Source organism: Rattus rattus, chromosome 13 (genome assembly GCF_011064425.1).
Source record: "Rattus rattus isolate New Zealand chromosome 13, Rrattus_CSIRO_v1, whole genome shotgun sequence".
NCBI classification, from domain to species: domain Eukaryota; kingdom Metazoa; phylum Chordata; class Mammalia; order Rodentia; family Muridae; genus Rattus; species Rattus rattus.
This window is the reverse complement of record NC_046166.1, coordinates 13,836,051-13,907,918: the sequence shown is the minus strand read 5'-3', so window position 1 is coordinate 13,907,918 and position 71,868 is coordinate 13,836,051. Positions and strand designations below refer to the sequence as shown.

Below are 71,868 nucleotides of genomic sequence, written 5' to 3'. Positions count from 1 at the left end.
GTGCCTCAAGATCTGGATCAAAAGCCTGTGTTTTCCTGCCTTAAGATCAGACCACAGGCGTACCCTCCATTTCTAGATTGTTGTTCATTCCAGATATAGTCAAGTTGACAACTGAGAATATTCATCACAACCTTCAACCAAAATTAATCAAAAGAGATGGGAAAGGACACTTCATACTCATCAAAGAAAATACAACGAGATGACCTCTCAATTTTGAACGTCTATGCCCCAAATGCAAGGGGGCTCTCACTTGTAAAAGAAACACTATTAAAGCTTAAATCATCCGTTAATAGTGAGAGACTTCAACACCCCATTCTTACCAATGGGCAGGTTAGCCAGACAGAACTAAACAGATGAAATACTGGAATTAACAGATGTAATGAATCAAATGGACCTAACAGATATCTACAGAACATTCCATCCAAACACAAAAGAATGTTCCTTCTCAGCACCTCGTGGAATCATCTCCAAAATTGTTCACATACTCTGTCACAAAGAAACTTCAACAGATACAAGAAGATTGTATCTTATCAGGCCACCATTAATTAAGGGTGGATTTCAATAACAATGGAAACAACAGAAAGCTTACACACTCATGGAAACTGAACGACTTTCTACTCAATGATCTCTGGGTCAGAGAAGAAATAGAGAAAGATATGAAAGACTTTCTAGAATTCAATGAAAACGAAGACACAGCACACCCCAACTTACTGGACACAATGAAAGCAGTGCTAAGAGGAAACGTCATAGCATTAAGCACCTTCATAAAGAAATTGCTGAGATCACATACTACTGACAGAGCAACACATTTGAAAGCTCTGGAACAAAAAGAAGCAAACGTATCCAAGAGGAGAAGATGGCAGGAAATAAACTCAGGGCTGAAGTCACTGAAGAAATCCAAGAATCATTAAGTCTTACTTCAAAAACTTATACTCCACAAATTTGGAAATTCTTTAAAAAGTATTTTTATTTTTATTTATTTATTTACTTTTTCCGGAGCTGGGGACCGAACCCAGGGCCTTGCACTTGCTAGGCAAGCGCTCTACCACTGAGCTAAATCCCCAACCCCGGTTGGTGACTTTCTTGACAGATCCCACTTACCAAAGTTAAATCAAGATCAGGTAAACAATGTAAAGAGTTCCATAACCAATAAAGAAATAGAAGCAGTCATTGAAGTTCTCCCAACCAAAAAAGCCCAAGACGATGGTTTTAGCTCAGAATTCTACCAGACTTTCAAAGAAGAGCTAATACCAACACTTCTCCAACTATTCCACAAAACAGAAACTGAAGGAACATTGCCAAATTAATTTTATAAGACCATAGTCACCCTGGAAAAATCGACCGTATACTCAGACACAAAATAAACTTCAACAGATACACGAACATTGAATTAATCACATATATCCTATTGGACCACTATGGACTAAGGCTGGTCTTCAATAACAACAAAAGCAACAGAAAGCCCACATGCACATGGAAGTCGAACAATGCTCTACTCAATGATAGCTTGGCCAGAGAAGAAGTAAAGAAATCAAAGAAGTTTTAGAATTTAATGAAAAGGAAGGCACAACATATTCAAACTTTTGGGACACAATGAAAGCAGTGCTAACAGGCCCTGTGTGCCTCCATAAAGAAACTGGAGGGTTGGGGATTTAGCTCAGTGGTAGAGCGCTTGCCTAGCAAGTGCAAGGCCCTGGGTTTGGTCCCCAGCTCTGAAAAAAAAAAGAAAAGAAAAAAAAAAAAAAGAAATTGGAGAGACCATATACTCGAAGCTTAATAGCACATCTGAAAGTTCTAGAACAAAAAGAAGTAAATTCACCCAAGAGGAGTAGATGGCAGGAAATAATCAAACTCAGTGCTGAAATCAGTGAAGTAGGAACAAAGAGATCTACTCAAAGAATCAATAAAACTAGGAGCTGGTTCTTTGAGAAAATCAACAAGATAGATAGACCCTTAGCCAAACTAACTAGAGGGCACAGAGACAGTATCCAAATTAACAAAATCAGAAAAGAAAAGGGAGACATAACAACCAAAACTGAGGAAATTAAAAAAACAATCAGATCATACTACAAAAGTCTATATTCGACAAAACTGGAAAATCTAGATGAAATGGATGACTTTCTAGACAGATACCAGGTACCAAAGTTAAATCAGTATTAGATAAACCATCTAAACAGTCCCATAACCCCTAAAGAAATAGAAGCAGTCATTAGAAGTCTCACAACCAAAAATAGCCCAGGACAAGATGGGTTTAGTGCAGAATTCTATCTGACCTTCAAAGAAGACCTAATATCAATACTTCCCAAACTGTTCCACAAAATAGAAACAGAAAGAACACTACTGAATTCTTTTTACAAAGTCACAGCTACAATGATACCTAAACCACAAAAAGACCCAACAAAGAAACAGAACTTCAGACCAATTTCCCTTATGAATATCAATGCAAAATTACCCAATAAAATTCTTGCAAACTGAATCTAAAGAACTCATCAAAAAAATCATTCTTCATGATCAAGTAGGCTGCATCCCAGGAATTCAGGGATGGTTCAATATATGGAAATCCATCAAAGTAATCCACTGTATAAACACTCAAAGAACAAAAAATACACGATCATCTCATTAGATCTTGAAAAAGCCTTTGAAAAAAATACAACACCCCTTCATGTTAAAAGTACTGGAAAGAATAGGAATTCAAGGTCCAGATCTAAATATAATAAAAGCAATATACAGAAAACCAATAGCCAACATCAAACATCAAAAGAATGTTCAACATCCTTAGGCATCAGGGAAATGCAAATCAAAACAACCCTGAGATTCAACCTTACACCAGTCAGAATGGCTAAGATAAAAAACTCAGCAGATGCTGGCGAGGATGTGGAGGAAGAGGAACACTCCTCCATTGTTGGTAGGATTGCAGACTGGTACAACCATTCTGGAAATCAGTCTTGAGGTTCCTCAGAAAATTGGACATAGTACTACCTGAGGACCCAGCTATACCACTCCTGGGCAGATACCCAAAAAATGCTACAACATTTAACAGGACACATGCTTCACTACATGTAATTAATATAAACTGGTAAAATACGTTTTCAAAAACTAAATCAAGGAGCTGGAGAGATGAATTAGTGGTTAAGAGCACTTGCTAATCTTGCAAAGGATCTGGGTTTTGTTTCTAGCACCCACATGGCAGTTCACAACCATCTGTAACTGCAATTCCAGGGGATCCAGACACACACACACAGACACACATGAAAACTAAAGATTATTTTAAGTATTACTCCTTTCCCCAATAAGTTAATTCAACAATGAGTCCATCTGATCCCAGAATTCCCATTTTTTTTTTTTTTGGTTCTTTTTTTCGGAGCTGGGGACCGAACCCAGGGCCTTGCGCTTCCTAGGTAAGCACTCTACCGCTGAGCTAAATCCCCAGCCCCCAGAATTCCCATTTTATAGGGATGTTTTTAATAGCAGGCTCAATATAGTTCCTAGATCTGTGATCATTCTTCTTTTTCATTAGATATTTTCATTATCTACACTTCAAATACTATCCCTCTTCCCGGTTTCCTACATTAGGGAAATGAACCTTCACAGGACCAAGGTCCTCTCCTCCCACTGATGCCCGACAAGGCCATCCTCTGCTACATATGCAGCTGAAGACATGGATCCCTGTGTACTCTTTGGTTGGTGGTTTAGTCCCTGGGAGCTATGGGGGATCTGGTTGGTTGATATTGTTGTTCTTCCTATGGGGTTGCAAACCCCTTCGGCTCCTTCAGTCCTTCCTCTAACTCCTCCATTGGGGATCCTGTTCTTAGTCCAATGGTTGGGTGTGAGCATCTACCTCTGTCTTTGTCAGGCTCTGGCAGAGCCTCTCAAAAAACAGCTATATCAGGCTCCTATCAGCATGCACTTCTTGGCATCCCCAATAGTGACTGGGTTTGGTGACTGCATGTGGGATGTATTCTCAGGTGTGGCAGTCTCTGGATGGCCTTTCCTTCAGTCTTTGCTCCACACTTTGTCTCCATATTTTCTCCTGTGAGCATTTCCCCTCCCCTCTAAGAAGGACTGAAACATTCACACTTTGGTCTTCTTTCTTCTTGGGCTTCATATGATCTGTGAATTATATTGTGGGTGTTAGGAGCTTTTGGGCTAATATCCACTTATCAGTGAGTGTATACCATGTGTGTTCTTTTGTGATTGGGTTACTTCACTCAGGATGATATTTTCTAGTTCCATCCATTTGCCTAAGAATTTCATGAAGTCATTGTTTTTAATGGCTGAGTAGTAGTCCATTGTGTAAGTGTTCCACACTTTTCTGTATCCATTCCTCAGGCTGCTTCACCATTATCAGCACCATTATCAGCAGAATCATCTCACTGACCCTGTCACTCTCCTTCGGCTCCTCCCACTTCCAATGGTCTCTTTCCTTCCTCTTTCCAGATAGCTCTACTTTCTACTGTCATCTCACTTTTTGACTTTTGTTTTCTTTTTGAGACAGGATTTCTCTGTGCAGCCCTGGCTGTCCTGGAACTCACTCTGTAGAACAGGCTGGCCTTGAATTCAGAGATCTGCCTGCCTCTGCCTCCCATCTGCTGAGATTAAAGGTGTTTGTCACCAGCACTGTCTGGCCCTTTTTGACCTTTGAAAAGCCAGTGAGTTGTATCTGGGTTGGTTTCAGAAGAAGGGGCACGCACAAAGCTACTGAAGAAAATATCCATCCCGTTCCTCCCCCCTGTTAACTGCTGAGAGCTCCTCACGTAAAGAATGAGGGACACATTAAAACTCTTTCAGAGGGGTTGGGGATTTAGCTCAGTGGTAGAGCACTTGCCTAGCAAGCGCAAGGCCCTGGGTTCGGTCCCCAGCTCTGAAAAAAAGAAAAAAAAAGAAAAACTCTTTCAGAATTGAGAAAAAGGTGGAAGGCTTCCTCATTCACTCCAGGGGGTCTGCAACAGCTTTGGCACCAAGATGAATGTCACGATAAATTACAGAATCTTCATTACGGTCAGAACAGAGGCTGCCAGGTATAGCCATGAACTGTCATGCTGGAAGTTGTGAGGCTGAGACTAGAGATTCAGGAGTTCAAGGCTGTGGTGGATGTCACGAGACCCTATATCAAGAACGGTAACCCGAACAGACATTTTTATCAATTGGAAAGCTACCAATCTGGACTGGTGGGATAGCTCAGCAGCGAAAGGTGCTTGCCATTGAGCCCGACAGCCTGAGTTCGATCCCTGGGATTCACAGGGAGGGGAGATTTGTGCTCTCTCACTTATCTTGTGCAAGTCCCACATGATAAGCCATAAGGAAGTACAATAAAAATTAAAAAAAGAAACCCACAAATGTAATTTATAATGTTAACAGAGCAAAGGAGGAAAAAAAATATAACCCATCAGGTAAAAACAAATGAAGGGGACCATAGATTATTTCCACTGCCAGCCTTGGCCAGAGAAGTCACTGTCTTCTGCGGTCAGCACGTAACCCAGAGACTCATCACTGGCAAAGCGCTGCCAGTGACTGACTGCCCAGCTGTAGCCGGGGCATCTACACAACCCTGCCAAGGCCCAGGGAACTCGGGGGCAGGAAGGGTGTAAGATCTTGAGGTTGCCGAGGAGAGCTGTGAAATCCTCTTCTGAACATGGCATGGCATTCTAACTCATGTCCTCACAGCCCACGTGGCCACCTGTGCAGGATCAAGCCAATGAGGCAAGCTGGCAGTCCGGCTGGCCACACCCACTTGTCTACACACAAAATAAATAAATAATGCATTCATTTAAAAAAACTGAAAAAAATATGTGTGCTTAAAGAAGCTTATGGGCTCTAAAAGAAAGCTTTTTAGAGAAATGACTGGAAGCACACGTTAATGGAGGCCGTGCTCATTGCACATGGGCTGTACGCATCACATGTGGAGGTCAGGGGACAACGTGTGGGAGACAGGTCTCTCGACAGGTCTCTCTTCATCGCATGGGTATCAGGGACTGAACACAGGCTGCTAGGTTTGGTGGCAATCGCCCTTATCCACTGAGCTATCTCGTCAGCCCCAAACAATGACTATGCGATTTATGGGGAAAAGGAACAAAGAGACTGATGAGGCCGTTCATATTCCCCTGGCATCCCTGCCATGTGTGCTGTGGGTGCTTCCCGCAGCAGGGCTAGCCCTGACTGGCCTCTGGGCTGGCAGTTCTCAGCCTCACTGCAGGGTTGGAGGGAATGCAGGAGGCACTCTGGCCTTACTTCAGGGTGCTGCAGTGTGGTTTGCTGCTTGGTTGCTTCTCCTTCCCTGACCCCTTCCCCTACCCTGGGAAGGCAAGTGGTTGCACATTACTTATCTCAGCTCTTCAGGGGAAGTGTGCAGAAGGCACATAGATATGATAAACCTGCTTTGCCTGCTTATGCAACACCAAGTCGGCTGCAGCCTTACACAGTGTGTACCTCTGTGTCACTCAGGTTTCCGCTCTGAGGTCACTGCTTGTGCCTCACCCCATCCCTGTGTCCTGCATGGTCCTTCATTCTAGCAGGTCTTTGCTAACTCCTTCCAAAGCCTCCACCATCTGACTGTGCTATTACCAGTTGGCTTCCCCCATCAGACATAAGCAACATGATGACAGGGACCTTGTACGTCAGATTCTGTGTTCTGAGTCCAAAGCTGCAGGCCAGAGACATTGTAGGAGCTCAAGTGGCTCAGTGAAGCAGGTATTACCCCACCTCTCCATTTTAAGGAAGAGTCTCATAGAGAGTAGCTACTTGCTTGCATTTGCATAGCCAGCTTGGTCTCAGTTCCAGTGAATTTGAAAGTCATCTCTTTCTGATCTCAGAGAAGAGAGAGGTGAAATTCTAGAGGCAGATAGCATGAATGCAAGTCTAAAGAGACCCCAGGAGCCAGGCGTGATGGCACACATGACTGAAATCGCAATACTCAGGAGACCAAGGTAGGAGGATTGCCACAGACACCACTGTGATAAGTTTGTGTGCACATGTATGCCGCGCCCAACCTCGACCACAGGAGATCTTCTTCAAGCAGTTTTACTCAGGAACCTTGATACAACCTTCTGACTCTTTCTCTCTCTCTTCTGGCTCTCTCTCTCTTCTGGCTCTCTCTCTTCTGACTCTCTCTCTCCGGGGAACGCCCTGCATCACACTTAAATAGCTAGCACTGGCCAGTCCTAGCAAGCCACGTGGGTCATGTAGATAGGCTGTCACTATGCGGAAGCTAGCAGGCCAATCAGACATAGCCAAATAAGGGCTTGTTTACTGCAAGGAGCGCTCACAGTTGGGAGGGTGGAAGGCGGAAACCAGCGCCATCTTTGAGGCGCGGCACGTCGAAGCTCTCTACACATGTATGTGAATATGTATGTGTGTACAGATGCATGTGCATGCGTGTGCATATGTGTGGATGTCAATCATTAGGAGCTGATTGTCTTGTGCTTTGAATCAGGATCTTTCACTGAGCTGGAGTTCTTCAGATAGTGTAAGCTGGCTGGCCAGAGAGCCTTAAGGATCCGTCTGCCTTTATGTCCCAATGCTGGGTTACGGGCTCAGGCGGCCATGCCAGTTTTTGTTTTTAAATTAAAAATTAGTGTGTGTGTTATGAACATGTGAAGATCATGTTCTCATCCTCTCAGCCTCAGGCTTGAGGGCAAGTGGCTTTACCTATTCAACCATCTCCATGGCTCATGCCCAGGCTTTTCCAGGGGTGCTAGGGGTTCAGGGGTTCAGGTAGAAGGTTCAGGAGTCCCAGGGGTTCACGCTTGCTGAGCAAGCGCTCTCACCACTGAACCGTTTGTTGCTGTTGCTTTAAAAATATTTGATTGTTTTTAACGTGTGTTGTATGAATTGAACTCAGCTCTACCTGCTTGCAAGGCAAACGCTTAACCTACTGAGCTGGGCCCCAATCCTGTGCCTCGATTTGTCTGACAGAATTCTTGAAAAGCCCTGGGGAATCTTTCTGAGACCTGTGTTTCAGCTATGAAGACAGGTTTAGGGCCGATGGGCCAGAGGCTGGTCTCTTGGGACAGACTGCAGCTGTTGACGTCTGTCCGCTGGGTGAGACGAGCGGCGAGAAGCTCCAACGCTCTCTGCTCCACCTCCTGGTTTTCTCTGGGGATGTCCCATAGGCTTGGCTTGTGCCGTTTGCCTGTGGGTGAGGAGCCACATGGCCCTTAAGGCAGAAACTCCCATAAGGACAAGCCCAGCTTCCGACTTCCTTGTTCCCTTCTGCCGCTGGGCCCTGGGATTGGCAGCCACAGTTGATGAATGCTGCCTAATGGGGTCCTCGGTCACAGCCACAGCCTCTCAAGGCTTCAGTGTGGAACCAGGCCTAGCTTTCCATCCCGGTCTTCCTGATCCTGCACATTGGTGAGCTTAGCATGTGCCAGAGACACAGGACGAAGTGGCTTTCGTGCTGCTTGGTGCCACACCATACACCTGGAGTCAGAGACTTCCTTTGTCTCTGTTGAAAAGTCTCTTCCTAGGATGGCCTTGTTGGGCATCGATGGGAAGGGAAGCCCTTGGTTCTGCCAAGGCTCGATGTCCCAGTGTAGGGGAATGTCAGGGTGGGGAGGAAGGAACGGGTGGGTAAGTGGGTGGGGGAACACCCTCATAGAAGTAGGGGGAGGGGGATGTGATAGGGGGTTTATGGACGGGAAACTGAGAAAGGAGATAACATTTGAAATTTAAATAAAAAAAATCCAATTAAAAAAAAGAAAGAAAAAAAAAGAAAGAAAGAAAGAAAAGTCTCTTCCTGGCCTGGAGAGATGGCTCCATGGTTAAGTGCTAACAGCTTTTGCAGAGGACCAGAGTTCAGGTCCCAGCACCTACTCCAGGTGTCTCACAATTGCCTGAAACGGATTTCCTCTAGGAAGTTTGCTCTGACTCCTGGCCTAAGCCAGAACCTCTCCTGCAGACCAGGTCTCCCCCCACAACCCCCCACACCCTCCCGTGTGTGTGTGTGTGTGTGTGTGTGTGTGTGTGTGTGTGTGTGTGTGTGTGTGTGCACGCGTGCGCATTGCCCTCCACCTTTTGTTTCAGACACAGTCTCTGGAATTTCCACATGTAGGTCATATGGAAGCTTCCATCTGTAGTCGCCTGGCCACGGCTGGGATTCCACAGGCCTGCTGCCATGCATGGCTTTTTGTGTTCGTTCTGGGGTTCTAAACTCAACTCTTAGGATTGCCAGACAGCTACTGACTGATCTATCTCCCCAGCCAGACTTATAAATTTATTTTGTTGTTTTTTTTCTTAGTTGTTGTTGCTTTTAAAATATTTATTTACTTATTTATTGTGTTTGAGACAGAGTCTCACTTTATAGCCTTGGCTGACCTGAAACTCACTATGTAGATCAAGCTAGTTTTGAACTCACAAAAATCTGCCTGCCTCTGCCTCCAGAGTGTTGGGATTAAAGTCCTGGGCTGTGGTGGTTTGAATGAGAATGGCCCTCTATTTAGGGACCTCTAGAGTCACAGAACTTATGGAAAGTCTCTCTATATTAAGGGAATTTACTAGAATGACTTACAGTCTGCAGTCCAATTGAAAGACCAAGTCTTTTGGGTTCAGACGCCATCTTAGAGAACCTGACCTAAGGCTGAACTCAAGTTAACTAACACACTAGTACCTGGCACCAATTTCCAGGTTACCCCCCAACAAGACCTGCGTCTAACACCAGTTTCCAGTTAACCCCCCAACAAACCTACACCTCCACTCATAGCCTGCCCTTCGCACTGCATATTCTCACAACCACCAGTCAGGAGGAAAACAAACGTTAAGTTTATGGTTTGGCTCCCAACGCCAGCCAATTGTGTTACAAGTCATAATGGCCCCCAATCAGATGTGTACTGGGTTAGATGCCCCCTTTTTGCCTCTATAAATGCTTGCCTGAAAGGCTCTCCTCTCCTCCTGCATCTGAGACAGTGTTGTGGCCCAAGCTTGAGCTTAAGTAAAGAGACCTTAAAGTTGGAGCTGGAGAGATGGCTCAGTGGCTAAGAGCACTGACTGCTCTTCCAGAGGTCCTGAGTTCAATTCCCAGCAACCACATGGTGGCTCACAACCATCTGTAATGGGATCTGATGCCCTCTCCTGGAGTGTCTGAAGACAGTGACAGTGTACTCACATACATAAAATAAATAAATCTTTAAAAAAAAAAAAAAAAGAGAGACCCTAAAGTGATTGCATTGGTGGTCTTTTTGGGGTTCGTGAACGTTTCTTGGCACGACATTTTGGTGCATTGGCCAGGAACTCCAAGGCCTCCAGGACCTGACCTGGAGGGTCTCAATATCGACCATTTCTGTCTGAGTCTTTGAGTCTGTCCATTTATTTATGTACAGTAATTCTTTTTTGTGTCTTTGTTCGTAAACTCTGAGTGATGCCAGTCTGCAATTCTGTTCTGAATAAAGGTCTTAAATCTGAATCTGTGGCTAAAGGTGGTCAAAGGAAACATCCTGGGGGACATTCTGAGTCCTGGTCTGGGGTGGGTGTGGGCTCAAAGAGCCAAGGGCACCCACATATCTGGTTACTTTTGTTCCTTCCTGACAGAGAGGAAGGGACATGTTTGTTTTTCTTGTACATGAGTGCTACCTTCCAGTTGTTTCTCATTCCTGCCTGATAGAGAGAACAGGACACATTTTTCTTGTGTTTTGTCTTTGTTGTCTATGTTATGGGGTGACTTTCTGACAGATGTTTAACATGGGACAGATGCCTCCAGCTCCACTATGTTAAAGCTAGGGGACAAGATCTTTCTGTCACCATTAGGGAAACTTTTTCTTCCCAGACAATAGGTAGCCCCACCTTATTCAATCCCTCAAGCAGAATGGGAGCTTGGCCACAGGGAGCCCCACCACAGGCAGGGGTCCAGGGAGGGTGACTGGAGACCTGCTGCAGGGAGACAAGCCAGGGGCTGCCTCCTGAGCCTGAGTCTGTTTCCTGCCCTGTGTGCAGCAGGGCTGGTCAATGACCCAGGAAACCAATCCCATCACTACCGGCCCTTTGCCACTAGTGACCAGAGAAGTCAGAATTCCCTCTTTTCAGTAATTACTCTCTTAGCAACCATCTTAACCCAGCAGCACACTTGGGACGACTGTCAGCAGCTTTTACAGGTTCTCTTCATTAGAGAGAGAGAGAGAGAGACCAGACAGAGGCCAGGAACCAGTTTCCTGGCCCCATGGGGGAACCTACCTAGATTGGGACTTCAACATCACTAAAGGATAACCTTTCAAGCCCCAGCTGCCCCAAGCCTGGCTACCCTGCTACCTGACCAAGACCTCGACAGGCCACTGCATGATTTCTCAGACATTTTGGTCCACAGCCAAGGAACCAGACCAGGTCTTCAGGATGGATGCAGAGGTAACATGATTGACCAATGGCAAAAGCTTCATTCAGGATGGACAGACGTTTGCTGGGTCAGTGTGGTCTCACACCAAGATCATATGGGTGGAGACACTCCTGGCAGGAGTGATGGTCTGAGCTGAGCCGGTATCTCTAACCAGGGCATTAGAACTGAGAAAAGATAAAATGCCTTTACTACCACTCACGTTCATGGGCCTATTTATAGGGAGAGAGGCCTTCTGATGGGAGAAGGAAAGACTATCAAAAATAAAGAGAAAATCCTCTCCCTACTAAAGGCTCTAGGGGGCCTAAAAGGCTGGCCATTATTCACTGCTCAGGACATCAGAGTGGGAAGGCCTGGGTTTCAGAGGGCAATAATCTCTTTTGCCCTTGACTTTCCTACATCCGGGAATCCTATGCTCCCCGACCATGCCGAGTATTCAGAAGATGACATAACCCAGACTAGAAATCTTCCCATGTCCCAATATTATGATTGATGGTAGAGGACAGCAATTGCTAACTCACTGTACCAGAAGAAATGGGACTGCACATACTTTCTCCTCCCACATGGGCATCCGGAGAACGCAGGATCTGATATGACGTGCTAATATCAGGATTAGAGATGCCAACTGAAAGACAGCTAAGATTGTCATAAACTATAAAGCCTGCCAGCTAAAAAGAACCCTGTAAATAGGTTCAGAGACACTGCCGAGAGACAGACTTCACAGAGCTAAAGCAGAAAATCCAGATATGAATATTTACTGATGTTTATAGACACCCTTTTAGGTTGGACTTGCGCTCTCCCCACCAAGCATAAAACTACATCCATGGTGACAAAGAAGCTCTTAGAGGACATACTGCCAAGGTGTGGGCTTCCTCAAGTGACAAAGTCAAACAATGGGTCTGCTTTTGTGTCCCAGGTAAATCAGGACTAGCCAATATTCTGGGGATTAATTGGAAACTTTATGGTACCTCAGAGTTCAGGACAGGCAGAGAGAATGACCAGAACCCTGAAAGAGACCTTAGCTAAGTTGACCTAAGAGACTGACAGGGACTGAGTTACTCTCCTTCCTTTTGTTCTCTCCTGGGTATAGAACTCCCCTTCCGAAATGGGCTTCACCCCTTTTAAAATCGTGTTTGGGATACTCTGCTCCTCCCCCATTACTCTTAACACACGGCGGGAGTCATTACTGAGTTTGAGGACCACCAACTGCTAGACGATCCCAAGGATGTCTGATGGGCTCATAGACATGTTTGGCCTAAACTTCGTGTTCTCTATAAAACAGGTCCCCCCACCCTACTCCTTCCCCCATCACCCATAGGTTGTGGGATTGCAGTCTGAAATCACAGACCCATTTGCAGTTGAAGATGACCCTGACTAGCGGGAGGAAAATTCAGCCTCAGGACTTCTCCTGCCTCCCACTGATGGGTCCCCTACCCAAGCCCCAGTGATTCCATGAGAGCTGAGTGGTGACAACTCTGACCCCCTCTATAATATAATAATAACTTCAGGAAGCCCATGATTGGGCCTTCTAGTTCCTAGAGAAAGGAGGTAATGAGAGACCAAATCTTTTGGGTTTAGACTCCATCTTAGAGACCCTGACCTAAGGCTGAACTCAAGTTAACTAACACCAGTTGGCACCAGTTTCCAGGTTACCCCCCAACAAATCTACACTTTCGGATTACAGCTGGAGGCTCGTTTCACTTCCCAACAACCACTAATCAGGAGGAAAACAAAAGTTAAGTTCAAACACCAGCCAATTATGTCAAAGGCTATAATGGTCCCCCAATCCCTCTTGCCCCTATAAATGCTTGCCTGAAGCTGGGCTCGAGACCTCCCTCCCATTCTCCTGCATTAGAGAGGGTGGTGTGGCCCAAGCTGGAGCTTAAATAAAGAGGCCCTAATGCAATTGCATTGGCTCCTTGGTGGCCTTTTTGGGGTTCATGAGCATTTCCTGGCACAACACAACAATCCCACAATGGCGACTGTGAATGGGAGTCCAGGACTCTGGTTGCTCAGACCCACAAGGATAGGTGTTGTAGCTGCTCTTCTGTCTAAGCTGGAATCCTGAATAAGTAGGTCCCAACAGATGTGCTTGCTGGCAAGCAAGTGCAGGCAGGCAAAGAAAAAGGAACTCTGACTTTTTCATTGTCCTCATGTAGCCTCCAGCAGACCAGATTAAAGGTGTGTACCACATGCCTAGACCTAAGCTGTTCTTTCCTTGGAACTTGCTCTGTCCCAGGCTGGCCTTGAACTCAGAGATCTGCTTGTCTCTGTCTCCTGGGTTTAAAGGCATATGCCAGCTTGTTTGGGCTTTTTCATGGCCACTGTGTCTCAAGATTTGGATCCTAGATGTGTCCTCCATTTCTGGATTGTAGTTCATTCCAGATATGGTCAAGTTGACAAATGGGAATTCCATTACAGACCCCCCAGGACCTCATAGATTTGAATGATCAGTCGTCAGGGACTGGAACTGTTTGAAAGTATTGTAATCATTAGGGAGTGTGTCCTTGTTGGAGGAAGTGTGTCACTAAGGCTTTGAGGTTCCCAAAGCCCATGCTAGGTCCAGTCTCTCTCTGCTTGCCTGTCTGTGGGCCAGGATGCAAAGCCCTCAGCTACTGTTCCCTGCCATGGGCATTGCCATGTTCCTCACCATGATGATGATGGTCTAAATCTCTGACATTGTAAGCCAGGCCTAATTAAATGCTTTCGTTTCTAAGAATTGTCTTGGCCATGGTGTCTCTTCACAGCAATGGAACAGTGACTAAGATATAAACCACCATGATTTCATTTTAAATTGTGTATATGTGTGTTTGTGTCTTTGTGTGGCTATGTGCATGTGAGTCCCCAAGGAGGCCACGCAAGAGTTGGAATGATGGTGGAGGCTTTCACAGAGTTGGAATGATGGTGGAGGCTTTCACAGAGTTGGAATGATGGTGGAGGCTTTCACAGAGTTGGAATGATGGTGGAGGCTTTCACAGAGTTGGAATGATGGTGGAGGCTTTCACAGAGTTGGAATGATGGTGGAGGCTTTCACAGAGTTGGAATGATGATGGAGGCTTTCACAGAGTTGGAATGATGGTGGAGGCTTTCACAGAGTTGGAATGATGGTGGAGGCTTTCACTGGAGCCAAAGTGGGTCTTGAACTACATTCCTTTCTCAGCCTCTCAAGTGTTTGGCTGATAGGCACAGGGCACTGTGACTCATTTGAGGGCTCTAGCCACCTGACATCATGGCTGGCTGGGCTGCAGGAGGTACTGAGGATATAGAGGGAGTTATCTCCCACTTACCTTCTTTCTCAGCAGCTGCATTTGGAGCCAACTCTTCAAGCCCTGCAGGGCAATCTTAGGAAGCCAGGAAGGGAACAGGCAGTCTGCTGGGCAGAGCATACTGGGTATGGGAGGAGAAACAGGAGGCCATTAAAAAGGTTTCAGGGTGCTTCTGGTATGGAACCATCTCATGCCTTGAGATCCCAGCACTATCAATGCCCCTGCGTCGACAGGGCACTGTTCTCAGTAAGGTAAGCAACATTGTGGAGAAAAAAGCTCTGGGTTTTAGGCTCTGACAAACCCAAGATTGTTTTGAGCTGTGCAACTTGGGTTAGATGCTTGCCTTCTCTGAGATTCAGTTTGTTCTTCTGCTGACACCCAGGATTCTGGTCCAGACTGCTTACAGTGTGGAGGGAAACACCAGGTTGTGTGTGGATCCTGGGCACCTGAAGAAAGCAGACAGTTTATGTAGACGAACCAGGGCACAAGAGGCATGACTGAGGGAGAGGATACTTTCCTCATACTCTTATCAAGAGCACAGTCTTAGTTCACAAGCCCCACAGTGGTGACTAGCCGGTTTCCTCACACCCTCTTTTGGGGACTTTATCTTCACAGAACCATCCACTGCTTCCTTCAAAGTCCTTACACAAGAGGTGTGAAGTTCTGAGGACCTGGCACTCGTGCTTTGTGACCCTGACGGTGCAGTCTTGAATTGGTTCCCCGTCTGCTTCAGGTTGGCTCCGCCCCCAAATGTTGGCCACTTATGCAGGAAGAGGCAGCCGGGCTTGCAAGGGATTGGCTAGTCCAGCCCAAATTTTTCTAGGTGCTCCTGGTCAGGAGCCAGAGAAGGGGAGAAACAGACCTGAGAAACACAGTGCTCCTGAGAGAAGGTACCAGTGGGGTTGAGAGGTCCTAGGCTGGGGCAGTACAAGAAGTCAGCAGCAGACATTAATTTCTGGCTAATAGTCCATGGCTCAGACTCTAATCAATATCTTTCCTCCTTCTCCTCCTCCTCCATCCTCTCCTCTTTCTTCTCCTACCCCTCCATCTCCTTCTCTTCTTCCTCTTCCTTTTCTCCCCTTTTTGCCTGCCCCCACTTATTGCCCTGGGTCTCCCTACTTCCTCAGGCCTTATCTCCAACTCTTTGGTTCCCTGCTCCTGTGCACTGCCCAGACCCCCCCTGGCCCTCTTCCACGCCCCAGGATCTCATCCTGTGTGCATTTACTCTGCAGGATGCCACTGCTGAGCCTGTCCTGGCTGGGCCTGGGGCACACAGCAGCCTCTCCATGGCTGCTGCTGCTGCTGGTTGGAGCCTCCTGCCTCCTGGCTTACATCCTGCCTCAGGTTTATGCTGTCTTTGAGAACTCTCGTCGCCTCCGCTGTTTTCCGCAGCCCCCCACACGAAACTGGCTCTCTGGACACCTAGGCCTGGTGAGTGTGGCAGTGAGGTGGGCCTGGGGTGTCAGGGTGGAAAGAATTGTGAGGGGCCTGGAACAAGGCCCAGGGAGCTGGACACAGGGCCGTGCTGGGGCCTAGGAGAGCAGAATGCCATCATTCACAGATGCGCTGTCCTGGCCGTGTCTTCTCTGAGTCCTTCTCCAGCCCGTCTTCTCTGCAGATGTGGGCATGTCACCAGTGAGGTTCCACAGAATAAAGACCCTGGTGTCCCCAGGTTCTAGTGTGCTGGATGTGAGGCCTCCTGAGGGAGACCGGGCCAGTCTCCACTACACCATTTTTTTTTTCCAGCTCACCTCTGGCTTCCCACTGGTCACAGAAATGAGTTGCAGTCCCTACCCAGGCACACCCAGGGTTGTAACTGGTCCAGGGGAGCTCTGAGGGCTGATTTCCTAACCCCCCCATTTTTCAGCGTCTTCCTCTTATGGCTGGCTTCTCCACTGAGATGTACCAATGAGCCCTGTTGCTCAATCTTGATATGAGCCAGCCACTTGCTTCCCCTTTTGGAAGCCTTCTCAGAACCCATCCTCCACGGCACAACTTGAGCATAGACTTCTATCTGGTTTTCCCTCTGTGTGATTTGGAGACATTTGCTTTCCTTGTAAGTGGCACAGTGCCAGGTGTACAGAGATTCAGCAGGGCCACACACAGGCTGCCAGAGCCTGGTGTCTACAGAGGACAGGTGAGAGTGGCCACCCTGGTGGAGACTTAGAGGTCACCTCTGCTCCCTTGGGGTCTGCCAAGGCTACAGTTCCCCAAATGCGTCTTGCTAACTTTCTCGGGGAGACGTGAACAAGTCTGTCTGTATTTGTCCCAGGTGGGCACCAACATAACACGTCCATCCGTGTCCAGCTTGGTGAGAACTATGGGCTTCTTAGGAGTTTTTTACAGAGAACAGATGACATTATGGGACCATGGGTGACCCAAAATGGCTGTATCATTTTTTAAGGTCCCACCCATCATGGGTGACAACCTTATGGAAGCTGCACCACAGAGTCCTGATTTAAAATCCCTTTTTCTTATATGCTGTAGTATATCCCAAGATCACCTTCTGCTGGGGGAAGAGAGTCCCACTGACCTTCCCTCAGGAGTTCTGACAGCTCTTTCACCATCCCCTCTGACCTGGCTACCACTCTAGTGTGCTGCTATAGTTGCCATGACTACCAGAAGTTGAAAATGACAGCCCTTTAGGCCTGGAGGGACAAGCGCCATATCAAAATAGGTCATGTAGAGAAATATTAGATATCTTGGGCATCCTGATACAACACTACTACCCACTATCCCCCCAATATTACTTTCCTCTTGTGGTGGCCCCTGATGCTGGGACTGCTCCCCAGGATGAGAAAATCCACGTTCCAAAGCCAAGCTACACATCATGGTATTGAGGGACTTTTCTTGGGGAGACATGAACTCTCTTCTATTCCTCTGGGACAAAGCACCCAGGACAGGGTCAGGAAACAACTTCACTCGATCTTTCTTGATGGGCTATGGAGTTTGTTGGGTTTCCATATAAGAGGTGATTCAGGCAGCTGCACCACTAAGAGTCAATCCCAGCATAGGTGATGACTCATGAAAACTGTATATCCCTATAGCTCCCTGCTCAACATGCAGGCAGCTCCACCAAAGAGTGTTCCCCTCCCCCAACCCTGCAATCGTTTAGTATTATACCCCTTAGGGCGTGTGCTGCTTAGTCTTCTTAATTTAGTAGGCTTCCTGAGTTTTAAGTTTCACCAGCTTACTGATTCTTTGTGACCTTCCCTTCTGCAAGAGGGAGTGTTCCAAGCTGAAGGAAACATGTCCACAGCATATGGCCTGAGTATCATTGTACAAGACTTTAACCAGGGAGACACCACACAGGTCTGCTAAGCCCAGATGAGGAGACTAGGTGAGACCCAAGTGATCATTTTTACTAGTGTTCGCCTTGGGGAATTGGAGACTTTATTGGAGTTACTGAAAGAGAGGTGGATGAGGGTTATGGAAGCGGGGAGGACCCAAAAGCAGGATGGTGACTCAGGAGCTCCACAAATGACTTGTGAGCAGCTCACAGGTTGGAGAACGTCCTCCAGGTCCCGGCTGGCCAGTATCCACCACAGCAGTTGTTTCCTACTTCTGTAGCCTGGAGAGGACTTTAGAAGTCTTGTCCTTCTTCACCTTCTCAGACTCCTCTACCTCAGCTTCCCAGAGGGAATGTTTCAATTTAGAGAAAATTATTGCGCGTCAACTAAACAACAAGTTCATATACCAAACCTGCCTGTGGAGAGTGCTGTGCTGGTTCTTCAGGAGGTGGGGTGTAGTTGGGAGGCATAGGCCATTAGGGACAGATCATTGGGGGTATCTTGTCCTCTGTTCTTTTTTTATCTCTTTTTGCTTCTGTCCATGTGAGGTAAAGAACCCTCTACCATAGGCTCCTGTCACCATGATGTAAAATATCAGGTGGATAGGGATGAGCCTTCATGGACTAAATGCTCTGAATCTGTGAGCAAAGTAAGTCTTTCTTCCTTTCAGTTTCTCTCTCAGGTACTCTGCTCATAAGTTCATAAAAATAACCAACAAAGAACTTAATGGGTAATTATGGAGGAAGTCAAAGGTCAAGAATCTGATGAGATAGTGACTGACTTCACTAGTGAGGTAATGTCTGTGCCCATGAGGTAATTAATGTCTGTGCTCATGAGGTAATGACTATACCATGAGGTAATGACTGTGCTCATGAGGTAATGACTGTGTCCATGAAGTAATGTCTATATTCATGAGGTAATGACTATGCCCATGGGGTACTAACTGTGTCTATGAGTTAATGACTGTGCCTATGAGGTAATGGTTGTGTTCATGACATAATGCCTGTGCTCATGTAGTAATGTCTGTGCCCATGAGGTAATGACTGTGTTTATGACATAATGGCTGTACTCATGTGGCAATGTCTGTGTCTATGAGGTAATCACTGTATCTATGACGCAATGACTTTGCTTATGAGGTAATGATTGTGCTCATGAGGTAATGATTGTGCCCATGGGGTAATGACTATATCCATGAGGTAATGTCTGTGCTCATGAGTCGTAGATGGAAAAAAAAAAACAAACAACACTGTGCTGTTAATTGGAATACAGGACACTTGCTTTGTGGCATTTTCCTCCAAATTGCAACATTCCTTCCAAATTGAAAAATGTTTGCTCCAGAAAGGAAAGGGGGGCTCAAGAGTCTTAGGAGGTAAACAAAAGGTCACACAATCAGAAGGAATAGAAACTTGGAAGATTCTTGAGGGCCTAAACAGAACTGTACAAAAGGGGTAAACATGTGTTGGGTGGAAATTCTGACCAGCCAAACTGTGCAAAGAAAGGTATTTGGAATGTGGACTTGCCTGCAAGCTTCAGAGAGATTCCAGGGTGGTACTTGTTCAGGAACGTCAGAGTGGGGGCATCATCTGTGGTGGGGTGGGCTTTCTGGAGATGCAGCTGCTTTTGAGTCACACCTGTTTCTTGTAAGTAAGCACTATCCCATAGCCCTGTTAGTGACCCCAGGAAAACTCATTGGTTGGCTAAATCGGACATTGGTACAGTGGTTACTCTTGGTCTGTGGTGGGCTCCCTTTCTCTGGTGAGTAGGGGTGTGTGATCCCAGGAAAACTCTCATAGTCACCTCCTGTGTAGCACCCTGCACAGAGCTTATGGACATTTTGTTCCTGATCGAAACTTTGTGGGAGGCTGAGTTTAAAGATTTATTTTATTTGTTATCTGTGCATGTGTGCCTGAGGAGAGGCCAGAAGAGGGTGCTGCATCTTCCGGAGCTGGAATTGCAGGCAGTTGTGATCTGCCTCCTGTGAGTGGGGTGCTGGGATTCAAACTAGGATCTTCTGCAAGAGCAGCAAATGTTCTTAACTACTGAGCAATCTCTCCGGCCTCAAGACTGTGTTTAAAAAATGGCAAACTTGTTTATTTGATAGAAGAAACGTCAAGGTGGTAGGTTTTTCAGGCTGTTGCATGGTACTGATGTCTGCCTTTTGATATGAGAACTAGGAACAAAAAAAGCAGGGCAGAATAATACAGAAAGTGTTGTAGTTTGGCCAAGGCTCCAAAGAAATGGCATGACTTTTCTTGCAGAGGACCTGATTTCTTTCCTAGCATCTACATGGGCGGCTCACAACTGCCTATAACTTCAGCTCCAGGATCCAACACCCTTTGCCTGGCTTTCACACACACACACACACACACACACACACACACACACACACACACACACACACACACACAGAGACAGAGAGAGAGAGAGAGAGAGAGAGAGAGAGAGAGAGAGAGAGAGTCATGAATAATCTTGATTGTCAACTTGACACTCCATGGAAGAAGGAATCTTACTGTCTCTACAGACTGGCCTATGGACATGTCTGGGTCTGTGGGAGCATTCTCTTGATTGTTAATCGATGGAGGAGAGCCAGGGCCACTGAGGACTGTACTGTTTCTAGATAGGTGTGCTTGAGCAGCACGAGAAAGGTAGATAAACACAAGCCAGTGAGCAAGCCAAAGTGACCTAGTGGGCAGTTTTCCACCACAGTTTCTTTCTCTAGGTTTCTGCTCGAGTTCCCGTCCTGACTTTCCTCAGTGATGAACTGTGACCTGGAAGTAGAAGGCACATAAACTCTTCTCCCAAAGTTGCCTTTGGTCAGGGTGGTTGTCTTAGTTATGGTTTTACTGCTGTGAACAGACACCATGACCAAGGCAACTCTTATAAAGACAACACTTAATTGGGGCTGGCTTACAGGTTCAGAGGTTCAGACCATTATCATCAAAGCGGGAACATGGCAGCTCCCAGGCAGGCATGGTGCAGGAGGAGCTGAGAGTTCTACATCTTCATCCTAAGAAGTCAGGAGCAGACTGTTTTCAGGCATCTGGATGAAGGTCCAGAGGGGATGAGCCCGCCCCCACAGTGACATATTTCCTCCAAGGTCACACCTCCTAATTGTGCCACTCCCTGGGCCAAGCATATTCAAATCACCACAGTAGTTTTCTTTTTTAAATCAGAGTAACAGAATAAGACTAGAACAAGGGAGGCAGAAGCAGGTAGATCTCTATGAGTTTGAGGGCAGCCTGGTCTACAACTGCAGTCCAGGACAGCCAGGGCTACCCAGAGAAACCAGCAGAAGAAGAAGAGGAGGAGGAGGAGGAGGAGGAGGAGGAGGAAAAGGAGAAGGATGGGGGAGGAGGAGGAGGAAAGAAACAAAAGAGAAGAAAGAAAGAAAGAAAGAAAGAAAGAAAGAAAGAAAGAAAGAAAGAAAGAAAGGAGGGAAGAAAGAAAGAGTGGAACAAGGGATCAGTGTGGAATGGTGCTGCCCGAAAAGACTGAGTCTTTCTACATCAATTAACAACCAAGACATTTCCCCTCAGGAATGCCCACAATGACGAGTCTTAGAGAGTCAGTTCCACGAGAGAGCTCACTGTCCTCTGGAGGTCCTGTAAGTGACTGTCACAAGGCAAAGTCTGCATTAAGTGTTTATGACTCCGGGGATGCACAGTCCCAGGCTCAGGTCCCAGTCATGCCACTTGCTATGTAGGTACACCATGGGCAACTGTTTCCGTATGGAAAGTGGGATGGAGGAGAACAGGTTAATGTGATATTCAGCAGGCTGAGGGAGTGCTTGCTCCACAAGCCTGATCCCAGTACTGGGGAGGTGCAGACTAGCTGGGTCCTGGGAGCTCACTGACCCACAAGCCTAGTTTACTCACTGACCCCAGCCCAGTGAGAGAGACTCCGCAAGAATCAAGTTGGGGCTGGTGAGACGGCTCATCTCACCAGTAGAGTACGGGTGCTTTCCCCCAAGCCTGGGGCCCACATAGTGGAAGGAGAGAACCAATTCCTTCCTGCAAGTTGTCCTCTCACCTCCACAATGCACACCGTAGATCATGACCTGCCACAAAATAAATAAAATGTAATAAAAATATTTTCACGAAACAAATTGGATGCAATCTGAGGATACCTGAGGTTGAATTCTGGCCTCTGTACACACACACACACACACACACACACACACAGAGAGAGAGAGAGAGAGAGAGAGAGAGAGAGAGAGAGAGAGAGAGAGAGCAAAATAAGATAATTAGATGAAATGAAATAAAATATAGTGTTTAGGAGCCGAAGTGAGGATGTGTCTTCTGTCTTAGCACTGAGATGTGTGTGGGTGGGGGTGAAGGTGGAGGGCTGGGAGGGGGAATATTAGGGGGGAGCAGGCAGGCTCAGTATTTCAGATGAAGTCCTGAATGGAATGCCTGGGACTCCCTGTGGTGGTCTACCCTACTTGTTCTCTCTGGCAGCTCAGAGAGGCAAACACCGGGTCCTCTTCTACAGATCCAGAGCTCAGAGGAAGGGCTCCTGTACATCCAGAGCCTGTCGAGAACCTTCAGGGATGTTTGCTGCTGGTGGGTGGGGCCGTGGCACCCCGTTATCCGCATATTCCACCCTGCCTTCATCAAGCCCGTGATCTTGGCTCCAGGTACATACATACCATGCTGGTTCCAGCTTGCATGCCCTGGACCCTCAAGTGCAGTCTACCACAGGAAATGTGCCTGCTGTGCCTCATCTAGACTCATCTGACTCCTCTGTGGCCATGAGTCTCCTGTCTGGAGCATGCCCTGTGATGACTTTAATATTTCTGTTGTGTGCTGTTATCTGGATGGACCTGGTTCTCACTTGGGCTCTTATAACAATGGTTCTCTGTGGGGCCATAAACAATTGGGATATGTTGGGTTCTGACTGGCTCTAATCTGAGGTGTTAGAAATAGTCTTTTCCTCCTGACTGTGTTTGGAGTGTCTGAGGGTGGGACAAAAACCTTTCTGAGATATGGCTGAGGCTTTACTTGAGAAAAATCTGAGTAGTATTAAAATCTGTTAAAATCATCAGGGAAGTCAATTTTAATATTTTTACTATTTTTACTTTTATTTAGCGTGTGTGTGTGTGTGTGTGTGTGTGTGTGTGTGTGTGTGTGTGTGTGTGTGTGTGTGTGCTGTAGAGCAAGGTAGAGGCCAGAGGACAAAATGCAAGAATCAGTTCTCTTTTCCCACTGTGTAGGGTCCAGGATTCAAGCTCAGGCTATCAGGCTTTGGCAAGCACCTTATACTGAGCCATCTTGCTGCTTCCCACATGAACATTTTTCTCCTCTAAAACTATATTTTCCCAAACACTATGTTTTATCTTCACTGTGTAGTTCTGCCTAGCCTGGAATATTATGCAGACCAGGCTGGCCTAAAGCTCACATTAATCCACCTGCCTCTCTTTTCAGAGTACTGAGATTCAAGGCGTGTTCCACGCCTGGCCCAGAAATCACATCTGAGACCTGTCCATGGGGTGTGTTTAGCCATCCGTGTCAGTTGGGTCAGGTCATGTGTGTTTTGGTCATGTCAGTCTATGTGTGTCGTGTCATATGACTGGGTCAGGAGATGTCTACACATGCTGGGGTAGACAGGAACATTGAGTCTCTGGAAAGGACTGCAGAGTGATACTGCGCTTAGCAGGGTGAACAGGTTAGACCGTGTGGTAGCCACGTGAAGGTGTGCTGCAGTGTGTATGCCATGTCAGGCTGAGCCTTCTCTTTCTAGTGCTGATGCCTGTCTGCCCCTCTTGTCTCCCTCTGTCCCTGCCCCCAAACCTACCATGTGGACTTGGAGGGAGGGGAGTGTGAAGATACTAGGCTGAGGGCCCTTAGCTCTCCCGTGCCCTCCCTGCTGCCATGGCTCCTGATGGTCCTTGTTCACACCAGCTTCAGTTGCCCCCAAGGACAGAGTCTTCTACCGTTTCCTGAGGCCGTGGCTGGGTGAGTACCTACAGGTGAGGGGCTGGGAACACCCTTTGGGTGCGGGGAAGATGCTGTCCTTGCCTACTGCCTTGCTGCTCCATCAGGGGATGGCCTCCTGTTGAGTACTGGTGACAAGTGGAGCCGCCACCGTCGCATGCTGACACCTGCCTTCCATTTCAACATCCTGAAGCCCTATGTGAAGATTTTTAACGACAGCACCAACATCATGCACGTGAGTCCCTGGGACCCAAGTCCCCAGCTGGAGTCTGGGGGTTGAAGGGGCTGTAACAGATCTGGTCTCCAGCTCGCTCAGATGGAGGCTGTGATAAAATACCTTGAGAGAGGCAACTTCAGGGAGGAGGGGTTTAGTTCCTCACACTTTAAGGCCACAATCCATCCATTTGGGGAGTCACAGTGGCTGAAGCAAAGAGGGACGAATGCAGTTGCTCTGCTTACTTTCTCCTTTTCCTTCAACCCAGGAGCTCAGCCCAGGGATGAGGCATCCTTTGCAATTAGTTAACCCAACTAAGTTTAGTCCTGGTTTCGTGTTTGTTGCCGTGAGAAAAGCAGCTTAGGGGAGGATGGGTTTGTTTGGCTCAAGTCTGTCATTTCAAAGTGGGAACTGATTGTGTCAAGAGCAGAGCGAACAAACACATGGATCCATGCCCACTCTGCCTAGGGGATGGTGTCACCCACAGTGGGCTGGGCTTTCTTGCATCAATTAACAGTTAAGACAACTCCCCATCTGCATGCCCACAGGCCAACCTGATCTAGAAAACTCATGGAAAGACTCTCTTTTTTTTTTTTTTTAACATGGATTATTTTTATTATATACTTTATAAAAACATCCAAAGCACAAACACACATGCCCCACCATCAGGGAGTGTTAAGAACCCTAGATTCTCCTTTTCTCTCAAGTATTTATTCCCAGTTACAAAAATGGAGCTGTAAGGATGTATAAAGAACATGAGGAAAGACTCTCTTTCCAGGTGACTCTAACTTGGGGCAAGTTCACAGTCAAAATTAGCCATTACATTTAGATAACCCTTCACAGGCATGACCAGAGGGTAGCCTAATACAGAGTTGCATGGAAATATGTCTCACAATTATGCCGGGAAGCTTGTCTCCTAGGTAATTCCGTGTTCTGTGAGGTTGGTAATCAGCATTAATCATCATGGATCATTTGTGTGGGTCATTGCCAATTCTCTCTGACCCTCAGTTTCCACAACTGCAAAATGGGGTTAAAATCTCTTCATTGTGCCTGTTATAATATCATGGACTTGGGTCCCCATACATGGTGGGCACTCAGAAGGAGTTAGTTTCCCACATGGTCACCCTTAAAGCTGAACAGTCATGGTGAAGACTTCATAGAAGACACAGATGAGGAACAAATCATTCTGAACTCCTTGGTTGGAAGCAACAAGGGCTGAGGATGCTGACAGAGATATAGGCCAGTGGGTTGGTTTTCTTGTTAATCACGGCATGTGGTCATCAGAGGGGCAGGAGGAATGCCCCTTGATTCTGGCTCAGTACTTTCACGTTGAGGACTTGGTCAACTCCAGACTGATTTAGATAGAGCAGCCTCAGGACCCGAGTTGGCTTCTTATCATATTGTGTGACTTACAACCAACCTCCTGTAACCTCAGCTCTAAGAGATCTGATGCCCTCTTCTGGCCCCCATAAGCACTGCATCCATGTGCACATACACAGACACAGATGTTGACACATAAATAAAAAAATTATTTAAAAGTTTTTGGTTCCAGAAGGGACTTTTGTCCCTGTGGCTCTTTCCCTCCAGAAGGTATTTGGGAGTGTTCCCATGACACAAGATTCCACTAGAATGAGAGAAGACAGAAGTCACTAAAGGCTTCTATCTTTCTCTTCTCTTCACATGTATGTGTGGCATATGTGCATGTGTGTATATATGTTCACAAGTATGTGTGGGGAGGCCCAAGTTTGCTGGGAATCTTTCATTTCTCTCTCTCTCTCTCTCTCTCTCTCTCTCTCTCTCTCTCTCTCTCTCTCTCTCCTCTCTCCCTCTCAGCCTTATTCATTGAGGCAGGGTTTCTCAATCAAACCCTGAGCTCACTGATAAAGTTAGTCTCCCTAGCCACCTTGTGTTGGGGGTCCTGTCTCTTCCTCTTGCACACTGGGATTAAAGGCATGAGTGGTCATGCCAGGCTGGGATCTTCTGTGATAGGAAACTCAAGGAAGCCTGGGATTTTTCCAAGGAAGTAACTGTTGTTCTGAGAAATGACCTAAGTAAGGAACTATAGGATAGTAAAGTATCGGTATCCTAGAAAGGCTTCTCATGACCAGAAGCAATCACCTCTCACATACCACAAGTTTTTGTGTGTGTGCGTGTATATGTGTGTGAGTGCATGTGTGTGCATACATGTGGAGATCAGGGGTCAACTTTGGGTGTCCTTCCTCAGTCACCATCCACTGTGCTTTTTTTTTGATACAGGTTCTCTCATTGCCTGAAGCTTACCAATTAAACCAAGCCAGCTAGCTGTTGAGCCCTAGAGACCTTCCTCTTGTCCCACTTCTCTGTGGCTAGGATTACAGATCCTGGTCATCATACTACTTAAAAACAAAACAAACAAACAACAACAAAAACCCCTTTGAGTTCTAGGAATAGAACTCAGATCTTCATGACTGGATGGTCAGTACTTTCCTGACTGAGCTGTCTCACAAGTAACCAGGGATATTTTTGAAATAAATTTATAACAGGGAAGATAACACTGACTGAACAACTTGTGTGTCAAGCATGGTCCCCCAGGCTAATTCTGTAATAGCCACTGTCTGCTTTAACTTTCACAAACTTGTGAAGTAGAGGGTGTTTCTGCCCAGCAAGAGTGAATCTAAAGGTTTGACATATCAGGGAGCTTGTTCCAGTCCACCCAGCTGAAGAAGCAATCTAGGGATGGTGGAGCTCTGGTTCTGTGTTGGTTTGGCACACAGCAAATCAGGTCAAAGCAGAGACAGTTTAAGGGGCTCCTTCCTGGAGACTGGGGTAGGAAAGAAGCTCTGAGCATCGAGACCAAGCTTTGTTCCTGTCTTCTCTGGCCAGGCCAAGTGGCAGCGCCTGGCTTCCAAGGGCAGTGCCCGTTTGGACATGTTTGAGCACATCAGCCTCATGACCCTGGACAGTCTGCAGAAGTGCGTTTTCAGCTTTGACAGCAATTGCCAGGAGTGAGTACCTGTGCTGGCCTGGGAACCTGGCCCATTAGAAACAAGGGAGGGAGGCCTGGACAGACAGAGGAGAAGGGCTGTCCTGGGGGAGGTGGCTCAGAACATTAAAGCATTAAAGGAGCCTGGAGGAGAGAGAGGGAGTGGTCCTTCCAGTAGGTGCAATTGTTGGACAGTATGGAGACGCTGTCTGCACTCAACAGTGAAGTGGTATTTTGCAGATGAGGGAGATGGGAGATGGTGGCTCAATATTAAGTACTCTGGAAAGCTTCATTACGAGATTTCAAGGAAAACACTGAAGGTGTTTGTTTGGGTTTATAATAGATTTCTCTTACTATAGCAACCTGTCTGAGACAGTCAACATCAAGAGAAGAAAGGTTTGTTAGAACCCAGGGTCTCATGGGCTTCAGTCAATCATCTGTCTCCTGTGATGAAGTAGTACCTCAAAGTTGGAGCACGGAGAACGGGGGGCTTGAAAGTAGAGATATGGGGGAGGAGCTCATTAGTCCCCACCTGAGAGCATTTGCTGGTCTTGTGAAGGACCCAGGTTCAGTTCTTGGCACCACCATGGTAGTTCACAACCACCCATAAGGGATTGATGCCTGCCCTCTCCTGACCATTGTGAGCTTCAGGCAGGCACATCATGCACATGCACACATGCAGGGAAAATACTCATATTCATTGTGATGGTTTGTATTCGCTTGGTCCAGGGAGTGGCACTATTAGGAGGTGTGGTCCTGCTGGAGTAGGTGTGTCACTGTAGGTGTGGGCTATAAGACCCTTATCTTAGCTGCCTGGAAGTCAGTCTTCTGCTAGCAGCCTTCAGATGAAGAGGTAGAACTCTCAGCTCCTCCTGCCCCACGCCTGCCTGGATGCTGCCATGCTCCTGCCTTGATGATAATAGACTGAACCTCTGAACCTGTAAGCCAGCCCCAATCAAATATTGTCCTTATGAGAGTGGTCTTGGTCACGATGTCTTTTCACTGTAGTAAAACCTTAAGGAAGACACACATTGAATAAAATAAATAAATCTAAAAAAAAATTAAAAACCCATCAAATCAGTTATAAACCAAGGCACCTTTAGAATCTATTGATGGAGACATCGGGTATGTGGGTTAATGTAAGTGGAGGAGTCTTTATTGTGGTTGTTTTCTGATGACACACTTAGCTGTTTACGGCTGGTGGAAACTATGGTTTTGTTAAGTTCCTACATTCCAAAAGCCACAGGATGTTAGGCTAGACACAGAGATGGGCAAGGAACGATGACTTTTATGGGGGCTAACGACATCCCAAGATAAATTGTAATTAGACTCTGGACCCGACACGTCCCAACTCCACAGTTACTGAAATTCTAGTCCTTGAATCAGTCTTGCAGAAGGGTCACAAGGTCAACTGCCATTCCTCCCAGGAACTTCCTTTGCAGGTTCACTGGACTTACACATAAGCACAGGAGAGCAGTTACAGGAGAAGGATGACAATGTGACGTGACATGCTCCTGCGGGGAACCCCCAAACAGCTACACTATCACCAAGTCCCACCCCATTGTGGATGTTGACATCATGGATGTACTTGGAGTCCCACTTTCTAGACACTCTGGCATCTAACAAGGTCACTTGCAGCAGGTGGTAGGGGACAGAGAAATATCTGGAGTCTCAGGTGGGGACCTCCTGGCCCTCCTTTCCTCCATCTACTAGGAGGTACAGATTGGTTTGTTACTATCACCATAGACCTGAGTACCACTGTATTGCTCTGCTCTGGTTGCCATGGTTAATGGGCAAAGTCCAAGATGGTGTCAAGAGTGAACAAATGCTTTTGGTTTCTCCATTCCCCGTGGGCAGCAGCTTCCGGCTGCTGAGGTGTTTTCTCAGTGTTCACATATGTTAAAGCGTCACTTCTGCTCTGCTCGCACCCTCCAGGAAGCCTAGTGAATATATCACTGCCATCTTAGAACTTAGTGCCTTAGTGGCCAGACGGCACCAGAGTCTGCTTCTGCATGTGGACCTGTTTTATTACCTCACCCGTGATGGGATGCGCTTCCGGAAGGCCTGCCGCCTAGTGCATGACTTCACGGATGCTGTCATCCAGGAGCGGCGCCGTACCCTCCCTGATCAGGGTGGTGATGATGCCCTTAAAGCCAAGGCCAAGACCAAGACTTTGGACTTCATTGACGTGCTACTGCTGAGCAAGGTAGGCTCCTGAAGGGGGCAGACTGGGGGCGGGGGGTACTGAGGCTGGAGTGACACTGTGACGTGACAAAGCCAAGCACACTCTGCCCTTACTATGTCCTAGACCCTATGTAGGCTCCACTCATGGAACCTGGCCCCAAGCCCTTCACCACTTGGCAAGCTAAGGTGTCTGGAACTCTGCATTGGTATCTAGATCCTTTGAGCCAACTCAGACCAGGGAGGGACTCTAAGCCCTGTTTTAACATTTGAACTACAAGTCTAAACCTTTGCACATACCCAGCAAAAAGAGCAGGATGGAGACCCTGAAAACCAACCATGCCAATTCTCCTCATGCCCATTTGTCAGGCCCAGACCCTAGCAATCACCCCAGGTACCTGGACTCACCTAGGCCTGGCTGAGAAGGAAATAAAGTCCAGAGGTCACCTGCCTTTGCTGTTGTTAAGGTTAAAAAGTAGAAAGGTTCATGCATCCGCTGGAGAGACCCAGTCATGGTGGGTGAGTGGCATTTCCCACCACAGTCAGGGACAGAGTCTTGCCCATAAAAGGGGACAATGAGAGCTGATTCTCCACTCCTCTGGGGCTGAGGATAGGACTCAGATGATATAGTGCTCACTTAGCCTGCACAAGGCCCTGGGTTCCATCCCAGCACATTGTAAACAGGGCCTGGTGGCTCCTGCTTGTCATCCCAGCATTCATGGGCTGGTGACAGAGGGTCAGAAGTTCATGGCCATCCTTGGCTACAGAATGAGGTTGATATCAGTATGGGTTACATGAGACTCTTTCTTTTTAAAAAAAAAAAAAAAAAGAGTTGAGGGAAAGAAAAGAGGTGGATCTTGGGCAGTGGGAGCCATGGAAGGTGTTTGAGGATAGGGGTGCAGGGGACAGCATGCATCCCTGGCTTTAGCAATGATAATACAGGAACTTCCATAGTTCATGCTCTGGAGAACCTAGGGTTTTAAGAGTTAGAATCATTGTGCAGTACATACATCTTCCTCTGGCACTGTGGACAGTAGCCTCGGTGCCCAGGGGCAGAATAGCTCTCTCTGCGGTAACAGCAGCCGGGATGACGGCAAAGCTTCGCTTAGTGGGCAGTGCAACTCTTTCATCTGTGTAGGTAGCTGTTTTTAAACGTGTGCATGCATCGCATGTATGTGTAGGAGGGTCTGTGTTCATGTGTGCGTGTTCATACAGAGAACAGAGGTCGGCCCTGGGTGTCTTCCTTCGTTGTTCTCCATCTTGCTTTTTTAGAAAACGGTTTTAGATTTATTCATTCTATGTTATGAGTGTTTTGTCTGCATGTATGTAAGTCAGAAGATGGCTTCAGATCTCTTGTTCCTGGAGTTCGAGCCAGTAACTGGGTGCTGGGAATTGAACCCTGGTCTCCTGCAAGAATAGCACGTGAACCACTGTGTCATCTTTCCGGCCCCTCCACCTTGCCTTTTGATTAAATTATTTGATTGAGTGGTGTAGGGAGCGGCGCAGCAGCTGTATGATAATGAGGTGAATCTGCCGCCCTCCTAACAACAGTACTGAGCATGCGTGGGGTTTTGCACCTGGGGTCAGTCTGGCTGGGGCGTTACTATGTTAATGGAGGTTCATGCAGGTTCATGCCGCGCCAATCTCTGGAGGACAAGTAGCTGGGATGGCAGTGGGGTGACTCGTGCCGACCCATCCCTGAAAGGATATTAGCATGCTGTAGTGTATAAAAGGAGAGCAGCTTTGCCACTTGGCGCGGTAATACTGAGAGCTGTAACACTTGGAGCTGTAACACTTGGAGCTGTAACACTTAGGGCTGGCTGCCGCCGCCTCCCTGTATCAACAAAGAAGGTGTCCTGCAGTAAAGGCTGTTGAGAAGAATCCAACCGTGTTGCGTCTTCCTTGCCGGACGAGGTGGGCGCGACAGAGTGGTGGTTGGTAGAGTGTGCACGTGCACACACATGTGTGCTCACAGGTCAGAGAACACTTGAAGGAGTTGTTTTTCTCCTTTCACTATTTAGTCCCTGGTATCTAACTAATGGCTTGATGGTGACTGACTTTACCCGCTGAGCTATTCCACCAACTTTTCGTTTGTTTGTTTGTTTTGAGGCAGTGCCTGTCACTGAACCAGGAGCTCACAGATCATCTACACCAGCTGGCTAATGAGCTCCAAGAATCCACTTATGTCTGCCTGTTCATTGCCAGGTTCACAGGCAGCGGCTACCATGTCTGGCTTTTATGCGGGTGCAGGGGTCTGAACTCAGGTCCTCTGGCTTGAGTGGCAAGTGCATTTTCCTGGTCCTGGCTAACACCATCTATTTTTAAGCATCAAGGCTCAGATGCTAAGAGGCTGGCAGCCAGGGTGATGTCACTAGTGTGCGGACTCTGGTGATGAACACAGGTGCAGGGGTGTAGTGGGCACGGGTATCCAGAAGAGTCAGGGGTCTTTAGAGACTGTCCTGGGTTAGATTCAGGAGCCCTTACAACTGGCGCCATTTAGTGTCTTGCCTTGTCTTCAGGATGAACATGGCGAGGCTCTGTCTGATGAGGACATCCGAGCAGAGGCTGACACCTTCATGTTTGGAGGTGAGTGAGTGTTTCTGTGAACTGTTACAGAGAGAGCGGACGTCTAGGCATCCTGGCCACAAGGTTGTGGACCCTGAATTTCTTCCCCTTCGGTGTCTTTCCCGGCGGGTTGGGGCTAGCCACCTTAGTGCTGTCCACTTGGAGGTGCTGAAGCAGCCCAGAGACCCCAGGCCGCCTGTCTGCCTTTCAGGCCACGACACCACGGCCAGTGGGCTCTCCTGGATCCTGTACAACCTGGCGAAGCACCCGGAATACCAGGAGCGCTGCCGGCAGGAGGTGCGGGAGCTCCTGAGGGACCGTGAGCCTGAGGAGATTGAATGGTAAGTCAGGTTCCGGAGTACTTCTGAGCCCCCTTCCTGGCTCTTTTCCCAAGAGAAGAGAAAAGATGGCCGAGGAAAGGAGAGAGGAACAGGCCTGCATCTGCACGGGGTACAAAGGCTTTGAGAGATGGAGGGAGGAGAGGAAATGAGGGAGAGGGAGACAGAAAGAAGGTATGTGTGCGCGCATGCGTGTGCGTGAATGTACATGTGTGCATGTGCACGTGCATGTGTGTGTATCACGTGCACTTGAGTTCCTGTGGTGGGGCAGTGAGGAATCAAGATGGCAGCAACTGAGGTCAGTGGCAATAGACTGGGAAAGCGATGTTAGTGACTTTGATTTTAACCCAAGGGTAATCAGGAGCCGGGGGAAAGTGTTTGAGCAAAGGAGAGGCAGGTCAGCTGTGTGTATCATAAAGGTCCTTGTAGGATTCTTCAAAGTTTTCCTTAATCTTTCATTTTCAGATTGACCTAACTGTAAAAGTCTTTAGTCTTCTAGAAAAAAAAATCTTTAACTTAGTTTATTGGAGTTTCTTAGAAACATCAGGTGAACTGTGTGTCTTAGGGAGCACCTTTAGTCCTTTTACTCAAGAAGTTGAGGCAAAAGGATCCCTTGAAGCAGGTAAGTTTGGGTAGCATAGCAAGACCCTGTCCATGGCTACCAGCCTCCTTGGGCACCTACATAAAAATGTGGGTACACATGTACACACTCACACACATAAGCACACGTACACAATTTAAAACTTGTAAAAAACCAAAACAAACAAAGAGGCATCCTTAGTGGGTGTCTTAGTTAGGGTTTTGCTGCTGTGAGCAGACACCATGTCCAAGGAAATTCATAAGGCCAACATTGAATTGGGGCCAGCTTACAGGTTCAGAGGTTCAGTCCATTATCATCAAGGCAGGAACATGGCAGCATCCAGGTAGACATGGTGCAGGAGGAGCTGAGAGCTCTACATCTTCATCTGAAGGCTGCTAGCAGAAGACTGACTTCCATGCAGCTAGGATGAGGGTCTCATAGCCCACACCCATGGTGACACACCTCCAACAGGGCCACACCTTCTAATAGTGCCACTCCTTGGGCCAAGCATAAACAAATCATCACATTCCACTCCCTGGCCCCCATAGGCTTTTTCAAACATATGAGTCTATAGGGGCCATACCTAAACATAGCATAATGCAAAATTTATTTAGTCCAACTTCAAAGGTCCCCATCGTCTATAGCAGTCTCAACACTGTCCAAAGTTCAGTCTTTTCTGAGATTTATCCATTCACTTAACTGTAACCCCCAAAGCAAGACGAGAAACCAGCTGGGCAAACCCCAAACTCTACATCTTCATGTCTGATTTCAAGGCGGTCTTCAGATCTCCAACTCCTTTTTTCATCTTTGTTGACTGTAACAAACTTCTTTCTCCTGGGCTGGTTCCACTCCCTGTTAGCAGCTTTCCTCGGCAGATAGACCATGGCTCTGGCATCTTGAACATCTTGGGGTCTCCCAGGCAACTTCAGTGGTACAGCTGTTTGTTTCAATGTCTGGGATCCACACATGATCTTCTGGGCTCTTCCAAAGGCCTGGCATCAGTTCTCCAATTCTGTCCTCTGTAGCACACTAAGCTCAGGTTGATCCACTTCACTGCCGCTGCTATACTTGGTGGTCATCCCATGGACTGGCATCTCCAATACACTGGGGTCTTTCTGCTGCAACTAGGCTTCACCAATAGCCTCTCACAGGCTCTCTTCATGGTGCCAAGCCTCAAATCCTTTGCATGACTCCTTCAGCCCTGGGCCATCAAGTGCAACTTAGGCTTCAATTTCACCAAATGAATTTGCAAATTGCTCTTTCTAACTCTATTGAGTTGGAATTTTGATAGGGATTGCATTGAATCTATAGTTTGCTTTTGGCAAGTTGGCCATTTTTATTATACTAATCCTGCCAATCCAAAAGCATGGGAGATCTTTGCATTTTCTGAGATTTTCAATTTCTTTCTTCAGAAACTTGAAATTCTTGTCATACAGATCTTTCACTTGCTTTGTTAGAGTCACACTAAGGAACTTTACATTATTTGTGACTATTGTAAAGGGTGTCATTTCTCTAATTTCTTTCTCAGCCTGTTTATGCTTTGAATAGAGGTAGGCTACTGATTTTTTTTTTCAGTTAATTTTATACCCAGACAATTTGCTGAAGTTGTTTATCAGGTTTAGTAGTTCTCTGGTTTAATTTTTTGGGGTCACTTAAGTATACTATCATATCATCTGCAAATAGTGATATTTTGACTTCTTCCTTTCCAATTTGTATCCTTTTGGCCTCTTTTTGTTATCTGATTGCTCTGGATAAGACTTCCAGTAGGGAAAGAGTGGGCAGCCTTGTCTAATCCCTGATTTTAGTGGGATTGCTTTAAGTTTCTCTCCATTTAGTTTGATGTTGGCTACTGTTTTGCTGTATATGGCTTTTACTATTGTTTAGGTATGGGCTTGAATTCCTAACCTTTCCAAGACTTTTCCTATGAAGGGGTGGTGAAGTTTGTCAAATGCTTTGTCAGCATCTAATGAGATGACCATCTATTTTTTTTCCTTTGAGTTTGTTAATATAGTAGATTACATTGATGGATTTCTGTATATTGAACCATCCCTTCATCCCTGGGATGAACCCTACTTGATCATGATGAATAATCATTTTGATATGTTCTTAGATTCAGTTTGCAAGAATTTTATTGAGTATTTTTGAATCAATATTGATAAGGGATATTGGTCTGATGTTCTGTTTCTTTGTAGGGTCTTTGTGTGATTTAGGTATAAGTGTAGTTTTGGATTCAATGAATGGAGTGGGTAGTGTTCCTTCCATTTCTATTTTGTGGAATAGTTTGAAGAGTATTAGGTCTTCTTTGAAAGTCTGATAGAATTCTTCACTAAATCCATCTGGTCCTGGGCATTTTTTGGTTGGGAGGCTTTTAATGACTGCTTCTATTTCTTTAGGGATATGGGACTATTTAGATGGTTTATCTGATCCTGATTTAACTTTGGTAGCTGGATCAGTCTAGAAAATTGTCCATTCCATCCAGATTTTCCAGTTTTGTTGAGTATAGGCTTTTGTAGTAGGATATGATAATTTTTTAATTTCCTCAGTTTCTATTGTTATGGCTCCCTTTTCACTTTTGATCTTATTAATTTGTGTACTGTCTCTGTGCCCTCTGGTTAGTCTGGCTAAGTGTTTATCTATCTATTGTTGATTTTCTCAAAGAACCAACTCCTGGTTTTGTTGATCCTCTGTATAGTTCTTTTTGTTTCTACTTGGTTGATTTCAGCTCTGAGTTTGATTATTTCCTGCTGTCTACTCCTCCTGCATGAATTTACTTCTTTTGTTCTAGAGCTCTCAGGTGTGCTGTCAAGCTGCTAGTGTATTCTCTCTCCAGTTTCTTTCTGCAGGCACTCAGAGCAATGAGTTTCCCTCTTAGTACTTCTTTCATTGTGTCCCATAAGTTTGGGTATGTTGTGCCTTCATTTTCATTACATTCTAGAAACTCTTTAATTTCTTTCTTTATTTCTTCCTTGACTAAGTTGTCATTGAATAGAGCATTGTTCAGCTTACATGTGTATGTGGGCTTTCTGTTGTTTTTGTTGTTATTGAAAACCAGTCTTAGTCAATGGTGATTTGATAGGACTTGTTGGATTATTTCAATCTTCTTGTATCTGTTGAGACCTGTCTTTTGACCGATTATATGTTCAGTTTTTGAGAAGGTACCATGAGTTGCTGAGAAGAAGGTATATCCTTTTGTTTTAGGATGAAATGCTCTATAGATATGTTAAATCCATTTGGTCCATAACTTCTGTTAATTTCCCTGCATCTCTATTTAGATTCTCTTTTTATGATCTGTCCATTGATGAAAATGGGGTATTGAAGTCTCCCACTCTTTTTTTTTTTTTTTTTTTTCTTTTTTTCGGTGCTGGGGACTGAACCCAGGGCCTTATGCTTGCTAGGCAAGCGCTCTACCACTGAGCTAAATCCCCAACCCCGAAGTCTCCCACTCTTATTGTGTGTGGTGCTTTGAGCTTTAGTAAGGTTTCTTTCATGAAAGTAGGTGCCCTTGTATTTGGAGCATAGATATTCAGAATTGAGAGTTCATCTTGGTAGATTTTTTTCCTTTAATGAGTATGAAGTGTCCTTCCTTATCTTTTTTGATAACTTTTGGTTGAAAGTCGATTTTATTTGATATTAGAATGGCCACTCCATCTTGTTTTTGGGAACATTGGCTTGGAAAAATTTTTTCAGCCTTTTACTCTGAGATACTGTGTGTCTTTGTCAATGAGGTGTGTTTCCCATATTGAGAAAAATGCTGGATCCTATTTAAGTGTCCAGTCTGTTAGTCTATGTTTTTTTATGGGGGAAATTGAGTCCATTGAAGTTAAGAGATGTTAAGGAATAATGATTATTGTTTCCTGTTATTTTTGTTGTTAGCAGTGGAATTATGTTTGTGTGGCTCTCTTCTTTTTGGTTCGTTGAAAGCAGATTAAGTTCTTGCTTTTTCTCGGGTGTAGTTACCCTCCTTGTGTTGGAGTTTCCCATCTATTATCCTTTGTAGGGCTGGATTTATAGAAAGATACTGTGTAAATTTGGTTTTGTCATGGAATATCTTGTTTTCTCCATCTATGTAAGTTGATAGTTTTGCTGGATATAGTAACCTGGGCTGGCATTTGTGTTCTCTAAGGGTCTGTATGACATCTACCTAGGATCTTCTATCTTTCATAGTCTCTGTTGAGAAGTCTGATGTAATTCTGATAGGTTTGTCTTTATATTTTACTTTACCTTTTCCTCCTTACTCCTTTTAATATTCTTAATTTGCTTTGTGCATTTGTTTTGACTATTATGTGATGGGAGGAATTTCTTTTCTGGTTCAATCTATTTGGAGTTCTGTAGGCTTCTTTTATGTTCATGGACATCTCTTTCTTTAGGTTAGGAAAGTTTTCTTCTATAATTTTGTTGAAGATATTTACTGACCCTTTAAGTTGGGAATCTTTGCTCTCTTCTATACCTATTATCTTCTCATTGTGACCTGGATTTCCTGGATGTTTGAGGTTAAGAGCTTTTTGCATTTTGTATTTTCTTAGAGTATTGTGTCAATGTTTTCTATGGTATCTTCTGCCCCTGAGATTCTCTCTTCTATCTCTTGTATTCTGCTGGTGACGCTTGCATCTATGACTCTGATCTCTTTCCTAGGTTTTCTATTTTGAGGGTTGTCTCCATTTTTGATTTCTTTATTGTTTCTATTTACATTTTAAGATCCTGGATGGTTTTGTTCAATTCCTTCACCTGATTGGTTGTGTTTTCCTGTAACTTTTTTTTTTCTTTTCTTTTTTTCGGAGCTGGGGACCGAACCCAGGGTCTTGCACTTGCTAGGCAAGCGCTCTACCACTGAGCTAAATCCCCAACCCTGTTTCCTGTAACTTTTAAAGGGATTTTTGTGTTTTCTCTTTTAGGGCTTCTACTTGTTCACCTGTATTTCTTTTTTTTTTTTTTTTTTTTCTATTCTTTTTTTCGGAGCTGGGGATCGAACCCAGGGCCTTGTGCTTGCTAGGCAAGTGCTCTACCACTGAGCCAAATCCCCAACCCCTCTCCTGTATTTCTTTAAGAGAGTTATTTACGTCCTTCTTAACGTCCTCTATCATTATCATGAGATGTGATTTTAAATACAAATCTTGCTTTCCTGGTGTGTTGTGGTATCCAGAACTTGGGAGACTGGGTTCTGACGATGCCAAGTAATCCTGGTTTCTGTTACTCAGGTTCTTGTGCTTGCCTCTAGTCATCTGGCTCTCTCTGATGTTAGTTGGTCTTGCTGTCTCTGACTGAATCTTGGCCCTCCTGTGGGCCTGTGAGCCTGTGATCTTAGGAGTGAGAGCACTCCTGGGAGATCAGCTCTCTCTGAGCAGGCTTTGGGTCTGGAGGGCTGTGAAACAGCCTTAGCTCTGTGCACAGATAACACAGATGGAGACTATAGCAGTGAAAGTGAAATCTTCTTAATCACCACTAATTTCTTAGCTCTAGCTAACCAGCATCATCAATTGTCCCAGTAGTCCCTTCTATTCTGGACTCTAAAGCCACAGTCATGCTGAAGCTGCCAAGTTCTGCTGTTTGCAAGAGCTGGAATTCCCCCCCCCACTCCCTTCTTCTATTACATTTTCACTAGCTTTCTGTTTTCCAACTCCTTATTGCCTAAGCTTGGCTGTCCTGGATCTTGCTCTGTAGATTGACCTTGAACTCAGAGATCTGCATGCCTAGCACTTGTAATAAAAGGTGTGTACCACCAGACCTAGATTTAAGTTTTTCTTCACCTAGACCTTGCTTTGTCCAAGGCTGACCTTGAACTCAGAGATCTGTTTGGCTTTATCTCCTGGGATTACAGGTGTGTACCACCAGGCCTGGTGGTCCCACTCCTTTTATCTACTATCTCCTAGAATATAGGATTCAGCTCCATCTTACTTCCTGGTTTCCTTTTAATACTTTAATTTTTAATATAAAAAATATAACCATATATGGTTTTCTTTCTCAGCTTGCTATGCTTCTTTAAAATACTCTTCTTAAGACTTAAGCAGAGAACAAAGTCTATGATGGGTGTTTCTGAGACTTCCTTTGTTAATGTAATTAATCTGAGTCTCTTTACCTTAGCCTCAGGCAGATTCTTCAGACAAGGGCAAAAAGTAGCTACATTCTTCATCAAAATACCACAAAACAGTCTCTAGGTCACATACTGAAATTCTCCACTGAAACCTCTTGGGCCAGGTCTGCATAGTTCATATTACTCAAGTCTCGGGAAATCGAGGACCCCAGACACAGAGAGACCATTTTGGATGTAATAAACAAAGGCGAGGTTTATTACAGAGACCTATTATAGAGATCTCCGGGCTGACAGGAGACAGAGGTGTCGGCCCCTAGAGGCTGGAAGAAAGAGTATTTAAAGGCAGAGGCTGTGAGCCCCAGGGGATGGGGGATGTCAAAGGGGAATGCACCACAAGTTACAGGATTGTTTTATGGCTCCAGGAGATAAGGGGACGCCAAAAGGTTTTATGGCCCCCTCGGTCCTGGAACAGAGCTACAAAATCAGGAGAAGGGTCGGGTCTTCAGGTCCTCATTATTTTTAAAACTTTGTCAGAATTGATGAAGCATCTGCATTTGAAACACCTCTGCTTAGGCTTGGGTTTCCTGGAGTGCTCTCTGCAGAATGCAATGGCTGGAAGGCACAAGTACGGGCTTAAATAAACATCACCCGGGCAGAACAAAGAACAGTTACTCACACCAGGTGATAAGCAAAGTAGTTCTCTTGCATTTTTAACAATCTGTCTTCCTGAGTCAGGTCCTGTTGCTGAGTTTTGGGCTAATTTAAAACTCTATCTCTCAAGACCATGACCAAGGCAACTCCTATAAAAAACATTTAATTGGGGCCGGCTTACAGGTTCAGAGGTTTAGTCCGTTATCATCAAGGTGGGGACATGGTAACGTCCAGGCAGGCACGGTGCAGGGGGAGTTGAGAGTTCTACAGCAGCTAGGATGATTGTCTAAAGGCCCGCACCCACAATGACACACTTACTCCAACAGGGCCACACCCTCTAATAGTGTCATTCCCTGGGTCGAGCATATACAAACTATCACAGAGGGATACATAAATGAAGAAACAAAACAAAACAAAACAAAACAAAACAAAACAAAACAAAAAACTAGCAACCAGGTGGCCTTTAGGAAGAAGATGTGGTGATGTGCCACAGGGGTCAGTGGTGCGCTCTGTAGTTCAGATTTTCAGCTGCAGGTCCTGAAATTTTAAATAATCACAACATACCAAAAGAAGACAGAGTAAAGATTTCAGCTACACCATTGGCTCTTGATTAGTTGTTAATGTTTTTCCGTGGATTCTGCCTGGGGCTGTGGATGTGGCTTGGTGTTAGACCACTTACCTAGAATGTGCATAGCTATTCTAGGTGGCTAATCAAACTGGTAGTTTGAATATGCTTGCCCCTGGCAGTGGCACTCTTAGGAGGTGTGGCCTTGTTGGAGGGAGTGTGTCACTGCGACCCTGGTCCCAGCTTCCTGGAAGCCGATCTCCTATTAGCTGCCTTCAGAACAAGATGTAGAACTCTCAGCTCCTCCAGGGCCATAGTGCCTGGATGCTGCCATGCTTCCTGCCATAATGATAACAGACTGAACCACTGAAGCTGTGAGCCAGCCCCAGTGAAATGGTGTCCTTCTAGGAGATGCCTTGGTCATGGTACCTGCTCACAGCAGTAAAACCCTAAGTCAGGCAAAACAACCACCCACAATGCCTCTCTCTGCTGAAGGGGCACATTCACCCTTGTACCACCAGCCGCATCTCTTCCTTCCTTATCCCCCACCTTGGCTAATTGCATTCCTAGTGCAACGATGACAAAAGCAAAGCTTTAGATCTAGTTATCTTCTTTCTACTGTTTTGCATTTAGGTTTCTCTCTTTTTTCCAGAAGGAATAATTTGTATGCAACTTGTTAAATTAAACATTATTTTTATTTTAAAATTATATATGTGTGTGTGTTGGGGGGGTGGTCTTTGCGTGCAAGTGCAGTGTCTGCAGAGGCTGGAAAAGTGTGTCAGAACTTCTAGAGTTGGGGTGTACGGGGCAGTCCTGAGCTGCCTGCAGTGCTGAGAACTGAACTGTGGTTCTCTCGAACAGTAAGCCAGCCCTGAGTCGTTACACTTTCGTTCTCTCAGAAAAAGATTTTAAAGCCACCTGCCTAAGATTTCTCTGGTACTCTTATTAAGTATCTGATTTAAAAAGCTTTCGAATAATTAATAAGTTGATCAGTAAGAATGACACAATTAAGCTAATTAGTCGTAAGCTAATCAACAGTTAATTAATAATGAATGTTTTTTGAGACACAGTGTCATTGTGTGCCCAAGGCTGGACTGGAACTCATAATCCTCCTGTCTCAGTCTTTCCATTGTTGGGACTCTGTTTTTGCTTTTTTTTAAATTGCATATATTAACGCATTAATTAGTTAATGTCTCTCTTGGAGTTCAAACGTGTCTCCAGACGTCCTGGCAGCTGCTCTTCCTCTCCGAGCCATCTAGTCAGCCTGTGTTTTTCCAATTCTCAAGTACTTCTTTCATCAAGCACTGTATCCATCTTGGCATTTACTACAGGGAGGAAGGTTTCCCTGGGTCACGGAGGTGTTGAAGTTCTCTCAGTTTTGGTCCGATTAACTATTTCTTTTTTTTTCCTCAGGGACGACCTGGCCCAACTGCCATTCCTCACCATGTGCATTAAAGAGAGCCTGCGGCTGCATCCTCCGGCCACGGCAATCTCCCGCTGCTGCACTCAAGACATTATGCTCCCAGATGGCCGGGTCATCCCTAAAGGTGCGCGCAGCGTCAGGGAGGAGGGTTCTGGGCAGACCGTGAATCCAGCAGTTTGTCTTCATTGCTTCGTTTTCCCCCACAGGCGTCATCTGCCGAATAAGTATTTTCGGGACCCATCACAATCCAGCTGTGTGGCCAGACCCGGAGGTGCTGCCCCTCTTAAGGCTTCTATGTTGTGGGCTGGGGTTCTCAAGGGGACCGTCTTTTTGGTTGTTTGTTGGATAAAGGTTTCGTGTAGCGCAGGCTGACTTCAACTTAACCTGTAGCCAAGGATAACCATGAACTTCGGAGCCTCCTGCTTCTACGTCCTCCATGTTGGGATGACAGGGGTCCAGAAGCACGCCTGGTTTTTATATGGTGCTGAGGATGGGGTTCAGGGCCTACTAGGTCATTGCTCTTTCAACTCAGCTACCTCCCCAGCCCCAGGTTTTATGAAGCAGGATGTCAGGTATCCCAGGCTAACCTGGAAGTCCTTATACAGGATTTGACCCTGAGTCCTTGATCCTGTTGGGATGACAGGTTTGTAGCCATCAGTTTTATGCTGGTGCTGGGATGGAATCCAGGGTTTCTAACTACTCCTGCTGCATCCCAGGAGGTAGATAAATCAACTCTGACCTTCCGTTGCACAGCGAGGGCTCTGCTGCTGGCTACGCTGGCAATTGGGCCTCACCAGTCAATGACTCCATGTCTTCTGCAGGTGTATAACCCCTTCCGCTTTGATGCAGACAACGTCAAGGGCAGGTCACCCCTGGCTTTTATTCCTTTCTCGGCTGGGCCCAGGTAAGGCCAGGACTGAGGGGGAGGGGTCTAGGGTTGACATGAGGACAGGGGGAGTTGGGGTATTTGGAGGTTAGCGGCTCCTCCCTGCCTCCCTGCACAGAATTGTGCAAAGGTTTGGGGAATTGGGAAGGTGAAAAATCCTTCTCTGTGTTCAGAATCCAGTCCTGGCCTGTTCGGTTTTTGAACTGGGGTATTATCTGAGGATATCGATGCCCGTTCGTGGTCCCAGATACCTCAGCCTCGGGCCAGATTCTAGTGCTGTGTTGGTCCTGAGTAGGATGCAGGGCACAGTCAGAGTCTCCACCCCGCCCTCCTGCAGGAACTGCATAGGACAGACTTTCGCCATGAGTGAGATGAAAGTGGCTTTGGCGCTGACTCTGCTACGCTTCCGTGTCCTGCCCGATGACAAGGAACCACGCAGGAAGCCAGAGCTGATCCTGCGTGCAGAGGGTGGGCTGTGGCTGCGGGTGGAGCCTCTCAGCGCAGGAGCGCATTGACCCCACAGCTGGCCTGGAAACTGCCCCATTCACCCACCCGGCCTGCGTTTTTCCAGGAATAAAAATATCTTGTGTGAGCTTCACCAAGCATCCAGGTTACACACCTCATGTGAGCCACAGGGAGCCGTGGAAGGTGTTTGAGCGGTAGAAGGATTTAAGGGACATGAAGATTAATATTGTCACCCGGGAGGCAAGGCACACCCGTGAGGGATTATCTGGATAAATCAACTGAAGTGGAATGATCCGTCCTAATCCTAACTGTAGGTGGCATTCTGGGTTGAATTTCAAAAAAGTGTGGCCTAGATTAGAGATGGCTCTTCTCAGCTCAGATGATCTAATCAAGAAAATTTTCTTAGCGGTATGTCAAACAGCTTGGGTTTTAGTTAATTACAGATGTAGTCGAATTGAAAACCAAGAATGGCCACCACAGCCAGACTACCTAACCCTTCCCAAACGTTTCCAACACATGAGCCTATGTGGTCATCCTCACCCAAATCACCACAGGCTTACTTTTGAGGATGTGCCATTCCAGCAACTGGGCATGCGTGTTAGTCAGGGCTCTCTAGACTCACAGAACTTATGGAATGTCTCTATATATTAAGGAGATTTATTGGAATGACTTCTGTAGTCTGTAGTCCTAAGGCCAATTCTTTTAAGTTCAGACTCCATTTTAGAGAACCTGACCTAAGTCTGAACTCAGGTAAACTAACAGGCTGGTACCCAGCATTAGTTTCCAAGTTGCCCCCCTCCCCACAACAAAAACAAAGACTAGCTCCAGCCTCTAGGCTAATCCCCAATAAGACCAGCATTTTCAGGTTACACCCTCAACAAGACCAGCGTCTCTAAGTTCTTCCCCCAACAAACTTACACCCCCAGGTTGCAAGCCCACCCCCCCCCCCCCACCCCACCCCCGCTGAATGACCACCAATGCAGAAGGCAGCAGAAATTAGGTTTTTGGTGCGATTCCCAACACCAGACAATTATGTCAAAGGCGAGGTAGCTTTCCAATTAGATGTTTGCACACTCACCACCCCCCTTGCTTACTACAAAGTTACTACAAAGCCGTGCCCCATAGATATTCAGCCCCTCCGTCCCCATCGAAACCGTCCTGTGTGACAGTGGTGCATTGGAGGGGCCCAAGCTAGCTCCAATGAAATAAAGACCCTGCTGTGAGTTGCATCAGATCGGCTCCTGTCTGTGTTTGGGGGTTCAACCCTTCCCTGGCACTACATCCCAACCAACCCAACAATGGGGAGCTGTGAATTGGAGTTATGAGTCCCACGAGGGTAGTTGTTTCGGCTGGTCTTCTGTAGAAGCTGGAATGTGAAGAAGTACACTCCAACAGATGTACTGGCGAGTAAGTGCAGGCGGGCAGACTCCAGGCACAAACCAGCAGCTACAGTCCAGTCCTTTCAGCAGGCAGACACCAGACAGCTCTAGTTCAAGCCTGAAGGAACTGCCAGGCTTGACAACTGGCCTGAGGTGAGGCCACAGAAGAAGCAAGCTGCCACAGAGTAGTTTGCTTCCCTAGTGAGAAGCCCTTGGAGAAAATTGTTTCCATTTGCAAATGACTATCAATTGGAGAACAGCTTCTGGGTTAGGGACCGGGGCATGTGTCCACTTCTCCTCTCAGCTCTAGGACCCCATCTAGTGCAGAGCCTTGCAAGCGTTGCATGCTGCCCCAGTCTCTGTGAGTCCATATGTCTGTCAGTCCTGCTGTGCTTAGAGGGCCTGATTTCCTTGCTGCCCTCCATCCCCTCTGGTAACACTCTTCCTGTCTCCTCTTCTGCAGGGTCCCCTGAGCTGTGAGGGGACGGATTTGTTGGAAACATCCTATTTAGAGTTGAGTACTTCAAGGCGTAGGAGCCCAAGTGTTACAAAGAGCACTCCATAATGTCTGGTTGTGGGTCTTTGCACTTTTTTCCCATCTGTTGCAGAAGGAAGCTTCTCTGAAGATGAAAAAGGCATTGGTCTATGAATCCAGCATCGTGCCATTAGGAGGCATATTATTGCCACATTCCTTTTGCAGAATGGTAGTGTTTGTTTTTACCCTACGTGCCTGGGCTGTCTGGCTGTTGGTCATCCAAGCAACGTTGAGTACGGGCCCAATCTTATGGGGCGGGCCTTAAATCAAATCAGATATTGGTTGGTTATTCCCACAAACTTTTTGACACCATTTCTCTAAATATCTTGCAGGCAGGACACCACTGTAGATCAAAGGGTTTGCAGCTGACTTGGTGTTTATGTTTCTCCCTTGGTAGCCTGCAGAGTACTGTCTGGTACCAAGAACATTTAGCCCGTAGTGGTGAAGACTTTGGGTAGGCATCAGGGTCCCCTGAGCTGTGAGAGTGACTTCATTTTCAGTGAGTCACCTAAGTGTTAACTTCAGCAATAGGGCCTTTCTGTCAAGTTGCTGTTTATTATTATTATTATTGTTGTTGTTGTTTTATCATTATTATAAATGTATGGTGTGTATGTGTATTATTAAGACGCTTGGCATGCATGTGCGCTGTGTGTGTGTGTGTGTGTGTGTGTGTGTGTGTGTGTGTGTACAGTGTCCATGTGCTACATACTGAATATGATAATTAGAAGATAACTTTCAAGAGTTAATTCTTTCCTTCCACTGCATCTGGGGAATCGAATGCAGGTCCTCAGATCTGAGCAGCATGCTGAAGTCACTTCTGACCATTGAGCCTTCTCACTGGTCCCAGTCAGTTTTTTTTTTCTTCTGAGAGTGGTAGGTGTATTTGTAAGAGCAAGATGGCAAGAGAGTGACAGAAACCTCTGCTGCGTTGTTGACTTCTTTTCCTTCCCAGTGTCCCACTCTGCACTGCTTACCCCTGACTGACTTTGTCACCTCAATTTAGCCTGTCCCCTTCCCTCTTTCCACTTGGCTGCCCTAGTTTTGCTGCTGCTTCTGCTGCTGTTGCTGGTGGTTATCTCCTCCTCCTTCTCTCTCCTTCCTCTCCCCCTCCATCTTCCTCTTTTTCTTCCTGTATTTGTGTGTGTGTGTGTGTGTGTGTGTGTGTGTGTGTGTATATGTGTGTTTGTGTGTCCATGGGTGAGCAGGTGTCTGAAGAGGCCAGAAGAAGGCACCAGATTCCCTTGGGCTGAAGTTACAGATGGCTGTGACCTGCAGTGGGTGCTGGGAACCAAACTCAGGTGGTTTGGAAGAGTAATAAGTGCTCTTAACCATTCAGCCACTTCTCCAGCACTCTTTCAACTTTGTTTTTCTCAACGACCCTGGACTTTAGCAGTATGACAGGCTTCCTGGCCAGTGTGTAATCAGCTTGGCAGAAATGAAAATATTATAGAGACTCCTACGACTATTAAAATGGACCCCAAGAAATTTGCAATTTTCTCATGCTGAAGGAACAGCGAGAGGGGGTGCTCTTCTCTCCTCCCAGAAAGTTAACCCTCCAAAGCCTATGGTAGGACAATGATGCGTGGGACCTCACCCTGCCCAGGACTGCTTAGGTGCACGCTTATTTGTCCCCTCTCTACTCCACTCCAGAAGATGGACTTGGGGAAGCTGCTGGTTCTCTTTGCTCCTCTACCCAGTGCAGCCACATCGACCAAATCTTCCTTTCTGCTTTTTACCGTTAAGTTGACCTTTTTCATTGTCTTATTGAGGGCATGTGGCCGAGCTTGGCTTCATGGGACATAACTTGTGTCCCCAAATCCCATGATAAGCGAACCTCGGGGACCTGTTAGTCTTTCCTGTTCAGGGATGGATGTAGCTGGGATGACTTGTGCATCTCAGCAAACCCAGCTTGTTTCCTGTGAGTCCCGGGTGCATCTAGATTCTCTCTCCCCACACCTGCCGCTTTCTTGCCTTCCTACAGACTCATTCTCTCTCATCTTGCCTCAGGACCTTTCCATTCACCATTTCCGGTTCATGGAATTTTGTATTCCCAGCTCTTTGAAGGCAGTTTCATATATCCTAGGCTAGCCCAGTCTTATAGCCTAGGATGACCTTGAAGTCCCAATATCCCTGTCTCTACCTCCCAGTGGCTGGGGTGACAAGTATGGTTCACCATGCAGTGCTGGAGATTGAGCCCAGGACTTTCTGCATTGCTAGGTGAGTACTTTACCAAGTAAGCCCACGCCCCAGTCACTAAAATCCATTTTGCTCATTGCATGTTGTGCCTAGCAGATGTTTATTTCCTAGTTGGCCTCCTCTAATCAAGATACAAACACCGTGAGACGGGGCCTGCCTGCTTCCTTCGATTTTGTTCTGTTCCTAGTTGTAGCCAGATCTTCAGCAATGCCCACGTCCGTGCACTCAATCTTAGGCTTAGCACTTGGACCAGTTCCCCATCTCTTTATTGACTGACTGCTTGCTGCAAAAAGTGACTTCTAGGTCCAAGGTTGAGAGCAGCCCAGACAACACGAGGGCTAAGCAGCAAGCCATACAGCAAGCCGTCGCGGTTGGAGGGGTGGGTGCAGGGATTGAGTGCTCTCCCGAAACAGGACACCTGGAGTAAGCCTCCCTGCTCCAGGGCTCAGGGCACATTTCAGAGGACACAGAAAGAATAAAAGAACCAGAGGGTGGAGAGGAGAGCTCTGGAATGCTGTCTTAGACAGGCCACGGCCATTGTGACTATGATTGCACAGGAGCTGTTCTCAGATCAAGTGGATGTCAGTATACCAGTACAGACAGCACTAACTGAACTTGGTGGTTATTAATAAAAAGGAAAAAGTTAACGTTGGGCAGGGGAGGTGTGACAGGAATATGGCGAGGGTAGAAGGGAGGAAACGGGAGACAGAGCTCGATATCATTTCGTTGCGTACATGTATGAAATTATCAGAAATAAAGGAAACATTTAAAAAAGTGTGTGCCACCCTGCCGTCAGGGAAACAGAGACATGCTGGAAGAATGACATCTTTCTGGTTCTACTAACCAATGATGATGACGATGACAAGAGTCAATCTCTCTACAGCATCAGGGAATCCAGTCAGTGCGATTCCAACACTGACCGCCAGAGTGTTACCCTAAACATGTCTGGATAGTCAGTACTCCTTTGTGGATGAACATATTTTTTCTTTTGTTTTAATTTTTCTTAAATTAATGTGGTGTGTGTGTGTGTGCACGTGTGTGTGTGTGTGTGTGTGTGTGTGCGCGTGCGCACGCGCATGCAAAACCCTTCAGCTCCTTCAGTCCTTTCTCTAACTCCTCCATTGGGGACCCTGTTCCCAGTCCAATGGTTGGCTGCGGACATCCACCTCTGTATTTGTCAGGCTGTGGCACAGTCTCTCAGGAGATAGCTATATTTGACTCCTATCAGCACGTACTTCTTCTTACCAGAAATAGCGACTGGGTTGGTGGTTGTATATGGATGGGATGGATCCCCAGGTGGGACAGTCTCCGGGTGGCCTTTCCTTCAGTCTCTGCTCCACTCATTGTCCCTGTATTTCTTCCCATGAGTATTTTGTTCCCCCTTCTAAGAAGGAGTGATGCATTTACATTTTTGGTCTTCCTTCTTCTTGAGCTTCATATGGTCTGTGAATTGTATTTTGGGTATTCCAAACTTTTGGGCTAATATCCACTTATCAATGAGTGCATACCAGATGTGTTGTTTTGTGATTGGGTTGCCTCACTCAGGATGATATTTTCTTTCTTTCTTTTTTTAAGGATTTACTTATTTTATTAATATGAGTACACTGCAGTTGTTTTCAGACACACCAGAAGAGGGCATCACATTCTATTACGGATGGTTGTGAGCCACCATGTGGTTGCTGGGAATTGAAGAGCAATTACTGCTCTTAACCACTCCATCTCTCTTAATCTCTCCATCCCAGAATAATATTTTCTAGTCCCATCCATTTGGCTAAGAATTTCATGAAGTCATTGTTTTTAATAGCTGAATAGTAGGGCTGGAGAGATGGCTCAGTGGCTAAGAGCACTGACTGCTCTTCCAGAGGTCCTGAGTTCAATTCCCAGCAACCACATGGTGGCTCACAACCATCTGTAATGAGATCTGGTATGTCTGAAGACAGCTACAATATACTCATATACATTAAATAAATAAATAAATAAATAAATAAATAAATAAATAAATAAATAAATAAAATAGCTGAAAAGTACTCCATTGTGTAGTTGTACCACATTTTCTGTATCCATTCCTTTGTTGAAGGGTATCTGGGTTCTTTCCAGTTTCTGGCTATTAGAAATAAGGCTGCTATGAACATAGTGGAGTATGTGTCCTTGTTACATGTTGGAAAATCTTTTGGGTATATGCCCAGGAGTGGTATAGCTGGGTCCTTGGGTAGTGGAATGTCCAATTTTCTGAGGAACCTCCAGACTGGTTTCCAGAATGGTTGTACCAGTTTGCAATCCCACCAACAATGGAGGAGTGTTCCTCTTTCTCCTCATCCTCACCAGCATCTGCTGTCACCTGAGTTTTTGATCTTAGCCATTCTGACTGGTGTGAGGTGAAATCTCAGGGTTGTTTTGATTTGCATTTCTCTGATGATTAAGGATGTTGAACATCTTTTTAGGTATTTCTCTGCCATTCCATATTCCTCAATTGAGAATTCTTTGTTTAGCTCTGAACCTCACTTTTTAGACGGGAAGGTTTTTTTTTTTTTTTTTTTTTTTTTTTTTTGTTCTTTTTTTTGGAGCTGGGGACCGAACCCAGGGCCTTGCGCTTGCTAGGCAAGCGCTCTACCACTAAGCTAAATCCCCAACCCCTGTACCTCACTTTTTAATAGAGTTATTTGATTCTCTGAAGTCTAACTTCTAGAGTTCTTTGTATTTATTGGATAATAACCCTCTATTGGATGTAGGATTGGTAAAGATCTTTTCCCAATCTGTGGGTTGCTGTTTTGCCCTATTGACAGTGTCTTGTCTTACAGAAGCTTTGCAATTTTATGAGGTCCCATTTGTTAATTATTGATCTTAAAGCATAAGCCATTGGTGTTCTGTTCAAGAAGTTTTCCCCTGTGCCCAACTATTCCAGACTCTTCTCCACTTTCTCTTCTAATAGTTTCAGTGTATCTGATTTTATGTGAAGGTCCTTGATCCACTTGGATTTGAGCTTTGTACAAGGAGATCAGAAAGGATCGATTTGCATTTTTCTATATGCTGACCTCCAGTTGAACCAGCACCATTTGTTGAAAATGCTGTCTTTTTTCCACTGGGTGGTTTTAGATCCTTTGTCAAAGATCAAGTGACCATAGGTGTGTGGGTTCATTTCTGGGTCTTCAACTCTATTCCATGGATCTTCCTCCCTGACTCTGTACCAATACCATTCAGTTTTTATCACTATTGCTCTGTAATACTTCTTGAGGTCAGGGATGGTGATTTCCCCAGTTCTTTTACTGTTGAGAATAGTTTTCACTCTCCTGGGTTTTGGTTATATGAAATGAATTTGCAAATTGCTCTTTCTAACTCTATGAGTTGGAATTTTGATGGGGATTGCATTGAATCTGTAGATTGCTTTTGGTAAGATGGCCATTTTTACTATATTAATCCCACCAATCCATGAGCATAGACCTTTGCATCTTCTGAGATCTTCAATTTCTTTTTTCAGAGACTTGAAGTTTTTGTCATACAGATCTTTCACTTGCTTGGTTAGAGTCACACCAAAGTATTTTATATTATTTGTGACTATTGTGAAGGATGTCATTTCCCTATTTTCTTTCTCAGCCTGTTTATTTTTTGAGTAGAGGAAGGCTACTGATTTTTTTGAGTTATTTTTATATCTAGCTACTTTGCTGAAATTGTTTATCAGCTTTAGGAGTTCTCTGGTCTAATTTTTGGGGTTACTTAAGTATACTATCATACCATCTGTAATTAGTGATATTTTGACTTCTTCCTTTCTAATCTGTATCCCTTTGATGACCTTTTGTTGTCTGGTTGCACTGGCTAGCACTTCGAATACTATATTGAATAGGTAGGGAGAGAATGGGTAGCCTTATCTTTTTCCTGATTTTAGTGGGATTGATTCAAGTTTATCTCCATTTAGTTTTATATTGGCTACTAGTTTGCTGTATATTGCTTTTACTATATTTAGGCATGGGCCTTGAATTCCTGATCTTTTCAAGACACTTAACATGAAGGAGTGTTAAATTTTGTCAGTGCTTTCTCAGCATCGAATGAAATGATCATGTGGTTTGTTTCCTTTGTTTGTTTATATAATGGATTATGTTGATGGGTTTCTGTATATTGAACCATCCTTGCATCCCTGGGTTGAAGTCCACTTGATCATGATGCATGGTCATTTTCATATGTTCTTGGATTTGGTTTGGGAGAATTTTATTGAGTATTTTTGCATCGATATTCATAAGAAAAATTGATCTGAAGTTCTCTTCTTTGTTGGGTCTTTGTGGTATAGGTATAAGCAAAGTTGTGGCTTCATAGAAGGAATTGGGGAATGTTCCTTCTGTTTCTATTTTGTGAAATAGTTTGAAGAGTATTGGTATTAGGTCTTCTTTGAAGGTCTGATAGAATTCTGCACTAAACCCATCTGGTCCTGGGCTCTTTTTGGTTGGGAGACTTTTAATGACTGCTTCTATTTCTTTAGGGGTTATAAGACTGTTTAGATGGTTTATCTGATCCTGATGTAACTTTGGTTCCTGGTATCTGTCTAGAAAATTGTCCATTTCATCCAGATCTTTTAGTTTTGTTGAATATAGTCTTTTGTAGTAGGATCTGATGATATTTTTTTAATTTCCTCAGATTCTGTTATGTCTCCCTTTCCACTTCTGATTTTGTTAATTTGGATACTATCTCTGTGTCTTATGGTGAGTCTGTCTAAGAGCTTATCTTGTTGATTTTCTCAAAGAACCAGCTCCTAGTTTTGTTGATTCTTTGTATAGTTCTTTTTGTTTCTACTTGGTTGATTTTAGCCCTGAGTTTGATAATTTCCAGCCATCTACTCCTCTTGGGTGTTATTTCTTTTTCTTGTAGAGCTTTCAGGTGTGCTGTTAAGGTGCTAGTGTATGCTCTCTCCAGTTTCTTTTTAGAGGCACTCAGAGCTATGAGTTTTCCTCTTAGCACTGCCTTCATTGTGTCCCATAAGTTTAGATAGGTTGTGCCTTCATTTTCATTAAATTCTAAAATGCCTTTAATTTCTTTCTTTATTTCTTCCTTGACCAAGTTGTCATTGAGTAGAGCATTTTCAGGTTCTGTTGTGGGCCTTCTGTTGTGTTTGCTTTTACTGGAAACCAGCCTTAGTCCATGGTGGTCTGACAGGATGCAAGGGATTATTTCAATTTTCTTGTATCTGTTGAGACCTGTTTTATGACCATTTATATGGTCAATTTTGGAGAAAGTACCATGAAGTTCTGAGAAGGTATATTCTTTTGTTTTAGGATGAAATGTGATATATATATATATATATATATATATATATATATATATATATGTTAAATTCATTAGTTCTGTTAGTTTCACTGTGTGTCTGTTTAGTTTCTTTTTCCGTGATCTGACCATTGATGAGAGTATGTTATTCAAGTCTCCCACTATTATTGTGTGCGGTGCAATGTGTGCTTTGAGCTTTAGTAAGGTTTCTTTTATGAATGTGGATGCCCTTGCATTTGGAGCATAGATCTTCAGAATTGAGAGTTTACCTTGGTAGATTTTTCCTTTGATGACTATAAATTGCCCTTCCTTATCTTTTTTTGACAACTTTTGGTTGAAAGTTGACTTTATTTGATATTAGAATGGCTACTCCATCTTGTTTCTTAGGACCATTTGCTTGGAAAAATTTTTTTTCAGCCTTTTACTCTGAGGTATTGTCTGTCTTTGTCACTGAGGTGTGTTTCCTGTATTCAGAAAAATGCTGGGTCCTGTTTAAGTATTCAGTCTGTTAGTTTATGCCTTTTTATTGGGGAAATGAGTCCATTGAAGTTAAGAGATGTTAAGGAATAGTGATTTTTTTCCTGTTATTTTTGTTGTTAGAGGTGGAATTATGTTTATGTAGCTATCTTCTTTTGGGTTTGTTGCAAGAAGATATATTTTCTTGCTTTTTCTAGGATGTAGTTTCCTTCCTTGTGTTGGGGTTTTTCATCCATTATCCTTTGTAGGGCTGTATTTGTGGAACAATATTGTGTCAATTTGGTTTTGTCACAGAACATCTTGGTTTCTCCATCTATGGTAATTGAGAATTTTGCTGGATATAATAGCCTGGGCTCACATTGTGTTCTCTTAGGGTTTGTATGACAGCTTCCCAGGATCTTTTGGCTTTCATAGTTTCTCTTGAGAAGTTGGTGTAATTCTGATAGGTCTGCCTTTATGTTACTTGACCTTTTTCCCTTATTGCTTTAATGTTCTTTGTTTTGTGCATTTCCTATTTTGATTATTATGTGACAGAAGGACTTTCTTTTCTGTTCTAGTCTATGTGGAGTTCTGTAGGCTTCTTGTATGTTCGCAGGCATCTCTCTAGGTTAGGAAAGTTTTCTTCTATAATTATGTTGAAGATATGCACTGGCCCTTTAAGTTGGGAATGTTTGCTCTCTTCTATATCTATTATCCATGTTTCACCTTCTCATTGTGTTGTTGAGTTCCTGAATGTTTTGGGTTAGGAGCTTTTTGCATTTTTTTTGACTCTTGTGTCAGTGTTTTCTATTGTATCTTCTGCACCTGAGATTCCCTCTTCTATTTGCTATATTCTATTGGTGATGCTTGCATCTCTAGTTCCTGACCTCTTTCCAAGGTTTTCTATCAGAGTTGTCTCCCTTCATTGTTTGTTTCTATTTTCATTTTTAGATCCTGGATGGTTTTGTTCAATTCCTTCACCTGTTTGGTTGTATTTTCCCATATTTCTTTTTTTGGTTCTTTTTTTTTCGGAGCTGGGGATCGAACCCAGGGCCTTGCGCTTCCTGGGCAAGTGCTCTACCACTGAGCTAAATCCAACCCCCATATTTCTTTTAGGGTTTTTATTTTTTTCCTCTTTAGGGTTTCCACTTGTTTACCTGTGTTCTCCTGTATTTCTTTAAGGGAGTTATCGATGTCCTTCTTAAAGTCCTCTATCATCATCATGAGATGTGATTTTAAACCCAAACTTGCTTTTCAGATGTGATAGGATATCCAGAACTTGTTGTAGTGGGAGAACTGGGTTCTGATGATGCCAAGAAGCTTTGGTTTCTGTTGCCTATGTTCTTGTTCTTGCGTCTCGCCATCTGGTTATCTCTAGGGCCACCTACCTTTGCTGTCTCTTAGTAGAGCCTCTCCCTCCTGTGATCCTGGTTTTTGCCAGAACTCCTGAGTCCAGCTGTCTCTGTGATGCTATGATTCTGTGAGCCTGAGATCCTGGGTGAGTCAGAGCTCCTGGGAGTCAAGCTTTGTCTGGGTGTTGGAGGAGTGGTTGGGGGAACCAAAGCCTTGGGTTTGCTCTGGGTACAGGTGCAAGCCTGGAAGGAACCCATGCCTCTCGTTCGGTGGGGGTTTGTGTTTCTCTGGTTCCTGTTGGGGTCCCTGTTATGCTGGGTGCTGGCAAAGATGTTGTGGCCTCAACTGTGATCTTGAGTGTCAGAGCTCCAGTGCTCCTGGGTGTGTCCAATCTCCTGGGTGGAGCCTCCTCTGTGATCCTGTGTTTCAGAGCCACCTGGGAACCAGGCGCTTTCTGGGTCTTTTCAGAGTGGATGCAGAGCCAGGTCTGCTCCAAGTCCAGGTTCAGACCGAAAGTGACCTGTGTCCCTGGATCCTTGGTGACCCAGTTATTCTGGGTTTGGGGCAGATGTTGTGGCCTCACCTGTGATCCTGGGCATGTTAGAGCACCTGGGAGTCGAGCTTCCTCTGAGTGTTGTGGGACTGGGTGCAGAGCAGACACCCAAGGCCTGCTCAGACTGGTTCAGACTGGAAGCTGTCTTACCCATTTTAAAGATGGTGCTAGTCCCTATGGGCCAAATATTCAAACGCATGAAATCTATGGAGGCCATACCTATTCAAACCATCCCAGAAGAGTAGGATGACTCCCACCACATCCTCTCTGCACTCACTACACCTTTCTCTCTGGGTGTCCCAGCAATTCAGGGACCAGCAAATGTCCAACATGACCAGGACTTCATTCCCACACTCCCTGCAAAAATCACACCATGAAACAGACCTTGGGATTTATTGGGGAGTGTTGGGGGAGAGAGAAGCGCAAAAGGCTGCTTCCAAGTGAGGATGGGAGGGAAGGAGTGCTGGGGAAATGAACCCAGGGCCACTAAACTATTGAATGACTGACTCCCCAGGGAAAGTCAAATTTCAAAGCAACACCCATGAGCAGAACTCCACACAGTGACAGTGTTGGAGCCAGGGATACACATCTGAGGCACCATTATAGCTAAGTGAAAGCATTCCCCAGATATGGATGCCAATGGGGCTGAAGAGGGGGCCCAGCACTCACTCTTACCTAGCACCCACTTTTGGTTCCCAGCACCCACTGTCAGGTGGCATATAGCCATCTGTAAGTTCAGCTCAAGGGGAATCTAATGCTCTCTTCTGGCACTTGAATATACATACAAAACAATACTATTTTAGAATGAATGAGTAAACTTTGTGCTGAAAAGTACAATTTATATTAGAAAACAAACATGGAATATATGTATTTTTTAAAAGATTTATTACACTGTAGCTGTCTTCAGACACACCAGAAGAGGGCATCAGATCCCATTACAGATGGTTGTGAGCCACCATGTGGTTGCTGGGAATTGAACTCAGGACCTCTGGAAGAGCAGTCAATGCTCTTAACTACTGAGCCATCTCTCCAGCCCGTGAAATATATTAAAGTGATAAAGTATAGCCATAAGTAGCTAGTTAAAAAGCCTGGTGCAACTGCAGGTTTCCCACCCATGCCCAAGTTCCCAAAATAATGACTTCGATGAACGATTACCTAGGTTATAAGCTTGGACTTCTTCCCCGACTAGCTTAGAGCTTAGTTAACCTGTTTATTGTATCCTAAGTCCTGCCACATGGCTAGTTCTCGCTCCTCAGTTCATGTGACTGTCTCCATCATTATTTTCTCCTGCGCCTGACTCTATCCCAGAATCCACTCTCCCTGAACCCCCCCACCTGTTATTTGCCTAAGCTAAGAGGCCAAGAGCTTTTTTTTTTTTTGGACAGGTGATGTTTCCATACAATAGTCCCTACAAACTGGGCAATTTTCAAAGTCAGTTTTTATTGGTCCATTAACCACAAAAGTATTTAAAATTATGATTAAATGTATATTTGAACTGTATTTTTATTTTGTACTTGTGGTATGTGTGGAGGTCAGAAGGCAGCTTACAGGAGTTGGTTTATTTTACCTTTTCTAGGACTTGAACTCAAGTCATCAGGGTAGGCAGAAAGCACCTTAATCCACTGAGCCACCTTGCCAGCCCTTCAAATACATTTCAACTTACTTGTAGGATCTAACTCTGTTAAAATGCAACAAATGAAATTTTGTGGACAAGGAAAAACCACTCTCATTGAATACACATATAGCCTGGGAAGTTTGGCAGACAGCTATGGTCCCACTTACATTGGAGACTGAAACTAGAACCAGGTAGGTTCAGATGAACACGGGTGTTTCAGCATGACTCATTCTGCCCCCAATAAATAGATATTAAAACCACCCAGAAACGATTGCTTAAACCCACAGAAGGGGTTGAAAGATGTAGGAGCGGAGGACAGGAAGTGTGCTGCCCTCTGGACAGGGTGCAGCTGTTTCATTGTTCAACACACTGAAGCTTTGGCTAGGTGCATAAGATAATGGGTTACGAAAAAGAAAACGGGATAGGGTGGGGAGTGGACATGAAGGTGGGAGGGGGACATGTTGAGGAGTGTCTGGGGTGACTTTGGGTAGACATAATCAAGACAGTATGCACATGTGGAACTCCCCAAATACCAACCGAATTATGACTAAGAATCAGAAGTCCACAGTACACTGACACATTTAGCAGTGAGCTACCGAGAGAAACCACAGGCCACTGTCACCACTGTCCCATCGTGGCTTCTAGCAGCACTGGATCAGCAGGTTTTATACTTCTTAGGTTCATGAGATTTGGGAACTCACTTCGTGGGTTTGAAAACATTTGTTAACTTGGCAAGAATCCAACAATTCTCTCCATTACGGATTTCGAGTCTGTGGCGGGTACGCACGTAACACGGCACCTGACTTAAGACTTTGCTACAAGGTAGGGTGGGAGAGGCTAACGGACACAGATCTCTTTCTCTTCGCCATGTCTTCCCATGTGTGCTAGCAAGGATGGCCAGAAAGCTTTCCCGAGTTCTCTCTGTGGAAGCCCTCGGCAGTCCTGAGAGATGAACCTCTTCCTGGTGTTCTTTCAACTCAGAGGCTTTGTCACACAAACCGTGGCAAACACTGGGCCTTTGGCGCACACACTGCGTTCAGAGGCTCGTTTCCACTGCCATTTTTTTTCTTTTTTTTTTTTTTTTTTTTCTTTTCTCTCTCTCTCTCTCTCTCTCTCTCTCTCTCTCTCTCTCTCTTTTTTCCGGAGCTGAGGACCAAACCCAGGGCCTCGAGCTTGCTAGGCAAGTGCTCTACCACTGAGCTAAATTTTTTTTCTTTTTTTTTAACGAGGAGCTGGAATGTGCGGAGCTCTTCGGTGTAAGTATTTAAGTCAGACGATCCTCCTCCTATTAACTGTGTGTAGCCATGTGCCTCCGAAGACTTTTGGAGTATGAGAACACCTTGCCACACTCCTTACACTCATAGGCCTGCCTTTTGTGTGTTCTCATGTGATTCTGAATGTAACTGGGACAACTGAAGGCCTTCCCACACTCCTTACATTCATACGGCTTCTCTCCAGTGTGAGTGGTCTCATGGTTGCGTAAGGAAGAAATACATTTAAAGGCTTTCCCACATTGTTTGCATCCGTACAGCTTTTCTTCATTGTGGCACTTCTTGTGGTTTCGAAGGGAATAGACATAGGGGTAAGCTTTCCCACACACCTCACACTTGTAAGGCCAGGCTCCACTGTGCGTCCCTAGATGTCTCCTTGCACAGTGGCCAGAAGTGAATGTCTTCCCACACTGCATACATTCATAAGGCTTCTCTCCAGTGTGAATCCGCTTATGTGCTTGAACATGGCTGGAGTGTCTGAAGGTTTTCCCACACTGCTTGCATTCATAAGGTTTCTCCCCAGTGTGAGTCCTCTTATGCAGTTGAAAAGAACAGTAACCGGTGAAGGCTTTCCCGCAGTGTTTACATTCATACAGTTTTTCTGTAGTATGAAGCCTTTTATGCAAGTCTAGGGAACTGGAAGTCCAGAACATTCTTCCACATTCATACATTCAGGTATCTCTCGGAGTAGAATGCTTTATGTTCCCTAAGGGCAATAGCGTTAGAGAATGTCTTTCTGCATACCCTGCACTTATACCTGTCTGCGTTGTGAGTGAGCATGTGCCTGTCAACACAGTAGCGGTAACTAAAGGCCTTCTCGCAGTATTTACATTTATAAGGCTTCTCTCCGCTGTGGGTCTTTCTATGTTTCTTAAGGGAGCCAAGGCACGTAAAGACTTTACCACACATTTTACATTCATAGTATTTCTTTACATATTTCTGATAGTCACATGGTCTGTACTTAGAGTTGGATGTAGCGGGCCTCTTCAGGGATGACTGAATGGCGGTGTGACATTCAGGAAGCTTTGGCTGGGCAACTGTTTCTGCACACGGGCCACTGTTTGTAAGTTCACACTTTCTCTTTACCACCTGGACTCTGTAAAAGTTGAGAAATACAACCTTAAGAGTTTGCTTACTAATGATTTTGTATTTTTGAGTAGATATTAGATTTACATTGATACCATTCACAAGGCGATGTAGGCTTTTATGCTCTGAAGGGTGGGCAGATGGGGAAGTCCGGAGTGAGTATGTAAGGAGGGGATAACATCCTGACTGAATGTATGGCTGACATGGGCAAAGCCTTGCTCTGTCTGAATACGAATGTTGACTGTCTGTACAAGTGAGTCCAAGTGTTTACAGATGGCTGACCTGTGTGTGTAAAGTCTAGCAGCTTGAGCCTGGACTGGTACCTCCAGAGATTAGCTTTGTGGTGTACGTAACAGAAGGGCTCTGGGTCCGGTTGTTGCATAGATGGTGTCCCTCCATCAGAGTGCACCCGGCCACCCACCTCCAGCTTTCCTTTACATTTATCCTTCTCTCACTTCCCAGCAGCCCAGCCAGGGTTCCTGGGCCGAGCCACATAGGGCATGCAGCTGAGGAGAAGTTGTAAGATAAGCGGATTTAAGGGTCTAAAAGATGGCTAGACCGCACTACGATGATTACGTTTTAAGATTTGGTTTGTTTTTTAATGATGCACATGCAGTAGTTGGAGAGAGAATGGGCTTCACAGGCTCACATATTTGACTGACTGGACAGGCTCACATATTTGACTGACTGGACAGGCTCACATATTTGACTGACTGGCCGCTGACTGGTACACTGTTTAGGAAGGATTAGGTATGGCTTTCTTGGAGGTATGTTACTTCGAGTGTGGTGGGGGCTTTGAAGTTTCAAAGCCTGTGCCAGACCCGGTCTTTCGCTCTCTATCATGTACCTGTGGGTCAGACGGAAACTTTCAGCTCTGTGCCATGCCCGTCTGACCGACCCTGTAAAACTGACGCAAGCCCCCAGGTAGATTGTTTTTAATCAGTTGCTTTGATCAAGTTTGTCTTCACAGCCATAAAATGTAACTAAGGCAGCAGCTGGTACCAGGGACCGGGCACTGCTGTGACAAGCTTGTGTTGCTTTTTTGGGACTCTGGATTAGGAAAGTGGTTGAATGCTGTAAGTAGGGCTTTTGGCCATCCCAGTAGGAGGTTAGAAGACAGCTGAAAGTGGACTATGGAGGCCCAGCTCAAGAGGTTTCAGACAAAATAGAGACTAAGCCAGAGACCATTTTGGTGATATTTTGGAATAATGTGTCTCTTACAGTAATTAAATCAGTGTACGTGTGTCTGTGCATGTGAGTGCACATGCAACGAAGGCCATAAGAGGGCGCTGTGAGCCTGAAACTGGAGGCAATTGTGGGCTGCCTGGTATGGGTGCTAGGGACCAAATTTGGGTACCCTTTAAAAGCAGCAAGTACCAATGAGCTCTCTCTAGCTACCATGGCTAGTACTGAGCACTATTTATCTGATTTATCTTTAAAAAAAAAAATCCTTTTACACTTAAAGGCTTCAGGGATCAAAATTAGGTTGCCAGGTTTGTATGGCTGGCCCCAGCTGGAATGTCTTAATATTGTTCCTACATAAAGTATTCTGCAGACCTCAAATATCCACAGCACATATAAACATTCATTTTCAGAGCTTAGAGAGAGTAAAAAACAGAATAAATAGTCTGAATTTGTGCTGTTTTTAATATTTTTGATACCCAATTTCCTGACATCCAATATCCTGACATCTTGGGGGACATGGCTACTTCTTTGTGGGTATTCATTACCTCAGATTTCTCCCTAGACTTCTGAAACAAGCTTCCAAATCCCAGCATTCCCAGTTTATACCTAAAATGCAGATACAGAACAATTAAAAACATCAATGAGCAAATAAAAAAATGTAACAAGATCATTAGATGTTCAGTGCAATCGTTAGATGTTTAGAGGTCAACTCTGACTGACCATGGTGCACCCATCTTCATTCCAAATCAGCACTTGGCAACAGTGAGTGAAGCCAGGGCGTCAGGCTCACCTACAGAAGTCAGATTCCTATAGGTTTCCCGCATCACATCTCTGTAGAGAATCTTCTGGGAAGGATCCAGCAAAGCCCACTCTTCTTGGGTGAAGCGCACAGCCACGTCCTCAAAGGTCACCAAGGCCTGAAACATCCCATACATTACTACAGACCAGGAGACTGGCATCAGGAGGTATTTCTTCTCCACTGATATCAACGGAGAAGATAATGATGACTTTCATCAGTTCCAGGACCTGGTGCTCAGACACTCTCTGCACTTTCTCCCACACTGCAACTGTGATTTTAGCAACAAGCAGTGTTCTAGTTTGGTTTCTGTTGCTGTGATAACAACTGTGACCAAAAGCAAAGGTGAGGAAAGAATATACAGTGGTTCGAATGAAGATGTAGGTGTGTGACTAGGAAAGCATTCGCCTGGGGACGTGCTTACAGTTTCAGAGGAGTTGTCCATGGCCATCACTTGGAAAGTCTATGCCAGCCCCAGTGCACTCTGTTTCATGCTGTGGATAAATGTAAGCTCTCAGCTACTTCTCCAGTATCACGTTTGCCTGCCTGCCTGCCACCATGCTCCCCAAAACCATGGCCATAGACTCACTCTCTGAACCCATAAACACGCTCCCAATTAAGTTGTCTTGGTCACGGTATCTCTTCACAGCAACAGAAAAGTAACTAAGACAGTTTATTTGGCTTACACTTCCAAGGAAACCTGCACACGGACTGAAGCAGGGATTTGGAGCAGAAACCATGGAGGAACAGTGCTGGCTCACTTGAAGGTTCATTTCAGCTAGCTTTTTCATATAGCCCAGGATTGTTTCCCTAGGGAATGTTATTACCCACAGTGGGTTGGGGCCTCCTATATCAATTACCAACCAAGACAATTGCTCACAGACATGACCACATGCCAGTCTGATCTGGGCAATCTCTCAATTGAGACTCCCTCTCAGATGACTACAGGCTGTATCAAGTTGCCAGTCAAAACTGAGTAGGACAGATACACAGAAGGCAATGATGTGTACAGTGCGTGCTGGTGACCCAGAAGTGGAGGTCAGAGGATACGGGGAACCATGGAGTTGGCCTGATCTATTTGCATTAAAAGGCATGTGTCATAAGTTTTTGCCTTCCAGTTACTGAAAGAGAGAGAGAGAGAGAGAGAGAGAGAGAGAGAGACAGACAGACAGACAGACAGACAGACAGACATACTCCCCCAGGCAGTGAAACATTCAGGCCCAGTTTGTGTTTCTCTGTTTGTTCCCTAGGAAGTCGAGTTATAAAAAGTCTGAGGGCTCTCAATAAAATTGTCACAGCCTCAATATTCCTGTGACCTCTCCAACCAGCCTGGCTTAATTCCTCAAGACCATACCATGTGACCTTGGCCCTGTAAGTAAGCACAAGTGATTACAAGAGTGCAATCGACAGGAAGCAGTTCCGTCCTTCTACCATGTGGGTCTCAGGGATCAAACTGAGATTCTAAGGCTGGGCAACAGCACCTTTGTCTGCCTGGATATCCACCTGGGTCTTAACATCTACACGGGGGCTGCAGCATGCGACCTAATACAATGTGTAGGGTGCTGAAGGACTTAATACAAATTCCCGAGACTGCCCCGTTCACAGGGTTCAACCTCTGATGGCGTCTGAGATGGCTCAGTGGGGACAGGTGATTGCTGCCAAGCCTGGTGACCTAAGCTCCCTGGAAGCCCCGTGGTAGAAGGGGAGAAACGACTCCGTAAATTGCTCTCTGACCTCCACACAAACAGCATGGCATAACTCCTCCGTGTTAAGAATGCACATATCAATAAATAACAACATATGAGATGCTACACAACCAATATGAATTAAATTTTAAGTATTGCCGGAAAATTATACATGTGGATTAATACAGGTTAATTATTCTACAGTGTATACATATTCCCAAGTATGCTTTAACTTAAAAGTATATTCAGGTGTCAGTTCAATGCTATACAAACAGCCTCCATCTCTGGGCCTACCACTTGGTCTCAAAATTAGATAAATACTTTAAAACACAACTACAAAACAAGGTGGCTCTTGAGAAAGAACACTTTCTGCTCTTGCAGAGCACCCAAGTTCAGTCTCCAGGATCCAGTTCAGGTAGTTTATAGCCACCCACAACTCCATTCCAGGGGGGCCAATGCCCTCTTCTGCCCTCTAAGGGCATCTGTACACACATGTCACACAGAGACCCAGTGATTTCAAAGGTGACCAGCTCCTTCATGATCCTGCAGCTGTGACTGTAAGGAGATGTATGAGATTTATGTACTCCTAGCACTAACTGAAAAGAGGATGGACTACCTCTGCTGACTAAGTATACAGAAGCTTGAGGAAAACTACAAGAGATGAAACAATGTTAAGGCAGTTAGCTGTCCATGAAATTGCAACAAACCCGTACAGGCATGTTTGTAAACAGGCTCGACAGCACAGGTGTGGGTGGGTAACAGTGGGCAGGGGTGCTCTGCTCCGGAGCACTTGCTGTTTTTACAGTGGATGCAAGCCAATTTGTAGTGTTTAGACTGGGTGGGCTACAACCCCTTAGAATTCCACCTCCAAGGTACCCAGCACCCCTTCTGGCCTTCCTAGGCTAGGCAAACACTTATGTATAAAACACACACGACGCTTGACTTGCGCTGCACATACGACACACGCTTTTTGCATACTGCTTACGCACACAATGCATACGCACAGGCTCTAAATTAAAATAAAATGAATCTTTTAAAAAGACTCTCAGACTCTACAAACTATAGAGAGACCATGGCAAACGTAAAACCAGGAGAACAGGAGTAATAAAATTCAAGAAAACAACAAAAGGAAAGTCCTTTTCTTTGAAAAGATGGATGAATTTAATAAAATTCAACTAGTCAGACTAAAACAGGAGAGAAGGTAGATGAAAAGGCTCAGCAAGTAAAGGGCTTGCAGCCAAGCCTGATGACCGAGTTCAATCCTGGGACCCAGATGGAAAATAAGAACATTTCTAAGTGTTCTCTGACCTCCTTATGCATTCCATGGCATATGTACACACACACACACACACACACACACACACACACACACACACACACACACACACACACACACACACACACACACACACACACAGATGCACACACACAAATAAGACCATCATCCATGTATCCATGATGAAAGATGACCCGGTGAACATGAGCTCATGGAAACTGAAGGGACCACAGAGGAGTATTATGAACAATTCCAGGCCCATGTGTTTAATAACTTGACTGTAATTAGCCACTCCTCAGGAAGAAACAATATACTAAACTTGAGATTGGTAGAGGTGATGTTAACAGGATGAATGAAGGCAGCAGTCCAGCCCAAGCTGTAAGAGGCCCCCGTCCGCTCCAGTCCTTACTATTCTTCCCTCCAAAGAGCCAACCAAGAAAGCCAAAATCTTACCTCATACCATGACATAGAACTGTCTTAATTTTAGAGGCAAGGTTTCATTGTGTAATCCAAGCAGTTCTAGAATTTACTATGTAGCCCAGGCTGGCCTTAAATCCCCCATTTCACCCTTCTGAATGCTGTGATTACAGGCATGTTCTATAAGGCCTAACAAGGATAATAAATTCTCACCTGCTTGACTGAAACAGAATTTCTACAGAGGAAATGCACCCAGGAAAGCAGCCGGTGTCACTACCAGTTCACAGGGGAGCCCACATTCTGAAGGTTAGATGCATTTCTTGTCTGGCCCCAGTGGTACCTTGAATCCCACTGAAAGAGTCATGAGAGTAGGCCCGGGGACTGGTGCTATTACAGATGAACCTGAGGTGAACCTGAGGCTGGTAAGATGGCTCAGCAGGTAAGGCTGACACTGTTCCTACCGATCCCCCGCCACCGCCATCCTCCCCATAGACAACAAATTTAGGGTGTGTGTGGGTGGAGAGATAGCTCGGCAGTTAAGAACACTTGCTCTTTAGGTAACCTGGGTTTGGTTCCCAGGACCCACGTGGTGGCTCACAACTACCCGCGACTCCAGCTCCAGGGGATCTTCTGACCTCTGTGGGAATCAGGCACGCACCTAGTGTACATGTATGCATACAGACCAAACACATAAAACAGATAAATCTAGAGAGGAAAGGAAAGGGGAGGGGAGGAAGGAGGGAGGAGAGGACACACACACACACACACACACACACACACACACACACACACACACACACACACACACGGGCTGGAGGCGCTCAGCAGTAAGCATCAGGCGCTCTTACAAAGGGCCTAGGTTTGGTCTCTGGCCCCCCCACGGCAGTTCAGAACTATCTGTAAGTCCTATTCCAGGGGATCTGATGTGCTATTCTGGCCTTGGGAGACACCAGGCATGTACATGATGCTCACACACATGCAAGCGAGCATTCATACACATAAGAAGAAAAGGGCTGGAGAGATGGCTCAGCAGTGAAGCGCACTCTTGTAGAGGACACATGTCAGCTCCCCGCACTCACTTCACAACTGCCTGCAATTTTAACTCTAAGGGCTCCACCACCCTCTTCGAGGCTCCGTGGGCACTGAGCGTAATCCTGCCATTAAAACATTTCAGGGGGCCGGAGAGATGGCTCGGCGGGTAGAAGCCCTTGCTGCTCTTGCCCAGGTTCGCAGCTACATGTTGGCTCACAACCGCCTAGGCCTGCTCTTTAACACAACTGTGGCCATTTTGTATTCAGCCTCCATTCTGCTCATAAGAGAAACTAAATTCAGGTTCTTAGACTGCACTTCCCAGAAGTCATTATCCATAGTGTACACTGGAAGTTCTAGAAGGCCGTAACTCTATGGTTGTCCACCTGCCCACCCCCTCACCGAGGACAATCAGCTCACAGGTCAGCTGACGACACTGTGTCTGGTTAGCCAAATGTCGCACTGCCTCCACCCCTGCCTTCTGAACCTTTGAGCTTGGTTTTTCCTATAAAAAGCCTTCCCTACGAACAGACTTGATACCACAATGAGGCTCTGGTGTCCCTTTCTGTGGTCCTGATTGTTCAGGGTGTGTGTTCAATAAACTATTCTTGCTTAAGTGAGATCAGTGTTGCGTATGGTTTGCTGAACCCCAACAATAACCATCAATAACTCCAACTCCAGGGGACCCATTGCCCTCTTCTGGCTTATTGGTATCAGCGGGCATGCACAGAAGCGTGCGTGCGTGTGTGTATGTGTGTGTATGTGTGTGTGTGTGTGTGTGTGTCTCTGACTTCCTTCAGTGTGGTTTCCCTTACTACACGCCTTCCCAGAACTTCTGTCACACTGTTTTCTTATTTATTGTTCTGAGACAGGGTTTCTCCGTGTAGCCCTGGCTGTCCTCGAACTTGGAGATTCACCTGCCTCTGGCCCTGCCACCCTCTCCCCTCCCAGTCCCTGGATTAAAGGCTCCAGCCACTACTGCCCAGCTCGTTTATTTATGTACTTTATAGTTATTGAGACCATTTTCATGTAACTCAGGCTGGTCTCATAATCCCTAAGCGGCCAAAGATGGCCTTGGACTCCTGATGCTCTCGCTTCTCTTTCCTAGTAGTGAAATCCCACTCACAGGCCATGCCTTTCCCCTGTACTTTGGGTCTCATATAACCCAGGGTGCCTTGAACTTCATCTGCTGGCCTCTGCCTCCCAAAGGCTGGGGACTCAGGGGTACACACCGTTCCGGGCTTACTAGGAATGAATTCGCTTTCTCCAATGTGCTCGTCCCTTTTACTTTCACAGAATTTAAGTGTATGGGTGTTTTGCCCGCACATATGTCTATGTGTCCTGTACATGCTTGGTACCTGCAGAGGCCAGAAAACGTTAGCCAGTTGTGAGCCACCGTGTATCAATGTGTATTTTAAAGATGGGACCTAATGTAGCTAATGTTGAGTCTGGCCTTGAACTTTTGATCTATCCAAAGGAAGACAAGGAGGGGCTGGAGAGGAGCGCTGGCTCATCAGCTAAGAGCCTTGACAGCTCTTACAGATCCCAGTTCTCACATGGAGTGACTCAAAACGGTCTCTAATGCCAGATCCAGGGGAATCTGACACTTGTGGTGTCCGCAGGCACCTGCACACATCACCTGCACACATGTGCACACAGACATACAAACTCACACGCATAGACATAGTTATAACAACAGCATGGAAGTGTGAGGGATTTCCTGGGGAGAAGAGGGAGGGGATGCGAGGAGGGCGACAATAATTATGAAGTGGATGCGATGCCTCAGAAGCTAGGCGCACGTTTGCTGCTTAATTATGGGAACAGGAGTTTAGACCCTACAAAAAGCTGGATCCTAAAGACTGAACAAGAAAATGTTTCTTGAATTCTGGTGTGTACCTCACCAGAACCTGTGGTATATAGGTGAGCCTGCCACCGCTTCTCCTGGACTCTACGGGCTACCTGTCTCCCAGGAGGTCTGCCAAAACCAGAACACAAGGACATAGGGAGGCAGGAAGCCTGCCCTAACCAAAGACAGCACTGCCTACCTCTCAGGAGGCCTCCTCCAGTTCAAAATACCCAGGCCAATTAACACCAGAGATAACCAGAGGGCAAAAGGCAAGTGCAAGAGATGAGAGTGTAATTTGGCGCCATCAGAACCCAGTTCTCCTACCACAGCAAGCCCTCGATGTCCTAACACACTTGAAGAGCATGATTCTTACCTAAAACTTCATCTCATGAAGATGCTGGACGCCTTTAAGGAAGACATGAATAACTCTCTTAAAGAAATACAGGAGAGCGCTTACCTAGGAAGCAAAAGGCCCTGGGTTCGGTCCCCAGCTCCGAAAAAAAAAAAAAAAAAAAAAGAAATACAGGAAAACACAGGCAAACAGAAGAAACCCTTAAAGAGGAAATAAATAAATCTCTTAAAGAAATACAGGAAAATATAATCAAACAGGTGAAAGAATTGAACAAAACTGTCCACTACCTAAAACAAAAACAAAACCAGAAATAGAAACCATAAAGAAATCACAAATGGAGGCAAGCCTGGAGATGAAAATTCTTCTAGATCAGGAGTCACAGATGTAAGCTGCACAACAGAATACAAGAGAAGAGAGAATCTCAGGCGTAGAATACACTGACACAATTGTTAAAGAAAACACAAAGTCCAAAAAGTGTGTAACCCAAAATATCCAGGAAATTCAGGACATGATGAAAAGATCAAACCTAAGAATAGTAGGAACAGAAGAGGGTGAAGATTCCCAGCTCAAAGGGTCAGAAAACATCTTCAAAAAAATCCTAGAAAAAAACTTCCCTAACCTAAAGAGATGCCTGTAAACATACAAGAAGCCTACAGAACATCAAACATTGGACCAGAAAAGAAAATCTTCCTGCCATATAATAATAAAACCACTAAACGTACAGAACAAAGAAAGAATATTAAAATCTGTAAGGGAAAAGGGACAAATACCATATAAAGGCAGACCTATCAGAATTACATCGACTTCTAAAGAGAGATGCTAAAAGCCAGAACATCGGGGACAGACGTTATGCAGACCCTAAGAGATGACATATGCCAGCCCATAGATCACCATAGATGGAGAAACTAAGGTATTCCATGACAAAACCAAATTTAAACAATCTCTTTCTACTAATCCAGCCATAGAGAGGATATTAGAAGGAAAACTCCAACATAAGGAGGGTAATTACATCCTGGAAAACACAAGAAATTTATCATCTCACAACAAATGAAAAGGAAGAGAAACACACACACGCACTGTACTGGCTGGTTTTGTGCATCAACTTGACACAAGCTGGAGTTATCACAGAGAAAGGAGCCTCAGTTGAGGAAATGTCTCCATGAGACCCAGCTGTAATGCATTTTCTCAATTAGTGATCAAGGGGGGAGGACCCAGCCCATTGTAGGTGGTGTGGTCCCTGGGCTGTTGGTCTTGGGTTCTATAAGAGAGCAAAATGAGCAAGCCAGGGGATGCAAGGCAGTAAGTAACATCCCTCCATGGCCTCTGCATCAGCTCCTGCTTCCTGACCTGCTTGAGTTCCAGTCCTGACTTCCTTTGGTGATGAACAGCAATGTGGAAGTGTAAGCTGAATAAACCCTTTCCTCCCCAACTTGTTTCTTGGTCACTATGTTTGTGCAGAAATAGAAACCCTGACCACTAACACATACACACGCACACACACCCCATCACCTCCAACAACAAAAATAACAGGAACTAACAATCATTGGTCTTTAATATCTCTCAACATTAGTGGACTCAATTCTCAATAAAGAGACACAGGATAACAGACTGGATATGCAAACAGGAGTCATCATTTTGCTGCATCAAGAAACACATTTCAGCCACAAAGACAGACACTACCTCAGAGTAAAAGGCTAGAAAAAAGTTTTCCAAGCAAATGTTACCCAAACAAGCTGGAGTTGCCATTCTAATATCTAATAAAATGGTCCTTGAACCAACAGAGATAGGGAAGGACATTTCATATTCAAAGGGAAAAATCCACCAAAAGGAAGCCTCAATTCTGAACATCTATGCCCCAAATGCAAGGCATCCACGTTCATAAAAGAAACTTAATGAAAGCTCAGAACACATGTTGAACCTCACACAATAATAGTGGGGGATTTCAACACCCCACTCTCCCCAGCGAACAGGTTTTTGAAACAGGTTTTAAATAGAGACACAGTGAAACTAAAAGTTATGAACCAAATGGATTTAACAGATATCTATAGAACAATTCACCACAAAACAAAAGAATATACCTTCTTCTCTGCACCTCATGGGGCCTTTTCCAAAACTGACCATATAATTGGACACATAACAAGCCTCAACAGATACAAAAAGATTGAAACAATCCCATGCATTCTATCATATCATATCACCACAGATTAAGGTTAGACTTCAATAGCAAAAAAAAAAAAAAAAAAAAAAACCCACAAAAAAAACCCACACAAAAAGCAAAGTCCACTCTCTGGGTCAGGGAAGAAATAAAGAAATGAAAAACTTTCTAGAATTTAATGAAAATGAAGACACAGCATACCCAAATTTATGGGACACAATGAAAGCAGTGCTAAGAGGAAAAGTCATAGCACTAAGCACCTGCATAAAGAGATTGGAAAGATCCTATACTAGCAACCTAACAGCACACCTGAAACTCCTAGAAAAAAAAGAAGCAAACACATTTAAGATGAGTAGAAGGCAGGAAACAGCTAAACTCAGGGCTGAAATTAACCAATTGGAAACAAAGAAAACAATACAAAGAATCAACAAAACTGGTTCTTTGAAATGGATGATATTCTAGACAGATACCACAGCACCAAGGTTAAATCAAGATCAGACAAACTGTCTAAACAATCCCACAATCCCTAAGGAAATAGAGGAAGTCATTAAAAACCTCCCAACCAAAGAAAGCCTGGGGCCAGATGGTTTTAGTACAGAATTCTACCAACCTTCAAAGAGCTAACACCAATACTCCTCAAACTATTCCACAAACCAGAAACAGAAGGAGCACTGCCTAAATCATTCTAAGAAGCTATCGCTGGTCTGAAATCTAAACCACACAAAGACCCAGCAAAGAAAGAGAACTTCAGACTAATTTCACTTATGAATATCAATGCTAAAAATACTCAATAAAATTCTAGCAAACTGAACCCAAGAACATATCATAAAATCATTATTCTCAAAAAAAAAAATTCATTATTCGCCACGATCAACTAGGCTTTATCCCAGGGATGCTGGAATAGTTCAATATAAAAAAATCCATCTACGTAATCCACTATATAAACAAACTCAAAGGAAAAAAAAATCACACGATCATCTCATCAGATGCTGAAAAAGTCTCTGACAAAATATAACACCCCTTCATATTAGAGTCTTGGAGAGATCGGGAATTCAAGGCCCATACATAAACTCTGTGTGTACCGCAAACCAGTAGCCAACATCAAACTAAATGGAGAGAAACTTGAAGCAATCCCACTAAAATCAGAGTCAAGACAAGAATGCCTGTCCCCGCCAGCGGGGACCCAGTTATTCAGGGTCCCGAAGAGGCTTTCTACCTGTGGGCCAAAATGGGGGTGAAGAGAAGAAGGAGACCAAGCAAGAGTTCTGTTGTCAAGGTCTCGTTTATTGAGAGGAATGTACAGCATTTAAAGCTCTGAGGCAGGAACTGAAGCTTAGGGTGGGGGAGTTTGGGAAGTGCCCAAGGATATAAGGTGAATCACTATACTGCAAGATATCCTCCTATAACAAAGAGGCAACAGTCTTCCGGGACATGTTCTTTGAAAAGGTCGAACCCTTCTCAGGAATCTGCTCAGGGACATCCGGTGTTTGCTCAGGCTGAAACATCCTGTCATTGCTCCCAGGGTCTTCCTGGGAGAGGCTCTTAGTTCAACAATCTCATGTCCGATGGCAGTCGTCTCAAGGTTAAACCTCTGTGGCCATGCAGCCCAGAGTCAAGTAGCCACCTTGAGCTATGCATTCCAAAGCGGCTAGGCCCAAATCCAATACAGCTCACTGCATCTCCCCGTTATTCTTTTTAAAAAAAAAGGACCATTAGGTGGAAGTAGTGGTCTGAGATAGATCAGACATGCCTCACAGAGCCCCCAGCCCGGCCATGGCGAGCCCCTCTTGCAGTTAGGACTGCACCCCAATGGCTAGGAATAAACTTATGCTGTAACACACCGTTCTGGGCTATACGTGTGTGTTATTGGGGGAGAAACTGGGCAGAGGAGCATTTGACCGGCCCGCACGTTTAAACGGGGTGTAGCCACCTCTGTCTTAGGATCGACCTCTCGAACCCCAGCCTTATCTGTCATAGGCAGGCCCAAATCCAATACAGCTCACTGCAAATGCCCACTCTCTCCTTAACTATTCAATATAGTACTTGAAATTCTAGCTAGAGCAATCAGACCACAAAAGGAGGTCAAGGGGATACAAATTGGAAAAGAAGAAATGAAGGTATCACTATTTGTGAATAATATAGTATACATAAGTGACCACCAAAATTCTATCAGAAAATTTCTATACTGAAAACCAGCTTCAGCAAAGTGGCTGGATATAAAGTTAACTCTAATAAATCAGTAGCCTTCCTTTATACAAATAATAAACTGGCTGAGAAAGAAATTAGGGAAACAACACCTTTCACAATAGCCACAAATAATATAAAATATCTTGGTGTAACTCTATCCAAGTCAAATGTAATGCCTGCAGGACAAGAACTTCAAGTCCCTAAAGAAAGAAATCAAAGACCTCAGAAGATGGAACGGCCTCCCATGCTAATGGGTTGTTAGGATTAACATAGTGAAAGTGGCCATTTTACCAAAAGCAATCTACAGATTCAATGCAATCCCCATCAAACTCCAGTACAATTCTTCAGACATGGAAAGAGCAAGTCTCTACTTCATATGGAAAAACAAAAAAGAACCCAGGATACCCAAAACAATTCTCGACAATTCAAGATCTTCTGGGGGAATCACCATCCCTCATCTTAAGCTGCACTACAGAGCAATAGTGCTAAAAACCACATTGTATTGGTACAGAGACAGACAGATCAATGGAATGGAATTGAAGACCCAGAAATAAACCCACACATCTATTGTCACTTAACCTTTGACAA

At 45.2% G+C, this 71,868-nt stretch overlaps 1 protein-coding gene and 1 pseudogene across 1 annotated transcript; one reads left to right on the top strand and one right to left on the bottom strand.

Annotated features, from left to right (window-relative positions):
• Positions 1-15,811: 15,811 nt before the first annotated feature.
• LOC116914532 (cytochrome P450 4F3) lies at positions 15,812-43,890 on the top strand. The gene is made up of 12 exons (XM_032918860.1): positions 15,812-16,011; positions 22,362-22,506; positions 23,771-23,824; positions 23,911-24,038; positions 26,880-27,001; positions 28,915-29,185; positions 31,680-31,746; positions 31,937-32,066; positions 41,301-41,434; positions 41,517-41,581; positions 42,132-42,214; positions 42,534-43,890. The coding sequence occupies exons 1-12, from the start codon at positions 15,814-15,816 to the stop codon at positions 42,709-42,711; spliced, it is 1,575 nt and encodes a 524-aa protein (XP_032774751.1). The 5' UTR covers positions 15,812-15,813; the 3' UTR covers positions 42,712-43,890.
• Positions 43,891-57,274: 13,384 nt separating this feature from the next.
• Positions 57,275-71,868, bottom strand: part of LOC116914867 — an 18,716-nt pseudogene continuing 4,122 nt past the window's right edge.

Excerpts from the sequence above, each read along its gene's own strand:
- LOC116914532 (XM_032918860.1), top strand. The coding sequence starts at position 15,814 with ATGCCACTGCTGAGCCTGTCCTGGCTGGGCCTGGGGCACACAGCAGCC. Across the intron at positions 16,012-22,361 it reads TCTCTGGACACCTAGGCCTG|ATCCAGAGCTCAGAGGAAGG; the intron begins GTGAGTGTGGCA and ends CCTCTTCTACAG. Across the intron at positions 22,507-23,770 it reads GCCCGTGATCTTGGCTCCAG|CTTCAGTTGCCCCCAAGGAC; the intron begins GTACATACATAC and ends TGTTCACACCAG.